This window comes from Ailuropoda melanoleuca, chromosome 6, assembly GCF_002007445.2.
Source record: "Ailuropoda melanoleuca isolate Jingjing chromosome 6, ASM200744v2, whole genome shotgun sequence".
NCBI lineage: Eukaryota > Metazoa > Chordata > Mammalia > Carnivora > Ursidae > Ailuropoda > Ailuropoda melanoleuca.
The window spans coordinates 20,670,775-20,742,863 of record NC_048223.1 but is presented as its reverse complement, the minus strand read 5'-3'; the positions used below and the strand labels follow the sequence as shown (position 1 = coordinate 20,742,863).

Below are 72,089 nucleotides of genomic sequence, written 5' to 3'. Positions count from 1 at the left end.
AGAAGTGTTTCAAAGAAGTAAAAATATGCTTAGAGGCAGGAATGCAAGAAAATGATGTGTCACCCAATAATTACAGGTCAATGACTAATATGGAAGTTTAGAGAGAAAGATTAGAATTGAGTGGGAGAGGGTCTGAACTCAAGGGAAAGGAAATTGGACCTTATTCTTTAACCACTGTTTATGGAGGAGAGAATAACTGGCACAAAAAAATAGGTATTACAACATAATTCCTCTGGCACCAGTTGGTGGTCAGGGGAGGGAAGAGAACCATAATCTATCCACATACTGGAGACTAGAGTTGGGGTGGTGATGGGAAAAGGAAAGCATCTACTGGAAATGTCATTACGAAGAAGACACAAAATGATTTTGTAGTTACCGATCCGATGGAGGCACTCTAAAGTGCATAAGCCCAGTAACTAGGTGAAAAATAATGATATTTGGGAGAGTGTTGTTAGTTTGTGAAAACGGATAAGCCCTTTGTTTGTACATACTCTAAGTGTGATATGATAGAAAAACTTCCAAGTAGAAATGTTCGGTAGGCAGCTAGAGATTTTGTAGAAAAGAAATTCAGAAGAGTGTTCTAGACCAGTAGTCAGAGACCTGTCTATCCAGAGATAATAGATAAAGTCTTGATGGAGGGATAAATCTTGACTAAATACAATTACAGAGAAGTAAGATCTAAATCTTTGAGTAAATTGACATTTAGGGGATGGGAAGAGGAAGTGCAACCAGGAAAGGGAAGATAAAGAAAAATCAGCAAGTGTCAAGGATACCAAAGGGAGAAAGGTCTGAAGTACTCTGTGGCCAGATGTGCTGCCTACTGAAAAGAGCCCAAGGAAGCATGAACTGAAAAAAAAAAAAACTACTGCTTTTCACAATTGTCTTAAAGGATTCTTGGAGGGTTCTAATGCAATGGGACTTACAGAGACTGCAGCTTTTGAGTTAAAGACAGCAAAGAAATGAAAGAAAAACTACAGACACGTGATAGTGAGGTAGGAGACGAGGACACAAGATGTGGGGACTTCTTTTGTTGTTGTTAAGATGGAGGAGACCGAGGTACATTAGAAAAAGAAGACCCAGGGTTGGAAAACAGGAGAAAGGAAACACAGATGGAAAAAGATTATTTTTTTAAAATTTATTTATTTGAGAGAGAGAGAGAGAGCAAGGGGAGGGGCAGAGAGAGAGAAAGAACCCCAAGCAGATTCCCCACTGAACGCAGAGCCTGTCACAGGGCTCGATCCCATGACACTGAGATCGTGATCCTGAGATCATGACCTGAGCAGAAATCGAGAGTCAGACACTTAATCAACTGAGCCAGTCAGGCACCCTGGAAAAAGATTCTTGAGAAAGCAAAAGAAAATGATGAGGCCAAAGGAAGAATTGCAGGGACTAATATTAGGCTGGAAGATAATCACCTTTTCCTTTCTATGAGACCTTGGAGAAAGAAGCCAGGAGAGAAGAAAATATTTTGCAGTGTAGGAGAGGGTATAGTTATTAGGGGAAAAAAATCCTTTTGATAGTCTACGTGCATCCAAACTTAGTCTGCCTGCCAGGTCGTCACAGTCATTGTTTAGTGGAAAGGCTTCCCCTAAAGGGAGCAGGTGTGATTGGAACCAGTTCAAGTGTGAAGGAGTTGACTGCTTCCTTTGGCAAGCTCCTGCCTTTCTTCTCACTCTTTTTTCTATGACATCCTGCAGGTGCCCAGTGGCCCCCCACTGGGGAACTACATCCAGGTCTGCTCCCTGGGGACATTTCTCAAAACTGTACTTATTAAAATTTAGGTCACTGTTTTTTGCCTATCTATCAAGAAAATTTTGATAAAATGTTGGGTGTTCTAGCAGCTGAATTATTATCACTCCCCTGCCTGGTTCTTTCCTTTAAAGGAATCTCTGTAACAAAATCTTTGTCCAAAGGAAGGAGTAGAGTTTCCAGTACTGAAGTAGTCCACTTTTGGATGCTTTCTGGGTAGAAGACACTGACAAAGATCCCTTCAAAATTATATCATCTGGCTGAAATGGACATGGCCTTGATGGACCACCCGCCCACAGAGAGGTGGTTGAAGAGGAGTAGGCATTAGAGTACAGGAATGAAGATTTGGCTGACACATACCAGTGCCGACTAAACGGTAACCAAATATTAATAATAAGAAGTGTTACAAGTTATTGCTATCAGTTTTTTCTCTAACACTTGCTTTATGAGAGAAAATAAGATAGGTGGGAAATTTCAGGTTGGGAGCAAGGCCTGTTTCAGTAGCCAGGGTTTTTCAGAGAAACAAAAGCAGTAGGATGGATAGATAGATAGATGATAGATAGATAGATAGATAGATAGATAGATAGATAGATAGATAGATAGATGATAGATAATTTATTTCAAGGAATTGGCTTTATATAATTGTGTTTTGGGCTGGTAGTCAGGCTGGAACTCTCTGGCAGACTTGATGCTTCAGTCTCAGGCAGAATTTCTTCTTCTTCAGGGAAACCTCAGTTTTGCTCTGAAGACCTTTCAACTGAGTGGATGAGGACCACTCAACTTATTGAGGAAAATCTCCTTTACTTAAAGTTAACTGATTGTAGCTATTAAGCACATCTACAAAATACCTTCACAGGTAGTATTTGATTGAATAACTGGGTATGGTAACTTAGCCAAGCTGACATGTAAAACTACCATCACCGGGCTTAAGCAATGACTTGTAAGAATAAGAATGTGTTAGGCATAGTTTTAAATGGATGGTTGAGTTGCACTATTTCCATACCTTCACACATCTGCTATGTCTAAGTGATGCTTTAGGGATAAGAGGCCAGGATCTAACCCAAGCCAGGACAAGAGGCTTGGGTTAGATCTGAGTAAAGAGAAGAGGTTAACCACTGGAGGAGAACTATGAAGGATTTGGAGGCTGCAGCAAATTCAAGAAATAAAAAAGAGTTATTTCAAAAAAAAGATCAGAGTCCAGGAATCCCCATGTTGGATTCCCATGAATATTCATGGGAGGGTTTCAAACCACTATTATTTAAGTGTCCAAGAAGGAGTGATCTCACAATAGTGGAAGACTTGGGGATAGATCTGTCACCCAAACGAGTGACACTTAAGTTACACAGAGAGAAATAAACTTGAATGAAACAATGCTCCTTCCATTTATATTTGCTTCTTTTGTGTTGACTTATTTCTTTTGTATGTGAATTATTTCTTAAATTTAGGATGTAAAACCAGATATTGCTACATCAACGATGGATCAAAATTAGCATCAATTTTCCTATTAATTTATTAAACTTTGCAGACTTGAGTAAGACATGTGGCTTATTAGGAGGAGGAAAAAGAGCTAACATTTGTTGTATGCTTACGACATGCCAAGCCACCTCACTAATTTCCTTACTCTCATTTTCTCCTCAGGAGGGCTCTTTAAGTTAGGTATAATTATCTTGATTTTGCATATAAGGAAGCAGGATTAAGGAGGTTAGAGATAATACCAATGACAAATGGAAGTGCTCGAAATGAATTTAGGTCTCAGTGTAGGGCCTCCAAAGTCCAGCTTCTCAACCAATATGCAGAGGAGCCATTCCAGAGATGGCTGTTTCTGGAAGAGTTCCCATATGTGTTCCTTGGTGCCTTGGCAGGCCACTGACCAGCCTTTGGGACAACCTGGGAAGATCAGGAGAAGTTGGAGGTGGAGCTGGAACTGGGGTGCTAGGCCAGAAACCCTGCGCCAGCTAGATCAAGCACTATCTTTATCAAAAACATGTTGTTTCCCAGTCCTCAAATATATATATATATAAACATTGTTTTAGATCATTGACTCCAGGCATCTCTTAGACAACCTAGTGACTTATAATTAGCACTTATGATCAAAAGGACTCAAAGTGGTTTACGGTTTGGTGACTGAGGTCTGCTCACAGTGTGGAGGACTCCCCATTTAACATGAAGATCGCCTGACTGGTGGGGCCAACTTCAGGTTTAAGTAAGATAAATGTTCTCTGAATAAGTGGCCTGGGGCAAAGTGAACTAATTTTTAGACTTTGTTTCATCTCAGGCTGCCTATAGAAGTCTAGTCATAAATCAGAGCCTATCCTTACTGGAGTTCTTTATAAAGATAGATAAATAGGACATAAGCATCAGCTTCCATTATATTAAGTAGTATAATCCAAAAATCAAAACATAAAGGGTCTTCAAGTGTTATCAAATCTATTAAGTCCAAAATAGTGTATTGATGACCAATTTCCACGTGCTTAAATGGTGCAACTGCATCTTAGCTTATGTGAAAATCAATGCAAAAACATGAATCACCAGAGAGTATGCTGGAGCCTTCCAAAGACAGTTTGTAATTAGCAAACCATCGATCCAAATAGACAGGACCCCGAAAGCTACAGAGACCAGGCAGGTGAAAAGCCAGAGTCCCTGTCCTTTACAATTAATCATTACTACTCTGCTCCCTCCCAGCACCATATAAGGGACTTCTATCCAGACTGTAATGTTGGCATTTCAGCTGATTTGGAGGTGAGAACTCAACTGTGGCACCAAAGAGAAATATGTATGGTATTGAAGGGAACTCATTACGTAACTTATATTTTCTCCATTTTAAAGCCAGCCCCATTATCATTAATATTTCCCAGTATCTTTTTTTCCCCACCATACCATATTCTGGTCAATATTGTATAAATCCAAAGGAAGGTTATAATTCATAGAACCACAGAATCTTGGAACGAAAAGAAGCTAAGAGGTCATTTCATCTAACCACTTCATACACAGGTAGGTGATGAGGCCATTTGTCTCAAGTACCAAGTGGAAGATATGAGGCTAGAATCACGGTTTCATTCTCATACGGTGCACTTCCCACCACATCTTATAGACTAATAGCACAAGAGGTTTAACCTGGTGGTCTGAATCTTTTATCTTAAAGTAATTGATCTAACTGTTAATTACACTACTCTCCAAAAAGAGCTATGACCTTCTCTAAGAGAAGGCTCTAGTTAGACCTGGAATCATGCCAGGAAACTGACATGCATTTGTAGTTTGTAGACTAACAAAGAATTCCCAACTTCTTTTTTCCCGTATTCAAACTGTTGTACAGGTTCCACCCTAGGCCAGACTTTCTACTGTTCACTAATATCCCTTTTCCTTCTTGGGAAGTTGTTCTTCATCGTCTCTTTAAAGATAGACAACGTTATGACTACTTCCTGGTCAGTTAGGGGACTTGTTGATTGCGGTCAGAAATGACATGTGTCGCATTCAGGCCAAATCATTTTATTGCTGGTGTGAGACCCTGAACCTTGCCCTTTCTTTGTCTTTCTAATCCAGACCCTATACATCAAAATAGAATGCCCATCTGCATGGTCCTTGAGCCACTCTAATGAGCAGAGCTGACCGGCATTGGCTATGTAGTGTGAGCCACTGATATTTTGGGGGCCATTTGCTACTGCAAAATTACCAGTCCTATCCTGACTAATGCAATAGTATCTGTCCAAATCAAGTTTTTCTTGGTTTGTTATGGGATTTGAAACATGTACACCCACATTCACAATTTAGCTAAACAAAGACATGTGTTGACTGATGCACACTCAGGCAAGATAAGAATCGTCACTTTTTTCTTTGTGTATAAACCTTTGAAGTGCAATGGAACTTGTTTATTCATCTAATATAATATTATTGCATACTTTTGGAAACTTACTTGACTACAGATAATTATTTATCTGGATTATAATTACATATGTAACCAGGGTCAATATATGATTTTCTGTATAAGTATGATATGTCTTCAAAAATCAGTTTAAGTAGTGTTGAGAGTAAAACTAATTGGGGGAGGGGGAAACTGAGTGTGGAGCCAGCAATTCCACAATAGTTACCTGAGAACACTATGGGGATAATTATTATTGAGTCAGTCAAATGTTCCAGCAGCCTGGTCACAGCAGGAATCAATGCATACCTCTGTTTTCAATATCAAGGGATCATCTCAAAATCGTCAACATTGGTGAAGTGTGTAAACGCAAAATGGCTTGTGTTTAACCCCTCAGGGGTTTTGGTAGGATTCCCATGGCATTTTTTTTTTTCAAAATAAAATACAACTTTATTCAGATTAAAGTGACATTGTGATCTTTATAAGAAAAAAATGATCTTAAACCAACATCTTCCTCTGAGAAACAGAGGGGGATCTTTTTAAAACTCCATTTCATTAGTATGAAAGAGAAATACAAATATAGTTACACACTTTTGCCTCTTTCTCTCTCTCTCTCTCATTCTCTCTCTCACTCCCGTTCTCCACTCCCAATAATGTACCTCTTGCTACACCAGACAAATCCTGTCATGGGGACACAGCACCGGGTGCCTGATAGATACGTTTTTATCAGATTTCTTCATCTTTGAACCTAATAATCATTGAGCCATTTATGAAGCAGTGGGCCAACCAGAGCTCAAAGACTAGTGGGCAGAAACTCCAGAGGTTCCAGGATACTTCTGGGCAGAGCAGAAACTTCCCAGAAAACTAACTGAAGCCTCTAGCATGTAAAGCAGTGCACCTCAGCCTGTGGTCCCCGGACCTGCAGCATGAGCATCTTCTGGGAGTTGTTAGGAAATTCAAAGGCTCAAGCCCCACTCCAGACCTACTAATTCAGAATTCATAGAGAAGAGTCCAGGGCTATGTGTTTTAACGATTTGTCCAATCAAAGTTTGAGAATCACGTGTGTAGCATTTCTCATCAGCCTCCATGCGTTTCTGTGCATTTCTACTTTCATCTTGAACTCAGATAGTGGGCATCTTTAAGACCAGGGGATATCTGAGCGTACATTATTCAGCTCTTCTGAAGCCTCTGTCCGGTTAGACACTATTGATGGCAGTGCCGATAGTGGCTTCTGTTCTGTAGGCTGAGGAAGTGCCAGGCAATTGCCTTTTCTTAGATAATTCCAAGATTAACAGGCTCGCGTTGCTCAGATTAGCAGTGCTTCCCATCCTGCAGCCAGTGAGAGAGGGAACACGCTGTCCTCTCTGCGGGCCAAGGGGCTCGCTTCCCAGCCATCAGTCTGGGCAGGAGAGATGCTGATCAACATAAGTCACTGCCTGTTCCCAGATTGTCACCATTACCCAAGCAGTGAGACATTCCGTCCTGGTGCTCAAGCAATGCTCTGCTGGTTTGCCTGGCTCGAGCTGCGGATGGGCAACTGCATCACCAATTGCAAAGGACATTCTGTTCAAAAGGGAGCAGGCAGACAGGGAAAATCCTTCCCACCTGATTTCAGAAATGTCAGAGCAGTAAAGCAGTCATTTACAGAGAGCCAGAGTGAGAGGAGCAAGAACCTTCTTACACATCCCATGAAAATCCAGCTGGACTTGGAAGTACTTAATGCGTTTCCCAGGGGAGGTCGCCATGGGGACACCTGTTCTCCTGGGGAGAAGGAGAGCGGCGGGAAAAGCTACCGTCATTCCATCTTTGCATTTTACTTTTACCCTGTCTGAATTTTCGTTTTGTACAATTTGGGAGCTAGCATCAGAATGCATAAGTTGCAGGAAGCCTTCAAAAGGAAACAGGTAAATAGAATGAATAGCTGCCCTCAGTAGCAAAAACACCTTCTGCAGTGGCAATGGATTCCACTCCAAAATCTGCCACAGGCAGTGATAGCAATACAGGTGAACGTAGGTTTTCCCTCTCTTAAAGAGAATAACATGAAGACATTTTTACATGATAGTTGTTTGAAAAGAATGTTGCTCGTTTTAAAGCCTCCAGCCATGAGATAAAATAGAATCCAAGTGTTCAAATATGCAAACGTGACCCTCCTAAAATACCCAATTCTTCCCAGTTTTGTTAAAATGGCTTCATTCTGTCCAACCCCATCAGATGAGATTCAGAATAGATGTACTAGAAACAATAGCAAAAAATGTTTTGCTACAAAAGTAGCAATGGCAAAAGTCTGGTTCCCTCTCCAGCCTCTCAAAAAAAATTATCCAGGCTGCCCATTATAACACCTGCTGCTCACAATGAAAGCCCAAGCCAAGCAACTCATGCCCTTCCATCCAAATATCCAATCTACCCGCAGAGAATTCAAGCTGTCCAGCCACACACCAGCTGCTTGCTTAGTCACTGCAGAATGCTCAACTTCCACTCTCTCATTTCTCCTGTTTGTTCTCTTGGTTTCCCTCCCCTCTGCCTCTTCCATGAAAAAAGAGTTGTTAACACAGTCTCAGAAACCCGCATGAACCCTTGAACCAAGACTTGGGGTGCTTTGAGCAAGGATCAGAGAATTTTAGCCTTCCTTTTCACCTTCTATTTCAAGTATGATACTAAACTGACCATGTATAAAATATAAGGGAGAACCAGCGGGTTCTACCCAGCGCTTAGGGACAACCGTGATTCTTTGATTGGACAATTCATGGAATGGGATGAGCTGTCCAACCTCACTAATCTACCTTTATCCTATTTCCCAATTATGAGACAAAGGAATGGCTTTGATGATCTCAAAATCCACATTAGGAAGTTCCATTGTCTTTTTTGCCATTTGGTTTTCTCAATGCTTGAATCACAGAAATGGTTTTCTGCTTTGCCTTGCCTTGAGTCATGACTTGTCTTACTTTATAGATGTATTTTAAAGATTACACATAGAAACCTTAAAAAAACTAATTGTATTTTCTCATGAAAGTATATTTTTATTTCAGAGGCTCTTTGACTTTATCAGTGATTGATTATTGGACAGTGTAGTTCTTAACATTCTAACTTTAAATGCATGCTATTTGGGCAGTGACACACACAGGTCTGGCAAATCCAGAGGCTTATAGGGCCCTCAGCATTGATCTCTACTGATACAGAATCTTTATGATTCTGTGTTATAGATAATCACTCCTGGTTAATCATGTTTGCATGCTACGGTCGCTATCTGATAGCTCTCGTAACGCACCATGGGACTCCCCCGTCTGTGCCCTTATCTGGGAAAGCTCAACCAAAGGGAGCTGAAATTCAGCGCTAGCTTTGCCAGCCAAGCCAGGTAGCCCAGTGGAAGGACATCCCTTAAATTCAACTCTTCAGAGCAAGGCGTCTTTTTGCAATTGATACAGAGATTTGTATGTGCTGGCAGAGGTCCCTGGACCTGAAACATCCTTTTCTAGCCTTTTCTACCTTTCAGATCTCACCCCTCAGAGAAGCTCTCACTGACCATCGTATTTAAACCCCTTCCTCACTCCAAGCACACACACTTTCCGTGATACTCTCTGTCATCCACTGTGTCATTCTTATCGGCAAAACAAAGCAGTGATAAGTTTGTGGCAGATTTTATTACTGACCAATTTTGTACCCTTCCCTGTATCCAGACTCTTTTCTGTGTAACTTTCTAGTCTCTGCCCTCTTGGCCCTTGTTATTCCCTTTAACCAATAGAATAATGAGGCAGATGTATACTCACAAATGCACATTTCAAGTCTCTGTTTGAATCAGTTTACTAGCATCCCACTGGCCAAATCAAGTTGCATGGCCTATCCGAAAGTCAACAGGAAGGGAGGTGGAAGGAAATGCAAAAATACCTGGCAAAGGGTGTAGACAGGGAGGCATTAACAACAGGTACCAATAACTCAATATACTGCATTGGGCAATTTCCACCAATTGCCAGTGGTCTCCTGGAACACTGTGTTGAGAAGGATTCTGAAGTTTCGACAGAGCTCTTTTCAGTTTCAGCTGGACTCATCGCAAAGTGGGCCATGATTAATTTGCCATGCCTCTCACAGTCTACGATATATCTGATGACATAGCAAAAAGCCATAAAGAGAGTTAGAATCAGATTAGGGGAATCAAGAAGGCAAATATTTGTCAAAGATCCCAGGGCTTAGGAAACATCACTGGTCAGTAACTCCAGCACAGATTTAGTATCCCATACCACTTATCTGATTTCCTTTCCACTGTTCTAGAGTCTGTGTTTGGGAGACCCTGGCTGTATTTGCTATAGCGAGACGTGTATGTTTCCCTCTCCTAAGAACTGAGAATGCTAAGGAGGATAGAAAAGTAGCAGATCAGTGCTGGGGGACGCAATGCAAATGTTGGGCTAAAAGGAGCTTAATTTTTTGCAAGGCTAACTCTGGAATTGGTTTCAAAAAGTCCATTGTTTTTCTCCTATAATTTGGGTTCATCAAAAGATTTCTCCTGTGTGGGCTCCTTATTAAGGTTTGTTGATAATTTGCTTAAAAGCCTAAGAAAATGACTGGCATAGCAGTGTTGGCTTATAGCTTTATTTCTATCACATCACTATTTGAACACCCACATGGAATCTATTGTCTACTCCCCAAATTGTCTCAAACTTCGAGTACCATCAAGTTGTTTGTTTTTATTTAATGTCTGTCTCTAATAAAAAGTCTGCATAATTGGAAACGCTGAGCTTCTGGTCTGGAGAAGCTACAGATTCCCGACTCACTGTAGTGGCTTTTGTATATGCTGAAGAGAGCAGCCCTTCCATATTTTTGTTTCCCGAGAAAGACAATGTATTTGACCAACTACAGATGGTCTCCGACTTAAGATGTTTCAACTTCAGACTTTTGGACTTTACAATGGTGTAAAAGTGATACAAATTCAGGAGAAACGGTACTTTGAATTTTGAATTGTGATCTTCTCCCTGGCTAGTGATATGCAGTACGATCCTCTTTCTTGGCGGTGGGCAGTGGCCCAGCCGCAGCTCCCAGTGAGCCACACCATCCTGATGGCAGACAGTCGATACACTTACAACCACTCTGTTCCCATCCTACCATTCTGGTTTGCACTCTCAGTACAGTATTCAATCCATTATATGAGGTATTTAACACTTCATTATCAAGTAGGGTTTGTGTTAGATGATTTCCCCCGACTGTAGGCCATTGTAAGTGTTCTGAGCATGTTTAAGGTAGGCAAAGCTAAGTTCTGATATTCGGTAGATAAGGTGTATTAAATGTGTTTTGACTTACTGTATTTTTAACCTACTCATCATAATGGGTTTATGAGGACATAACCCCATTGTAAGTCAAGGAAGACCTGTATAGTGATTATAGTTGCCATTACAGAGGAAAAGAGCAGAAGGAAAATGAAATCAAGAAAAGCCCTGTAGCATAGAGTTCAGAAACCATTGACATAGTAAAGGGATGGCTTCATCTCCTTTCTCATGAACACCTGTACTCCTATTTCAGTGAATATGGTCACTGTCTGCCCAGTTTCCCTAGACACAACCCAAGAATCATTCTTAATGTTTCTTCTTCCTCAAACCTCAGGTCTAAGCAGCTTCCAAGTCACGTCAATTCCATTTTCTAAAGAGGTTTCAGATTTGTCATGTGTCTCTCTCTGTCCATTCCCACCCTCCGAGTTGAGACCATACCACCTTTCATCCACATTATTGCCTAGCCTCCTACCTAGTCTCCCAGTTCCCAGTCATGCTCACCCAACTCTAATCCATTTTCTAAACAACCAAAGTGATTTCCTTTTTTTCTTTTTAAGTTGTTTTGTTTTGTTTTGTTTTGTTTAGAGAGGAGAAGAGAGGGGGTGGGGAGGAGGAGGGACAGAAGGAGAGACAGAACCTTAAGTAGGCTCCATACCCAACATGGAGCCCAATGCAGGGCTCAATCTTACAACCTTGAGATCATGACTTGAGCCAAAATCAAGGGCTGGATGCTTAACCCATGGAGCCACCCACTCAAGTGCCCCCAGCAAAAGTAATTTTTTAAGGAACAGTTCTGATCAAGACACTTGCCTGAATGTTTCATCCTTGCCACCATTCTTTAAAAACGATGAAATTCTGTAACTTGGCCCCCAAGATTACCTACCATGCCTCTTTTCTGGCCACTTTCTCTATATGATTAAAAAAATTTTGGTTCTCTGAACCCACTGTGCTCTTTCCAGGATTTTGCTAGATTATTCCCTCACCCTGAAATACTTTTCACTCACCCATCACCGGTTAATTCCTATCAAGTCATGGCACAGGCCTCCCTTTATCCCTGATGCCCTAAGATGGGATGGGTGACTCTGTTACATGGCTTCTTGCAGCTTCTCCTGTGGAGTTCTGACCACACTAGATTGAAAATTACAGTCTATCTGATACGTGGACCTCACTGTACTGTAAGCTCCAGAATGGCAGTGTCTGTGCCTGGCTTGTTTACAATTGTATTTAGCCATCTAGCAAATTATTTGGCACATATTAGACATTCAATAAATGCCTAGACTTGAATCCCATTTATGCCACTTACTAGCACGTGATCTTGGGCAAGTTATCCTAAACCTCCAATTCCTCATCTTAAAATGGGAATAATACTTACCTAAGGTAACAACCTAGGGTTGTTATAGATTAGGCATCCTTATTAAGCACCCAGTACAATGTCTAGCTTAATGGGTGCTAAGTAAATAAAAGTCTTATTATTATCAGAAATAGGATAGCTGGTGGAATTGAACAAGAATAGTACAAAAAGTGTTGGAATTTAAGAGAGATAAGGAAAGAAACTTGGGAAGCTGGCTGGAATAGGAGAATACTGGAGTAACAATGTTGATCTAAACTTTGATATGAAACTGGGGTTCCATTTGACTTTATTCTGTGTCCCTCTCAGGTTCAAATATGCATGTGTATTTCTGGAAGGCCTATCAACTTCAGTTGGGACTCTTTTTGACTGGTGAGAAAAGTACAACTCACACAGCTTAAGCACTAAAATGAATTTATTGTTTCATGTAACTACAGTAGAGAAAGAACACTGGCTTCAAGCAAAGCTTGAACCCGTGGCTCTAAAATGTCACCAAGGGCCCAGTTATTTTCATTTCTAATTCCAAAAACAACTGCCAGAGACTCTCCATGGGACTTGCATGTGCCTTCATGTTCAGCAGAAAAGAGGAAGTCTTTATCTGAGCATTCAAGCCAAAGTCCTCACATTCATTCTCATGGTTCCAGGAAAGGGCATGTGACTCCAATGGTCCCGGTGGGACATTAGTGTGTCCTTTAATCAATTCACTGTGATTAAGGAGACAAAATATACTATTTGCTTAAATTAATCTGAACCCACTAGTGAACTGGAATTAAGGTTAATTCTCTTGAACTATAAAGCTAAAAATTAGGGAGAGAAGTTTTTTCCAAAGACCTTAGCAAGAGTATTATCATTAAAGAGAGGGAATGGATGCCTGCCAGCAAATAACATTGCTTGAAGGACCAGGAAGCACCTTGGAAAGACCTAGTCTTCAATGATGAGGGAAACCAGGCTTTAGAGCTTCATCCCAGGACCACACCCAGAAGAAGGCAAGAGTGGAGAGCAAGGAGGGCATCATTTTGCAGGAGTGGTAGAGGCTCTCCCTTAAAGGATGTTACAATAATCACACCAAGAAGAAAATCAAGCATCTAAAAGGTCATCCAAATTGCCCTAAAAAGATCAGCTTAAAGCTCAAATCCAAAAATTCTGACTTAAAAATAACATGGCCCTGTAGAGTTGCATAAATTGAGGCCCCACTTGAAATAACCAAATTTCACAGCCTTCAGAAAATGTTTAAAACAATAAACCCCAAAGTAAATTGATAGGTTCATCTAAGCAATGTACGTATAATAGTTACAACTACACGTAGTATCTTCCAACCGATTGCATCCATGGGATCACCGACAATAGTGGGATCTCATGAATCCATAAGCCTCAAAGCTGTTTTTCCATTTAAATGTGTAACTCTTTTTTTTTTTTTTGTAACGTATGAACTTCATATATTTATTTTTAGGCACTCTGCTCTGAGCTGCTTGCATCATGTCAATGTTTGCTGTGCTAACTTTACATCTAAAGGTTATTCAACACACTGAGATCTGAAAAAACACTCACATTTACCTCGAAGAAACTGTACTTGGATTCTGCTGTATGTTCTAATGGTGTTAAATGTCAAAAAATACTGGAAATACAAGTATTGGGAAATGGGCTGCAACCGCTGCCCTAGACGTCTTGTACAGTGAAAGGGTACGAAGATGCCAGGCGCTGCAGCTCAGGGTCGGAGTTCTGGTATCAGTCTGGCAGATTTTGAAGAGAAATCCAAATTGGAAGATAGGAAAATAAGGTAGTGATCGTTTATCAACGCCTGCAATTCACCTGGTACTCGTCCTGCATGAGAGAGGCGGTGACAATCAAGTGAAGACCTGAACAAACAAAGTAACAAAATTCTCAATAGTAAAGCTGCTCTTGGTTGAGTGTACCAAGCACTCATTTAATGCTCATGGCAACCCTGGGAAGTGGGGATATTACCTCACTTCTGGAAACAGGACAGGTGAAGTCACTGGTTACAAGGTAACATGTGCCGTTCTCAGAGATGGCACAAGTCAGCTCTTTTTTCTTTAATGATAATTTTTTATTATGTTATGTTAGTCACCATACAGTATACCCTTAGTTTTTGATTCAATGTCCCATGATTCATTACTTGCGTATAACACCCAGTGCACCATGCAATACATGCCCTCCTTAATACCCATCACCGGCCTAGCCCATCCCCCCACACCCCTCCCCTCTGAAACCCTCAGTTTGTTTCCCAGAGTCCATAGTCTCTCATGGTTCATTCCCCCTTCTGTTTACCCCCCTTCATTCTTCCCTTCCTTCTACCGATCTTCCTATTTTTTATGTTCCATTAATGAGTGAAACCATATGATAATTGTCTTTCTCTGCTTGATTTATTTCACTTAGCATAATCTCCTCCAGCCCTGTCCATGTTGCTGCAAATGTTGGGTAATCGTTCTTTCTGATGGCTGAGTAATAGTCCATTGTATATATGGACCACATCTTCTTAATCCAGGCACAAGTCTTAATGGCTTTTTGCTGAGTGAACTTTCAATTCTAACCCGTGGATCAGCCATGAGACCTCCTGTGTCTGGCACGCGTGAAAGAAGGTCCCTTAGTCGTTTCTGCATTTTTTCCAATGCTTCAAAGCTTTGGCAAGATCCTGTTGTAACTGCTGTTTCAGTAATACAACCAATTGCTCAGAAGTCAGGAGAAAGACAAACCCACTCTCAGTCTGCCTTATTTAAAGACTTTGGGAAACAAACTGAGGGCTTCAGAGGGGAGGGGGGTTGGGCGATTGGGATAGGCTGGTGATGGGTAGTAAGGAGGGCACGTATTGCATGGTGCATTGGGTGTTATACGCAAATAATGAATCATGGAACTTTACATCAAAAACTAGGTATGTACTGTATGGTGACTAACATAATGTAATAAAAAATTATTATAAAAAAATAAAGACTTTGGGAAAGCAATGGTGAGTTGGGGACCACCCACAGGTAGAAACATTTCAATCAATGCTTCACTCACACACGAGCACATGCACACGTGCACACACACACACACACACACACAGGGGGCTTGCATACTGTATCAAGGAAGGAGAGGAAGCAAGTTTGAAAATGAATTTTCAAATTCCTTCCTTGTTTTGAAATCATACTGACTTGCTTTTTATGTTTCTACCTAAGATTAGGAGATGCTTGTAGTTCAGTGTTTGGGAAGAGAAAAGAATAAAATGCTGTTTGTTTTTAATGAGACAGTAGATGTTATTAGTATATGATAATTAAAATACATTGTTACATTACAATTAACTTATAATTTAATAATAATGTAATCTGATAAATATGATCACAGAAAAAGCCGTATTTTGAATCTGCATGGCCAACGTATGATCCTAGACAGACATGAGACTTCAGTGCCTGGGTGTGTTTTCCAGTTTACAATCACAAAGTTACCAGGCAATCATCTAGATTGGGGTCTGCAAACTATGGCCTCCAGGCCAAATCCAGCCGGCTGTCAGTTTTTATCATCTGATTATAACACAACCACATTCAGTTGTTAGCATACCGTGTATGGATGCTTTCAGGCTACTGTGGCAGAACTGGGTAGTTGTGACAATGACTTGTATGGTCTACAAAGCGAAAAGTATTTATTATCAGGCCCTTTACAGAAAAAGTTGCCAGCATCTGACCTAGATTATGTGACAGCGTTTAATTTTCTTTTTTTATCTTCACGGGCATGCCTGGCAATAATTAGGCTGGCATATCATAATACAGAAATGATAAAATTCATCCTATATCCATTATTTGCTACCTTTGAAATAATCTATGAGCCGGAATATTCTATTTCCCTTTACCCAGACCGGCTGGCCACTTGATTTAACTTAACTGACATTTGAACACCTACTGTGTTCCCAAAATAGAGGTTCTTACTCTCAGATGTTAACACTCCTCATGGAGAAGGACCAGTGATTTCTGTGATTGGGGAACAAGACATGATGGAAACTCTTCCCTGCTCTTTGAAAACCCGGAACTCTTGGATGAGTTGATAAATAAATGTTTTCTCTCTTTTGCTTGCTAGATTGATTAGGAGCAAAAATAACGAGTATCACTTGCCATCAGTGATGATACCCAACGTGCCCTCCCAGTGCCACTGCTAAGTTCTTTTATTTATTTATTTTTTTAAAGATTTTATTTATTTATTTGACAGAGACAGCCAGCGAGAGAGGGAACACAAGCAGGGGGAGTGTGAGAGGAAGAAGCAGGCTCATAGCGGAGGAGCCTGATGTGGGGCTCAATCCCATAACGCCGGGATCACGCCCTGAGCCGAAGGCAGATGCTTAACCGCTGTGCCACCCAGGCGCCCCTGCTAAGTTCTTTTAATATTTGAACAGCACATTGTTACCTTACGACAATACCAAATAATTTTAACTCCCTTTTCACAAAGACTCCAATTATAACCCAATTCCTTTCAGATTAAGTACACTTTGATAGCAATTCCCTTATACCAAAAAATATAGCCCAAGATAATGGGCTGTGAGTATAGTTTCAATGCTAATAAGAGGCAGTTTAACAGCCTCGAGAAGTTCATTCTGACTACATTTTCATTGCAGTGATAAACAGCATATAATGCCCCTCAATTATAGCTTTAATGTAAAAAAATGAAGTTATAAGACAATTTATCCCAACTAAATTGTAATTTCATTTCTGAGATGTTGCCCTTTTAATAAGTAAAAACTCCACTTACCCATTCCATTGTTCTCAGGTTGGGTTTTGACAGTGAGATCGATTACAGGAAAAAAAGAATTACAGATGAAATCAATGCCACCACTATAAGTAAATTAGTGAGAGTTTGTTCAAGCCACCAAGCTTGAAACACTCCTCTCCCCTTTTCTCTCAGAGAGCATTAGAAAATAAAATGTTATTGATGATTGCAACTTTAAGTAGAATCATGGATTCCAGCCGACTATGAGCAATGAAACAAGGGAACACGTGAGGGAAGTCCTTGAGTCATATGCTCAAGTTTATGTTTTTGGACTTTATTGGAATATACTGTACATTCAGAAATGTGCACCTCTTACAAGTGTACAGCCCTATGAATGTTAACCAGCAGACAAATGAAGCCATCAACCAGATCAAGCAGCAGAACGTTAGCAATACCCCAAAAGCCAATGATGACCTCTCCTCAAGGAAAACCACTCTCTAGACTTCTGACTCTGTCCATTGACTTTGCTTGTTTATACTTTATATAAAGGAAATCAAGCTTTTGTGACTGACTTCATTCACTCCACATTATGTGGGCAACAGCCGTCCATGTTGTATGTGTGTGTGTTTCATTCTATAGGGTGTGTCTCAATGTTGTTTCCATGGATGAACTTTTTTTTAAATAATTTTAATGATTATGGATTTATTTATTGTGAGTGATGCAAAAACACAACAAGAACACAAAACCTAAGATTTTGAGGAAGCTTAGAACAAAACAAACTTTAAGAAGACAGTTGCCATCCTGTACAGGAAATGTTCCTAACAACTTTACGGGTAAGCTCGAAATACTAAAAATAACTTGTTTTAGTCAACTCGGGCTAATCAACCACGTGACTTCATCTGAAGCAAAGATGTTACATCCAAATGCCATCGTGTTGGGGTTTGGGACTTCAGCATATGAATTTGGGGAGGAGATGACCATGCAGTTCAAAGCACAACTCAAATGCCCCTAGATAAGCAAACGTCTGGACCGACTCTGTCATATCCACACAGTGGGATACGACTTCGTAATAAAAAGCAATGAAGATTGATATATACAACAACCTGGATGGAATTAAAGGCGTGCTGCTTAGGAAGAAATGTTAATCTTAAAAGGTTGCACATTGTATAAACCCAGTGATACAACATTCTCACAATGACAGAACTATAGATATGAACAGATTAGTGGATGCCAGGGGATAAGGATTTCCGAAACCCTGTTTTCTCATTTCTTTAAACTCTTCTCCACACTATTTTAGCCATCCCCTCTCGAAGTCCCGATGCCTTACACCACTTAGTTGCTGAAATGTATAACCTCCTCTTAATTCACCCCTCTCTGCTCACCATCCTCAGTCTTTCCGGCCAACCTCCTCTACTACTCCAGCTCAACATAGGCATTTATACCCATTGATCCCTGAACTTTTGAAATTGCCCCTTAATTCTTTACACCCCCACTTCACTTCTTACCAGGTAAACTTCTAAAGCCAATTGTTAGAATCGCTTCTTTGCATATGCCCTTGTCTCCTTTGTGCTCTCTCTTTGGCCTACTCACTTGAAAAAAACATGCAGCTCTAGTGAAATCCCACTCTCCCTGTATGCTCACATGCACCCGTGAACTAAATGAGGCTGGAAACAAACACAGGACTGCTCACTTGCCTCCCTTTGAATTCCTGTTCGCTCTCCACAAGAGAGTTCTTGAAGTAGCTGGACAATCATGCTACCTGTCCCCATCCATTCACCTTCCTGCTTTCCCAGGTGACTGTTTTGTACTTTCCACTCTCTCCTCAAATACTTAACAGGTCCTCCTTTGTTCTCAGTCTCATTTTACTGAGGAAGTAGAGGCGATCAGATGAGAAGCTCTACACGTTCTCACACCCACACCCACCACCTACTTGCATCTGTGTCATCTAATTCTGCCTTCTTGCCTGTTACTGAATGAGTGTCCCCTCTGCCAGGAAAGGCCAATCCCTTCCCTCATGTACTTGATCCTATCTGCTTTCATCTACTTAAGAACATTACTCTAGAAATTTCCTCTCTTTCTCCTACGGCAACAACTCCTGTCCCAAATGCTTCTCATCAGCTCACAAATATCTAAAGAAGAAAAAACCCATCTCTTAACTCACTTCTCACTCTAACCAGCACCCTTTTTCTCCCTTTCTCTTTACAGCACATCAAGTAGCTATGCTTATAATCCCTAATCGTTCTCCTTTCTCTTTGAACACCACTAGCCAGGCTTCATCCTCATCACTTGATGAAAACAAAGCTCTTGTCAAGATCAAGAAGGAACTTCTCAATCCAATGGTCAAATGTCGATCCTTATTTTACTTGATCTGTCAACAAAACTTGTTACATTTGATCTCTCCCTACTTCCTAAAGCATTTCCTTCCTTCAGTGACCACCAGGTTCTCTTTCTACCTTAATAGCTACTTATTCTCTATCTCCTTTGGCAGGTCTCCCTCATCTATCCAACCTTAGAATGCTGGAGTGCCTCAAAGTTGAGACTTTGGAACCCTTTTCTCATTACCTGAGGAATCTCGTTTGACCAGGTTCTGATACCAAATTTCTATCTCCAGCCAGACTTTTCCACTGAAGTCTAGACTCATTCTATCTAAGAACCTTCTCAGATTTTCACATGACTACCTAATAACCATCTCAAATTTAACATGTCAAAACGTTGCTCCTGACCAGACTGCCATTCCCCTCTAAAAATCTGTACCTTTCACACTTTTTTGTTTGCTAAGGCACACAATCTTGGAGTCATACTTGATTCTTCTCCTTTTCCTCACCGTATTTCTTCTCAATTAGCATATCTTATTGACTCTACTTTCAGAATATACCTATAATCCAGTCATTTCCTATTTTTTACTGCTACCAATCTCATCGCACTTATTGTAATGGTTTCCAATGAGTCTTCCCGTATCCATTCTTTCCCCCTACATTCTGTTCTCAATCAAGCAACTGGAGTGATACCATTAAAAGGAATCCCTGGGGGCACCTGGGTAGCTCAGTCGGCTAAACGTCTGCCTTCGGCTCAGGTCATGATCTCAGGGTCCTGGATCCAGCCCCTGCATCGCTGGGGGTGGGGGTGTGGGGGCCTGCTCAGAAGGGAGTCTATGTCTTCCTCTCCCTCTGCCCCCTCTCTGCTCGTTCTCTCTCTCTCTCAAATCAATAAACTCTTTAACAATAAATAAATAAATAAATAAATAAATAAATAAATAAATAACAAAAGGTATCCCTGTGTGTATCGATCATCATTTCAAAACCCTCCAATGCTTCCAGTCTCACTCAAAGAAAACGCTGACATCCTCACAATGGCCTAAAAACACTGTAAAATCCACCTTCCCCATTATCTCACTGACCTCATCTCCTATTACTTCCTCACCACCACCACCAGCTCCCTCCACTCCAGCCATATTGGCCTCCTTGCAGTTCTTCTAATATGCCAGCCCCAGTCCTGCCTCAGGGCTCTTGGATTTGCAATATCTTCTGCCTGAAATTTTCTTCCCTTGGATATCCACTAACTCCCTTACCACCTTTAGATCTTTTCTCAAACACTCCTCAGTGATGCCTTCCCTGACTACCTTATTTCAATGTAAAGTGAGTCCTGCCATACTTCCTACTACCTTCCTTGCCCGGGTGCTTTAATTTTCTACCTTAACACTTTTCGCTTATTACTATTTAATATGCCATGCATTTAACTCATTTATTTTGTTTACTATTTTTATTCCCTGTCTAGAAAGGGAGGATTCTTTTCTGTTCCTCCAATGGGCCATCCACTGCTGAACCTCCAGATAATATTGTTGCCAGTCAATATGCTTGTTATTGTATTCTTTGGAAAGTAGGAAGACAAGAGCTTCCAGAGCCCTGTGGCAGTTAGACTGGAGTCTTATGACTGATTTATGGTCAGTGGAATGTGGGTAGAAGAGCTCTAAGGCACTTCTAGGCTCGGTCCATAAAACCCTGTATGAGTGATGCTCTTTTCACTTCTTCAGCAAACTTGGAGGCCATTTGTTTTAGAAGGTAACACCTTCAGGAGAAGGAGCCTGGGTCTTAGGAAGACTGGCATGGGACTGTGACACAGCAAGAAGTAAATCCTTGCATTATGCTAAGATCTTTTAGAATCATTTAAGGAATTAACATAACTCTGAATGATAAATAAATAAATATTTGTGACTCTTCTGAAAAAGTAAAAAATTATATTATTTTTAATCAAACTCTCCTTAAAAGACATACCACTGTGTTCTCTAACATAGTCAACAAAATATAATGAGTACAAGTTAATCATTAATAACAAATATTGTCCTATGCTACACAACCAGACCTACAAAGACTTTTGCAATATATGCTGCTGTGTGCCCTTTATACTTTTCAAAAACGATTGCACTTACCATGGTTCCTTTTTTCTGCTGTTACCTTGTTTTGCTCACTATTGCATTGACTTTTTGGGGGCTTCGTTGTTGGTTCTCATATCTACTCTTAGATGTGAGAAACCCTACTTCTTCTCATTTTTGTTTTTTCCTTCGCATTTTCCCCTCACTTTTTGTGGTATAAGTCTTTGCTTTTCAGCTGAGAATGGCAAGGCTTGAATGTTTTAGCTGTCTCCACTGAATACGAGCATTTTCTGGTTTGTAAACCATCTATCATACAATATATTCTTTGTGGACTCTTGGCTTGTCTCAGCTTTTGTCATGAATACTCGTATACTCACAATAAAAAGCCTTTTCAAATTCTTTTGAAATTTGAGTCTGTCAGATATATAATCACCAAATAAAGGTAATAGAATGATACAAACAAATTTTGGGTAAATCTTTTTTTTCCCAGATTTTCGGTGAATTTACTTTATCTAATATTCTTGTTTATAAGATATAATTTTCTTTTTTCATATTTCCAAATATACTGATGGACTAAAACAATCCTTTGAAGACTAGAGGAAATGTTATCCCTTGTGGTAACACTTAAGATTATTTTCAAACACAACCTTTTTAAAACAATGTTAATCTAATCAAAATGTAGTTATAGCCTGGAATTAAATATGCAAAAAGTGGGTTTCTTAATGGTTTATTTCAATGGGATGTGAAGTTAGAATTGTTAAGAAATGCAGAATGCTAATTAACTAGAGTTAAAAGCTGGGGATGAGATAAAATATCCTGACATGAAGTCTTGATCAACCTTTCTTATTAAAAGTTCACAGGGTCCACAGTTGACCTGGATGATACAGAGCTGCGAGGTCATGGCCCTTTAGACTTCTGGGGGTTGTCCCATTTATTTATTCCACCAACCAGCAGGGGGAGACACAGAATGCTCCTTGTAACCCAAGCTGGAACTCCCTGTACCCTGAGCCCTCATCAGGCCTTTTGAGTCCAAAACAGGTAGAACAAGTTAGTCCAGTCTGACAAAGCTCACCCTTCAGTGTTTTCGTTTGCTTGAATTACAGTTGATTTTGCATTCAAGTGACTCACTAGAAGGAGGGATTTGTATTTGTTGGTTTTGCAGATACTAGACTATATCAGTTTTTTTATATAAGTAAATTTGGCCTGTGGCTCCAAAACATGGATGAATCTGATTGAAATTCACCTATTAAAAAAAAATTAAACTTCACCCAGTCTCCTAATCAGTACCTCCAAAAATCTTAGCCCAACAATCAACTTTATAGGAGCTAACAAAAGCAACACTAATAAACTTAATGACAATCTATATTAAAATGTTAAAATGTCTCGGCAGGTTAGAAGGCCCATGCTTTGTGTCTGATCTTCCAGGAACCAGACAATTTTGGTTTCAGTTCAGTTCAACACATACCTGGGGTAGGAGGACCTACCAAAGAAGATATATGCCAGCTCCTAAGTTAAGTACTAATGGCAGGTCATGGCACTTGTTCTTTGGATAGACATTTAACAAATAATTACTGGACAGTGCTACCCATGCAGCACAAGAGATGGGAATGAGGTGCTGAAGTAGATCAGAGGAAGCAGGAATTCTTTCTTCTGAAGGTGGGCTTCATAGAGAGAAATAATGCTTGAGCAAAACTAAGAAGAAAGAGAATGGATTTGGATAAGAAGGGACTAGAATGTGAAAAGTTACAACATAGAACATCTCTTTGAGCAACTCTCCTTTGTTTGTGTTGCTGGAGAATGATGTGAAGTTGGGTGGGGCATACAAGTAAAGCTGAGGAGGAAGGCACAGGACAGACAGTGGAGAATCCTGGACAAATGCCTGGGAACAGGCTACGGAAGGAATCAGGAGTACAGGGTTCTCAAAATTAGATGGTTATTCGGGCTCTATCAAGCTGATGACAAGAGTGTCAGTCATCAAGGCGACTGGGAGAATATGAAAATATACGTGAAAAGCCACCACCTTGAAGGACAAAAACCCGTGTCTTATTCTTTCAGGGAGATTCCCTTCATTATACCAGCAGAAGAGTAGTAGATATGAATTACTAGGCAACACAGGTTCTCACAAACTAAATGTCATATTCAAAGATAATTTCAGCTTCAAATTTATCTTGATACTCAACAACAATTTTTCCTTCTGCAGGCTTTAATTTTGAAGATTAAATATTGGTTCGCAGAAAGGCCTCCAAAGAGCGCCTCTCCAGGCATATCTCTGAGTTCTTCAGGTAACAACAAAGGTAAGACAACTTTGAGCAAATACCTAATTTATTTGTCCCATTTTTATTTCCCTGACTAATAATTTTTATCTAATCTTTTGCTAATTTTGCTAATAGGGATGATGGGTTTGGAGAGCTGAATTCCTATTTGTGTTATATAAAAAGTATGTGGGTTGTTGCTTTTTAGTAAGTCATTTGAAAAAATAAAGATTGGATGTGCCAAAATCCCCACCCAAATCTCACTTAACACCCCTTTCTAAACGGAAAATAAAACCCTTAAATATTTACACAAAACCTAATTATGAGTTTGCAAGCATTTTAGGTGGTTGAAAATTTAGGGTCTGGACTGGGAAAAAAGTAGAATGAGAAGTCAATATGCTGTTTTCAGCAAATAAAACAGAGGTCAACAACTCCTGGGTCATAGTCATGGTAAAGAATGCTTATACATATTTTTGACAGGTCTAAGGTTTTGCCGGTAGACAAGGAACAAAGAAATACAAAGAGGAGTGAAGGAAAGAGGAGGAAAAACAAGGAGAGAAGGAGCAAGAAGAATTGTTGACTTTCTCCGATACTCATCCAGAAAAAGCGATTTACTAGAAGTAGCATGGAGTTGTAAGAAAGGCTGGACTGTATAAATTGTTAGGCTTGGATTCAAATTTTGATCCCTCTCCTCCTGGCAGTGTGCTGTTTGGATAGTCACTGAACCTCTCTGGATCTTTTCTGTGTCAGTGCAGTCATGGGAGCCCCAATCACATAGGCTTGTTGAGATGGTTAAATGAGATAATGTGCTTAAAGTCAAGGTAAAATGGCTGCACAGAGATGGTGATCAATAAAGGTTAGTCCTTTCACTATGCCATACAGCGTAGCACAGGGTATGATGGAATCAAGGAACAGGAAGACCCAATCTTGTCTGTCTGGGGAGTCAAGCAGGTGTCCAAGAAGAACTAACCTGAGGCTAAGAAATAAAGAGAAAGAAGAAATCATTTGGGCAAAATGGGGAGAAAACTTTGGGGGGAGAGGGAAAAGGGGATGGTGAGCTTGCAGGGCTATAAGGACTGCGGACTAGCTGGAGCATGGAATTCAGGTGACTCCAGCCTTTTACATCTAGAGAAAGTAAGGGGGTCAAACCACTCAATCCTTTCTCTTCACTTGATTCTTTTTTCCTCTATTGACCAAGTAACTTTAAATTAAAAAAAAAAAACAAAACCAGTACCAAGAAAACAGTCTTTCTCTTCTGAGTGGAGGAATCTTAATCCCAGGTCACGTTTACTAATTCCTACCTAGTCAGAAAAGATGTAGAAGTTGTTAAATGAGCCAATTCTAGAAAATATATCATTCTACACTCTGTCCCCAGACAAAGGAAACACTGGTAGTGTCAACACGTTTAAACTATGTGGGTGAGAGTTGAGTGATTTCCTGGCTCAGAGCAAACAAAGACCACCTTTCTGCACTTTAAACTCTCATCATTTTTAACTCACTCGCTGCAACTCATCCTGTATGTGGCAAAGGAGAAAGACCAGCCTGCATTTTTCTACAGCTACTGTGAACCTTCCACGGGGATAGCTGGAGGGAGGTAGCATGGGAGAGATGAGGCGAAAAATTCCCTTTCAAAGGAATGTGGTGAAGATAACAGGTCAATTTTACACCATCAGCGTATGGAATCCTTTACGTCAGGAGTTGGCAAACATTTCTGTAAAGGGCCGGAGAGTAAATATTTTCAGCTTTTTGGGACACACATATGGTCTCTGCAGCAGCTACACAGTTCTGCCATTATACCATGAAAGCAGCCATAGATGATAGGTAAGCAAATGAACATCACTGTGTCTCAATAAAACTTTATTTATAAAAACCCTGGGCCACGTTCGGCCCATAATCTGTAGTTTGCCAATCTCTGCTAAAATAAGGTGATTATTATATTAACTACATTTTGCGTGAGGTATAAAAAAATTCCACACCCCAGCAGCCCATAGAGGCCGTTTCTGTTGCTCTTGGGTAATGTGTTGCTCACTTGGACTTCGCAAAGACCCTCAGGAAGGAGGGGAAGCATTCTGCATTAAGGGAAACCAATCCACAGAGAGGGTTTTTTACAAATATAATAACATTTGTAAAATACAGCATCAGGTAGAACTACTTCTCATGGACAAATGACGGAAATTGTCAGTTAAGCTTTATTTAGCCCAAATTTCGGTCTGATGAATCCCCCACTGACACCCACATTGGCCCTGAGACCATATGTCACTTATCCAATAACTTTGAAGGAACCATTGTGTCTTTTCATGTAAATCTTGCTAAGCTCATGGATCACTGACCTGCTTTAGGTGATGGGTGGCATATCAATTCATCCCTGAACACACACAACAAACTCATCCACCTTATCTCCTTCTGAGATTTTATTTATAAAGTGACTCGTGAGCTCACACTCACCAATTTCCAACCAAGGTTGCCTGACAATTTTTTTTCCCTGTCAAGATGCCAAAAGCATTTAGAGTGCTTTACCAACGTCCCACTTGCCAAATTTCCATTTTAACATCAAAGCCGTTGGAACCCCGAGACAAAGCACAAAGCCCTCTCAGCCAGTCAACTCCTATTGTTCTGTTTTGCACGGGTTAAAAAATAAATAAATGAATGGCGAAACAGATTGTTTTTGAAACTGATAACACAATTTGTTCTCCGGCTTCATATGTTAGATTTCCGCCTGCAGCAAATATTTACAGCCGAGTTTTAACCCTATCGAAATCAGCTTGCTTATGGAAGCGCTGCAACTGCCTTTCCTCCAGTACCCTTGACAATGCGGCTTTAAGACAGAAAAAGTAGTGACCTCAGACACCGTTCTATGGGCATGGTCAAGGTTTAGTTACAAGGAGACATGCGGATGGAAAACATAGTCAAAAACTTGTCGTCAATTATTTAGCATTCCCATAAACCATTAGATGGTCAAAAATATCTTTAATTGATTCCATCGCTACCTATGCTACTTATTATTTATTACTATAACAAACTTCTCCATGGGAACAGCTAATTGTACCTCCCTGGTGGCCACTTCAAGTGGAATAAGCCTTGCACAGTGCAGCCTAAGATACGCTGAAAGGTCTTCAGCTTTGGGGATTTGATTAAAACTGTATTACATGAACACATCAGCAACCATTGCCAAAACAAAACACTAATTTAAAAAATCCTTCTGCTTTACTGCTTAACACAATTGAAAGGAGCTTTGTGTGCATGTGTGCATGCGTGTGTGTGTGTGTGTGTGTGAAAGAGAGAGAGACTTGGGGAGTGGTAGCAGAAGGAGGGGGTCGCATATGTTGTCTCCCCTGCAGACAATCATGTTTAATGGAAATAATGTGGCATTCCAGGGCATACTAAGGCAGAAGAAAAGGGCAATCCTGTCAGCGGCATTATGGGTATGAGCAAAGTCTCTGACCTCATGATAGGACTGCAAACTATTGTACCAGAAAGCCAATGGTAGAAGAGGCAAATTTCTGGCCCAACTTCCCCTAAGCACACACACACACAAATCATGCACGCTTGTGCGCACACATGCACGCACACACACATACACACACCTTTAAAGAAGCATAATTGTTAATCTGCTCTTTAGTAGAAAAGACAGATGTTATGGAAATAGTAAGCCACACTCTGCTAAGAGTGTTCTGTGGAAAGAGATTCCATAGGCAGCACTCTACACGGGAAGATTTAGACAATTAAGCAACCGTTGTGAGGCATGCAGATGAATAACACATGCTAAATTAAATCAATACCAAACACTGTGTTGGAAATAGGTTAATTGTTTATTTTAAACTTCATGGAAGAAAAAAAAAGTAAGCAACAGCGGAATTCGTCAAGTACTCGAAGCAGTTTACTGGCCTAGATTTACCACAGCAGCCCAGAGAACAGCATGCCTGACGACGTCCTACGGAAGGGTCTTTTAAAAACATTTCTTTGCTTACAATTCTCAACTCATTTTAAAGAAGGTGGTGGGTGAATATGGAATTCTTAGAAATTTCAAGACCAAGACATTGAAATATTGCCCAGTAATTACAGATACTCAGGCTGAGCCTAAGACGCTAAGGGGAACGTGTGCCTCAGTTTACCACATTTATTCACGTAGACTTAGAGAATAAGAGCGAAGCCCTCTGCAATCTCTTGTCTGAGCCCGTGGATAAGCTAAGAGTCTTTGCAACATTATGTGAGTGCATCAAAAGCAACAGCCGTGTAGAGATGTCTTTGTGTCATCCCACAATACTTTAAATACTGTGACATACCAAAGGGCCAATAGCTGATGCATTTCTTCAATGTAATGCTTATGTGTAAGGAGTAAACTCCTGTGAGCTCTGATGTTAAACAACAGACAGAACAATGTGGTGAGAGCCTGCATGTTTTTTTTACATCTATTCAAAAACCCCAAATGCTGATTTTTGCATTCAGAAGAAACAGGGAAGAGAGGGAGGATTCTTTTCTTGAGGGTCTGAAGCCTGCTACCGTGCTAGAAACTTGCTTCTTAATCCCATTTTACAGATGAGGAAGCCAAGGCTCCAAAGGGTTAAATGACTTGTCCAAGCTCACACAATAGCCAGCGATGGAGTTGGGCCATGAGACCTATGTCCGACTGACTCCAGAGCTCAAGATCTTTCTGTTACCATAGCAACCTGCTGAGAACAGTCTCCAAGGATGTCCTAGGTTGTAGCTCTGAGCCTGTCTTACGATCATCCATCCATACACTGCATGACCTTGTGTTAGCTATAGCAGCATAGCTCTTCTCTAAAGTAATCCCAGGGTACAGAATATGTGTCTTCCCTACTCATCTCATCACTTTGTTACCAGGACATATGGGCCAAACTGAAGTAGTGATATTGGACTCATTAAGCACTTATGTATTCATTTTTATTTCTTTCATATATTTTTAGATTTAAACCGGTTCTACTCACAAATTGATTAAAATTGACTTTTACAGTAGATATTCTCTTATCTGATATAATAGTTGGTTATTTTGATTAATTTAATCAAATGTCCTAATTAATTTAGGACATTGTAAGCAAAAACTATATAGCTTGATCATTTTCTTTTACCTTAAATATATAAATATACATTCATTCACTAGTATTTAGATATAAGATAAAAATCTTTTCTTTGAATATATCGCTCCACTCATAATCTACCATTGTCTGCAGTTTCTAGTTTTGCTTTCCTGAAAAAGAAGGAAGAACCTAAGGATACTTTCAAAACAATCAGAATGTGGAATTCTTTTAGATAACTGGTTTTCTCCCTAAGCATTTCCACTTGCCTCACTGATGCCTAATTCTACATCATTATTTTTAGCAACTTAATGTTATTGAGTCTTTCCAAAGCATACAACTTTGTTTTCATAAAAATGATTCTATTTCTTTTTGCACGAATATTTCAAACTTTATGAAATATTTAATTAAAATTTGTATTATAATTGCTATAACACAACTGGGATAGACTAAGCATAGGATCAAGCACAACTGTCTCCCAGTAAACATTCTGTTCAATTGGTGGGAACATAAACTCGCAGGCTCATAAGAAAGGACATCATTCAGAATTTTTTCCAGACTAAATGGAGAATAGCAATTAATGTCACAAAATGATTAAACAATAGTTAGTATCAGTTAAAACCAATCATAAATAAAATAAAATGGAAGTATTTAGACTAAACACCTAAGTGTTATTGGGCACCTAACATGACCTGCTAGTTGGAGTTGGACCTTGAGTGCCCTGGCAGTAAAGTCAAAAAGGGAAACATGTTGCATTACTGTTAGAGTTCCACTTCATTGACCCATGATGGAAAGAGCCACTGTGGGCTCAGTTCCACCCTGGCTCTGAGGCATCTCAAACTCAATGAGGACTGGGTTTGAAGATACATTATTTATGTCCTCACCACCAGCAAATGGGGGTAGAGAGGGCATTGTGGAGTTATTGTTACATCATCTTTCAGATTTCTCATTAGTGACATGAATCATGGTATTAATTTGCGGTTCCCATGTTAGATCTCCAGACACTAGGGTAATTTTATGGCTATCATTAGCATGTGTCTCCTTTGTTCTTGGTGAAGTTAGGAAGGGGGTGGATGAGTGGGGGTAATGGAAGAAAACTCCTTTTCCTTACCCTCACTTTGTGACATCCTGGCTAGTTTCTATCTTATCCTTTCTCCATCAGTGGTTCTCCTGGGATACCACCCAGCTAGGGTGTGGCACTTAAAACAGGTATGGAAAATACACATTTTTGTCTACAGAGATAAACTTTTCTGAAGACTCAGGAAGGTATTCATCACACAGATCCCTGAAAAATATCTTGTGTAATAGGAGACAATGTATTCAAGCTGGATTTTGGCAAAAAAAATAATTCAGAAATGTACAAAGTGAATACAGAGATGAATGGCACTTCTGTTCTTTAAAAAGACTAAGGATTCTGTTAATCGTTACAAGCTTAAATATAACATTTCATTCATAGGAAGTGTAAGGTTGGATCGTTTTTGTCCTTTCCCAGTTTTATCCTCTCATAGCTTATATTCATTCCTTTGTCCATTTTCAAGTAAAGGTACGTGTTTTGGGAACTGTGAAAGTTTAGAACCAGAAGGAATTCAAAGGTCATTTCATCCAACTTTATCATTGAACAATGAGAACAACCTCTGTAATATTAAGGAACAAGGAAACCTTCCAAATCCTACAGGTTCCCCTGTTAGTATTCTCTTTTGGCACCATGGTCTGGAGGCGGCCAAAGATTAATAAATAGAACAGGAAGCGGATTCCTGCTGAGTCTGGAAGAAATGGTTGACAAGCAGATCTTGTTTTTGTTTACTCCTTACAAGTGTGCCTGACACGTATTACTTGCCATGTATTATTGTTACCTTGCACCCTCTGTTAACTGTGCCTGTTCGAACAGTGGCTGCCTGATTCCTTGGCGGGGATGTAACATCAGAAGAGTATTTGGAATCAATACATTCCGACCAAGATATTCTGTGGGGATGTTATCCTGGACTACCAGAGATGTTTTGCTGTGACGCACAAGCATCTTACTTTTAGAATGAGATCAAAATATCCTTCCGGAGACATTGCTCTACTCATTTCAGTCTATCTATTATATTGAATTTCTAAATTATGAATATGAGGAATGCTTTTCAGCTGTTTTCTTCCTTTGCATTTAATTTTTTCTCCCCCCCAACCCTGCCTCCCAGGCAGGGAGGGACACCCAGGATTCCCCATCTCAGTCAATGACAACAACAATCACCCAGTTTTGCGAGCTGGAAACTTGCAAATTATTCTGGATTGCTAATTTTACCTTCCTCCCATTTTCAATCCATCCACAAGTTCCCTTGGTTCTACTGCCATCACCGGTCTTGCATCTTTCGGCTCCTCTCCACCTCTGTCCCTGGCACCCTGACAGCCACCTCTCGCCTAGACAATCAGAACTATCCCCTGATGGTGCAAGAGCTCCCTGGTTGCCATTCTTGCCTCCCTCCAATCTATGATATTGCAGCAGCCAAAACTATGCTCTCAAAACCAAAATCAGATTATGTCTCTTTTCTGTTTAGAAAATCTCCTGGCTTTTTTCTACCTCCAGGTCTTTATGCTCTGCTATTTTACTGAAATAATTTTTACACTCTTCACATGGATAGTTCTTTCTCATCTCCCAGATTTCAGAATAAATGTCACCTCCCCAATGGGACCTCACTAGCCATCCTTTCTGAAGTTGGTCCCCCACTCTGTTATTATCTCACTCATGCTGTCTCTTTCATAGTGTTTGTCACTGTAATTATTTATTTGTCTGTTTGTAATCTGTGTATTCTACTACAAAATTTAAGGAACATTAGAGAGGGGCTCTGTTTATCTCATTCATCACTTTATCCCCATAGCATACAATGGACTCTCCATAAATATTTGCTGAATGAATGACTGAATAAATGGATGAAGTGGGTCAGTTGTCATAAGCACTTGGGGCTGCCTTTAAGGAGATGGAAAGGAGAGGAAACGGAAACTGAGAAACATCATGTGAAACAAGCACTGTAGGTTTTCGCTTCCTTATGTGAGGGAAGGTGACTTACTCATTTCTTGTTTCTAGTACTTAGCGCAGCGTCTGGAACAGCACACGAGCTTCGGAAACACCTGCTCTGTGAATGAATGAAGTAATGGATGATGGGAACGTGCAGCTAAAAGAAAAACGATGTAAACCTCGCCGTTTGGATGAACAGCTATGTGCAAACACATGGAAGTTGTTTTGCAATTAACAGTATTGTTGACGATGTCATTATTCAGGCAGTGATTAAGAGTTCTTTTATTAGAATTCATTGTTTCATACATGGAGAACAGGAGTCAGGCTTCTGTTCATCAATTTTTAACCTAGTTATGCCAGTGTCTTCTTTCATGATTCTGAATAGCTCACTCAACTGCTTGGGATCTCAGTCCTTCTTCTTTTTTGAAAGTTTGGTCATTAACGCTACAATCTGATTAATAATTGGCTAATATAAACTAATGAAGCATCAAACTTTACATCGGAATCTGTATGGTGATTAACATAATATAATAAAATAAAAAAATAAAATAAAATAAAATAATTGGCTAATATTACCAATAACATGAATACTACTACGATTATTATTAATACGAATATTAGCAAATTAATATGGAAAACTTACAATGTGGAAATGGTTTTCTGATATTATTACACTTAAATATATTTGCAATTATTGTGGAAATAAGACCACAGACTCAGAAACCTAACATTTTTGTTTACATGGACCCTCAATCCAGGAAGAGAGGAGGAAGATTGACCGCCAACCAAGAGCAAAGGACTATCACACCTCAGTTCTTAACATATTAATCTTTAAAGATTCTCTTTTATTATGAGTAAGCCCCCAAGTCTCCCCCACATAAGTATTCCAGAATTTATTTGGGAATCCACTGGAAAGGGGGACTCTTAGACTCAAAATAAACACACATCACAAGGTTGATGACAAACATTTGAATAGCTATTCTTGTATATTGTGAATCATGGAACATCTCCAGGAGCAAGGTAAAAAAATACCTCTGGAAGGAGATTCAGGTATACATTTAAGAAGAAAGGGAACCACAGTTTTCATGAAGAAGAACAAAAGAAAGCTAATTTCAGCTTCCTGGCATTTTCATTCCATCAACAAGCCCTACTAATTCTGTCACCAACATCTGTCTGTTTTACATATTCCAGCTCCTCTCCATCTTTTTCAGGTATTTAATCTGATCATACCCCTCTCTGAAAATCCTTCAATGGTTCACTGTTGCTTCTAGAATAATATCTGAACACAACCCTGTAAGCCATGTGAAAATCTTCATGATTGAAGGGCAATAGAGCCTATGAATTCTAAAGCTTGACTGTTTAGGTGTGAATCCTAGTTCTGACACTGTCCTGCTGTGTGACCTTGGACAAGTTACCTAACCTCTCTGCACCTTGCATTCTTCATTTGTAACATGTGAATGATAATAGGAAAGGACTCGTAAGGTTGCTGTAAAGATTAAATAAGTCAATTCACACAGAGCATTTAGGATAATTCCTGGCACATTATAAACACTGTATTAGATTTTATTATGATTTATGATGGACTAGTGAAGTGTATTAGCAGATTGCTGTTGGATATTGGGTTGTCTTGATCAGGAATTAGCAGTAATCGAGCTACTTTTATTTGAGTGGCTCTGGGCTTTATCACAAAAAAATGTGAAAAGGAGATAAAATGAATGAGCCCTGGGTTGATAAGGTAGAAAGAGAAATGCCGTCAGTAGAGGTAACAGGCTTCCTGGAATCAAACAGAAGAAACTCCTAAGTGTATAAAACATGGGGGGAGCGCCATTGAAATGTGAAAGAAGCCAGCTGGGCAATCTACACATTCCTGGTGCAGTCTGTAGTTTCTGGTTAAGCCACATGATCTCAAATTGTCCAGCTTCTGGTGACAGGACTAACCAGTGGTCGATTAAATATCAGTGGAGATGTTTCTTGCAGATGGTCTAGGGAATCTTGGGGCTACAAAAAATGTCTAGAATAGCAACTGAAATCCCAGGAATCTTCTGCGTACTAAATGCCTATGTCAACATCCTACTCTGAAGAAATTGGGCTGAGACGGTTTGGGGCTCCCTGGGATCTGTACTCTGCCCCCGCCCTTCCCAAGATGGATCTGCCTGACAGCTGTTTAGTGTCCTGCCTTAGTGTCCCTACACTGCCTTCCACTCCTCCAGGACTCTCCATGTGAGAACAGGGACTGGGATGGTGATGACTAGGTGGACCAATCACCAGTCACATTACATTCAGATTTTTATTATTACCAGGGCGGGTTACCGCTGGGTTTGACTCATCACATTTTCTCAGGGATTTTTGTTGTTTTGCACCCAATATTTAGAGCCCAATTTTTAATGAATTTTCAGGTCTTGTAAACCTGAACACAATCCAGACTCAAGATCACAGCCCTTTTCATTAAAATAATTATTACAATACAATTTTTGAAAATGTATAGAAATTGAATCATTGGTAGTGCCGTAATTCTAAGGATTACAATTATGACTTACATTAGAGTATTACAGAATAGAGTTTAGTATTGCTATCCTTTAATGTGTGTGTGTGTGTGTGTGTGTGTGTGTGGTGGGGCACCTGGGTGGCTCAGTCAGTTAAGTGTCCCACTCTTGATTTAGGCTCAGGTCGTGATCCCAGGGTCATGAGATCAAGCCCCACATGGAGCCTGCTTAAGGCTCTCCGTCTCCCTCTGCCTGTCCCCCTGCTTGTGTGCTCACTCTCTCTCTCTCAAAAAACATGTGTGTGTGTGTGTGTGGCAATGGAGGTTTTGAAGTGGGAAATGGAGTTCAAAACAATGAGAAGAACATTCTAGGCACAGGAAAATATCAAACTTCACTGTTTTGTTTTTTTGGTTTTTTTTTTTTTTTTTTTTTTGCTTACTTGGCTCTTTCCTATATAAGATTGCAAGCTGTTGATGGTGGGAAATCATTTCATTTTTTTAATCCCCTGAGTGTACTTTAGTGTCTCACACATAGTGAACCCTCAAAAAATACTAGTTGAAGGAACAAATTATGACAAAACAAACATCTGTCAGAGAGGAGAAGATGACAGATAAAGAAGCTTCCTTTGCTCCCCAGTTGTTTGGAGTTTGTATCTTACGTTGTTTGTTGGTTAAAAAATTTAACTCAGAGCATGATATGCTCGGGATCATCAGTACATTCCTGTAAAAAAGGGCGGAAAAGGGAGAATTATATCAGCATAAACCGTTCTCTTGCCTGAAAACCAAGGTGAGTGTTTTGCCACCCATAATGTGAGCCATGCGCCAGGATCGTTACTATCCCTCGTGAGAAATGTGCTTGTGAGAAATGCAGAATCTCAGCCCCACGCAAGACTCACAGAATCAGAATCTGCGTTGAAATAAGATCCCCAGGTGATTTGTGCGTGTTGAGTTCTGAGAAGCATTGAGTTAAAGCCCATGCTAATTTAAGGAGTCCAGTGACGTGTTAAGTGCTCCGGGCGGCGTCATAGTGAGGTCTGAGAAGGCAGTGATTTCAAGTGGGGGTGACTAGGAGAATGATGGTCACGTTAACTAAAATCCGGAAGATGAGATGAGGAACTGGTTTGAAGTGGGAGTGAGGGAGAAGCAGAATGATGCTACTGGGCTTCAGGAAAGAGGAACTGTGTCACCCAAAATTTGCCAAGCAAATTGATAGCAATCAAACGCAGTTCACTTTCAATATCAGAAGTCCACAGATACAGAGAGAAACCGCAAGAGAGGGAAAAGCAAGGAAAACATTTTAGGTTGAACATATGTAAAAGGAAACGATATTACTTAAGGGTATTCGAACTCCTGAAAGCCCAGAGAGGCAGAAACTGTTCTAGGTCCTATCGCTCTTCATATGTAGCCAGATCATTTCCCTGGGCTGGGTTCTACCTGCCAACTCTCCATATTTTTCATTTTTGCTCTTTGTGCATTTAATACCTTGAAAAACAATCCTCTTAATATTAAAACCCATTTTGGATATCCACACTGTGTAAAATGTGTGTAAAAAGCCTCTTGGGGCGCCTGGGTGGCACAGCGGTTAAGCGTCTGCCTTCAGCTCAGGGCGTGATCCCGGAGTTATGGGATCGAGGCCCACATCAGGCTCCTCCGCTATGGGCCTGCTTCTTCCTCTCCCACTCCCCCTGCTTGTGTTCCCTCTCTCGCTGACTGTCTCTATCTCTGTTAAATAAATAAATAAAATCTTTAAAAAAAAAAAAAAAGCCTCTTAACACAATTGTTTTCAAATGACACCGTCAACGTATTTTTCCTCATTTTTGTGATCATTATTACTCACCGTTGCTTATAATAACTCTGTATGAGCCTAGAACTGAAATCTGTTTTCTTATGGATTTTTAAAAACTTTAACTTTCATTGTATGTCACTGTTACTCTTTTGATTTTTTATTTTGTCAGGTTCTTCTTGAAAAATATCACAAGCATTAATTTTTCTCAACGCAGCCTAGAATCATTTACATGAACTTTGCAAAATTATGCATATGATGGGGGAATAGATTATCTGGAAGGGGTGGGGGACAAGGAGAGAAGCGAACACTACTTAGTATAATGCACCTTTTATCGTCAGATCTCAAAGTGCTTCGCAAATATTAATATATCACATTACTTCCCTGGGAAACAAGTCAATATGATTAAACACATTTTACAGATGAGAAAACGGAAAGCACAGATTGGTGAGTGATCTGCTGAGAGCCATGACAAAGGTCACAGTGGAAGGGGGCCCAGAACTCAGTGTCCTGATACTGGTAGCACACATCACTCGTCACCAGTTACTTGGCCCTCACTTTTGTTTCAGAAAGGGAAAAAGCCTATGGTCCATTAACCCAGCATAGAGCTGGTACAAGGTGTGTTCTTCCCCCTTGCCCTTCCCACAGTCCCAATTCTCTATCAGTTCTGCGAACGTGGCTCCTTACCCCCATCTCCTGCTGCCCTCACCTCCCAGAAGAGAGGGGAACAAATTATGGGCTCACTGGAGATAAGATGAAATACATACTATGGCTGATCGTGTGCGCGTGCAACAGAGAGAGACTGTGTGTGAGTGTGTGTGTGCAAGTATGCACGAGGTGTACGTGAGTGTGTGAGAGTGCATGAGACAGCGTGTGTGTAAGTGTGAGTGTGCATGAGAGACGGTGTGAGGCAGTGTGTCACAGAGTATGAGAGAATGTGTGTGAGAGATAGTGGGAAGTGTGTGTGTGTGGAAGGGTGTGTGAGTGGGTTATGAGACAGTGTATACGTGTCTGTGAGAGACAGTGTGTGTGCGAGAGAGAGACCCTGCGTATGTTCATTCAGTATCTAAAAGGATAGTTGACATCTCTAAATTTCCAAATAAGACAGCACTTTTAGGATTATTGTTACCATTGTACTAAAATAACATGAAGACAAAAATGTTGTTCTAATTTTTGTTAAAGACAAAGGACAAATCCCCACCGAACTTTGAAAGTTTTAGTGCTTAAAGAAAGGCTACCAGAGCTCCAGACGAGAAGCTGGAGTTTCTTTTTGCCCTGACTAAACCCCTCCCAGGATGACACCCGCAGGTCGGTAAGAGTCAAAGCAGTGTGCTTGGGCCTGCCTTCCCGCGACGTCCCCTGCAGCCTGCCACATCCTCTCCCCTGTGCGCAGGCCCTTGGGGACCGAGTGTGTGCCAGATCACTTGGAAATGACGCGAAAGCTGCTCTTGGATGAGCGCTCAGTATCAGAATGGCGTAAGGGAGAGTTTGCCTCTGTAGAGTGGGCGGGCCGCTTACCCCAAAAGCACACTGTACAAGCTTTTCGTCATCCCTTGGCTCCATCCAACTTGACTGGAACTCACCCTTCTTTTTTTTTTTTTTGAACAGACTTGTTACACATAACCTTGTCTTACCCTGCCTGAATTGTGACCAGGCCATCACGAACATTTTCCCGAATGTTCTAAATCCAGCCTGATTTTTCACCTTCTAGTGAGTAAGCGTATTCACATTCAAGAAGGTCTCTCTTCTCGTCACTGGAGGACCAGCCCCCAAATTCCCTACCCTGCTGATGTCCTGAGTTCCCATTGCCGTGGCCTTCCCAAGACACGGCGAGAGTGTAAGGGCACCGGCCTGGCTGCCCAGCTGGTTTTGGGTGCAGCTGTTCACGGTGGCCACACGGCGATGTGTGCGCTGAGCCTTCCTTTGGCCCAACCAGCTCTGTCTGCCCTGCAGTGTTCATAATAATAGCTGTCATTCCTACTGGTGATAACAATAACTCTCCGAACAGAGCAAGAATCTCCCTAGTGATAATTACAAGAATCCCAAGAATTCCAAACTAAAATAACAACAGAATTTCAGGTTTTAATCCTAACAGGCTGGAAATGAAATGCGGGCCTAGAAGTTGGGGGAACCGAGGCATTGCCTACATAGTGGTCACAAAACCAGTATTTCTCCCTCGTGTTGGAAATCAGGCCGAGAGCAGATTTCAGGCTGCTATTGTGACTGAAATTTGATGACAATAAAACATTTTTACTCTATCAGAAGCAGTTTTCAGAAGATTCATTGTATTGAAATGTTTTAAAAATTCCTACAGTTTCCTGTTACGGCAGGGAAAACGGAAGAGGTGTCGAAATCAGGGCAAGTCAGGTTAAGCAGAAGGTGTACCTGAGAAATTCACATTTCTTCTTCCGTGTTTAGGACATGACCTGTACCCTTCTTGCGTGCTCTTGCTTTAAAATAATCACAGATATAACTACATCAATTTAATAGAGTAAATAATGCTAACTGAGGTTTGAAAAATAATTCTAGCTACTTTTTTACTTCCCAGCATCTGATACTATACAAAACACAAACTGGATAATGCCAGTTAACAGCCTTAAAAAGGTCAAAATAGATATATTGAGAAATGTTAAATTACTTTTAAGGGCATATTAAATTCCTACTTTCACCTCTCCTTCCTCCTTGTTTTCCTTCTCCTCTTGTAGCAAAGGTATTAAAACAGACTAAATGGGGAAAAAATCAGGAAGTAAGGAGAAATTAGTTAAGCAAGGAGCCTGGATAAAGGATGAAATATCGAAATTAGTTGTGAACACACACAAACACACATGGTTTTACAGTCTACTTTTTGCTTCTTCAAAAAAATCCAATTCTCTAAAATGACTCCCTATGCTGTTTTTTTCGCCCTTTACAACTTATAAACATGCATACTTGTGTTTCTTGCCTTTAAATCTTTAACAGTCACTCCTAAACAGACGAGAGTCATTTAAGAAACAGGTTAAAGTGTGGATTTCAGAATTCCACTTGCCTAGTCGTTCTGATTTAGTAGGCTTGCGATCGGGCACAGAAATACACATTGTTTTCACAAGCACATCTGGGGGCCTATGAGGCCGGTGGATCAGGAACTTCAGCTTTGAGAAACACATTGGCCTAAAGCCAAAAAAAGACACCTCGAGTCTTGAGCAGGCCAGCAACTGGTGGAGACAAACTTCAGCGGACAATAGACAATGAACTAATTAACAACGCCGAATATGTTACATGTGCATCTTTCTGATGACATGAGTAATTAGAAACCATGATATGGGGCGCCCGGGTGGCTCAGTTGGTTAAGTGTCCGACTCTTGATCTTGGCTCAGGTCATGATCTCAGGGACATGAGTTCAAGCACCACATTGGGCTCCATGCTGGGTGTGGAGCCGACTTAAAACAAAACAAAACAAAAAACAAAACAAAACCATTGTGACCACTGACATTCTTTTAATAAAAGGGTTACAGAGTCTACAACCCCAGGGATAAAGCCGTAGACAAAAATGAACGTGCACATCGAGGGGAAGGTTTGAGAGCATCAGTTTTTTGGGGTTTTTTTGTTGTTTTTTTAATTATCTTTCAAAGTCTGGGATTTATGAATCCTTCACTGGTTTTTACCAATTACTTCTCATCAAGTTTTATGAGATAGAAGTATTTCCAGGAAACACACCTGGGAAGAGCTATTTAATGCCAAAGAACAGTTTTCCTCAGTCCACATACGGCCTTTCTCTTAGAAACAGGAAATGGCTTTCTCTTGCAAAGATGAGTACCGTTCAAAGGATTCATGTTTTGCCTCAATTCAAAACTCATACTAAATTTGGCAAGCTGTGGTACCCGTGGAAGGGAAAGAAATTTATATTACAGTCGATAGTGCTGAATGTCTTTTTGAAATAATTTGAGTAATGCACACTCATATTAATCTTTAAAGACTCTTTAATGAGGCATTTCCCAAGAAGTTTTGATGATAATCTGTGGAGGACTGATTGGTAGTATTTACGTACTTGTGAGGGACCACAAAGTAAGATTCGTGTGAATGAGTTACTTCCTATTAAATAAATGACTCTTCTTTCACATGTGTAATAATACTTAGACTTCACTTTTTTTCCCTCTGCTCTCCCCAAGAAGTTTCTTTCTCTCCTGTCATTTGTTGTTGTTGTGGTGAAGTTATTTTTCTTGACGAGTTCCACCTACTCACTGTTAACCTGAAGGTCTTTTCCACTGTAGACACGCTGTGAATGCGCAAAAAGGAAGCTTGTTATCGCAAGATCAGCAACTCAAATTACAGCGTGATCAGAAGTGACATCACTGTGTGGTTTCATTAATGATATTAGAGGAGAACAAACTAATTTCGGTCATTCTTTTAGTGTTGCAAAACTATGCATCTTGGCTCCTTCCGTCCCATTCTTCCATCGCTCCCTGAATTGTACCAGGGATTTCTTCTTAGGACCTCTTTTTCTTCTTTATTCCAATCCATTGTGAGTGTGCAAATCTCCTCATTCAGCTCGTGTAGAACAGAGCAGAAACAAAACAAAACAAAGCACATTAACACTATTGACCTGATAACTTTCTTTTCCCAGAATAAGATCTGAAGAGAATTCAAGAAAACCACAGATACTAGAACTGATGAAGTCTACTTCCTGTGAATTTGTGTGGCTTGCTCATCAAGTCATATCCCCTTTTTAATTCTTATTCTTTATTCTGTAGTCACAGTATTTCTGCAATTGTCTATGGACCCTGCTTACCACAAACCATGATTATCATATGTGAGAACCTTGGCCCAGTTCTAGTCCTACAGCAACAAAGACCTGTACCCTGGACTGCCGTTTCACCTATGCTCCCGTTTGAGCTCTCGGTGGTAATGAAACTCTTGGTTTGAAAGAGATGTGATCGGGGGGAAATCTGCCTTGGCTCGAACTAGTCAAACTCTCTGCTTTACTTTTACAGTGACGAAATTCTGTGCGCATGCGTGTGTTTCGGTGGATGGTAGGCTATGGGGGGAACTGATGTGTGGGGTAAATAAGGGTTCTGTAATCTCATATTATGGCAGAGGAGTTTGAAATGCTGAGAAGGGAGTCTGAATGCTCCCAATGTTTTCTGGCTTCTGGGTTTGTTTAGGGATCCTGTAGGAGATCAGATGGAGCCAGAAAGAATGCCATCAAACCAACAACCATGGCGAGTCATTTAGTCTCTCTTGGCTTCAGTTTTCTTAAGTCTACACCATAGTTTCTCAGCCTTGTCACTATTGACTTCTTGGGACAGCTAATTTTGTCATAGGGGACTGCCCTGCACCCCGTAGGATGGTTAGCAATATCCCTGGCCTCTACTCGCTAGACGCCAGTAGCACCCCCAGTTGTGACAGCCCCTAGACACTGCCAAATAGACCTTGAGGAAGGGGCTCCACGGAGAACCAATGGCCTAAAATAAAACAGTTAGAATTTATGATAGCTTTCTATTCTAAGATTCCACAAGTATAACTTTCCATGACTCTAGATCCATAGCTGATCTGTTGATGCCAAAGGCCTTTTTTTTTTCAACTCTACTGGCGAAATAAGTTTATATAATTAACCCAAATTGAGATTTAGTCCCAAATATTTGTCAAGAGCTTATCTTATGGCTTAACAATAGTGGCAGTATTTGTTGGCCACTTACTACATTAAAGTGCTTTCAGTGAGATCTCTCATTTATGGGGTAAAGTTGAAGGAAGTATAATTATTAGCTCCAACTTAGACAGAAGGCAAACTAAGGTGTAGGGACATTAAGCAACTTGCCTAAGGTCTCACTGCTAGTAAATGGGGGAACAGAAGATCTATCTGCCCTAAAATTGCTGAATTTTGCCATTATTTTCTATTGCTTCAGCAGCATTTTGCCAGGCATTATTTAAGCTTTTAATATGAACAGATTGACGCCTTGTCTCATGGTACCTATAAGGAGGTATAATTACTATCCTCTTTTTTTATATGTGGGGAAAGAAAAAGGTCAGAAAGAGGCTACGTAACTTGCCCGAGGTCACACAGCTAGTAGGTGGCAAAGCTGAGATTTCACTTCAGTTGGCGAGCCCAGCCATGACTCTCTTTTGCCTTTCAACACAAAAAGCTGCAGTACTAGACCTTGACACCCTATGAGTCAATGCACGTGAGTATTCTTTTGGTGTTGTTCAATATTTAGTGAGACTTTATAAATGGTGGGAGATGTCATCCATCTTTTTTCTGTAAAGGAGTTGGTGCTATAGAATAACACAGAAATTACACTTGTTATCATAAGAAAAGATTTTTTATGCACTGTTACATAGAAGAAGAGATTTGACCCGCACTCCTCCCACTCAATCAAAGGGTGAGACATTTGAACCACCCTCAGTGGCAATGCTATCCAAAGTCTGACCAATAGCCATCCAGGTACTCCCTCATCATGCCTTATTGAGCATTCCCAATGTCCTCCACATACATGCTGGGGAAACATCCACAGACAACATATGATTCCTGAAAAGTTCAAATATTAAGAGAAGTCCACACTAATGACATTTATAGAGGGACAGAAGAATCACAGGTAAGAGAGCCAATTTTTCTAATTTGGAAAGAGCCCAACCAGGACAATCTCCCAAAGGAAGGAGACCCTTGAGTGATTGTAAAGGGTCATCAGATATCCCAGTTGGAGAGACAAGTAATGTGGTGTAAATAAAGGTAGCAATTTCAGAGAAAGAAATGTTGTCAATTAGGGCTGGAGAAAGAGGACTGCAGAAAATGAGAAGGCCAGGAAAAATAGATTAGGGTAAGAAAGAGACTTGAATTTCATCCTAGGATGACTGGGCTTTTTTTTTTTTTTTTTTGGTGAGTGACATGGACTCATCAAAGAGTTTTAAGCAAAGAAGTGGTAGAATCTAAAACTTGTGTTTTGAAAGTACTGCTGTTCACCTATGTAAAAAATGAATGGAGTTGACGTGTATCCAAGCATCCAGACATCAGGCATCCAAGCACCTTGCCACTGGGCAGCCAAATTTTTCTTCCTGGAGTTTACAGTTTGTCAGACAAACATGATGAACTAATGCAAAGCCAAGAACCAATTTGGCCCCAATTTTTCTGCCGCTGCTCTACCTTGGGGCTAATTAAACTATCCTACAGGAGTCCTCCTGGGACACATTTCCTTGAGCAATAAGGTCTAGGGAATGCAGTTACAGCTTAACCTTCTTTTCCCACAAAAGAAGTCTCCTGAGTTTAACTGGTCTAAAAACTCGTCGTGTGGGTGGAAGTAAGAGCAGGCAGTGCCAACAGCATTAATATTTTATGCCTACAAGGCAGCTTTGTAGCCAAGGTTCTCAAAGCTTTAACAAACATGCATTTTTAAAATTTCTCTATGTGGTGAAAACACGGGGAATTAGAGATAATGACTGAACTTGTGGTGGTCTCAGTCTTAAAACAGAACCTGGAATTGGACACCCCTCTCCCTCTTTGTGCTGTTCCTGGACTCGAGATGAATCCACACTGGGTGGAGGTGGACCCCTAACTAGAGAAGTGGAATATTTTGAAAGAGATGTTCTAAATGCGTAGGTCTTTATGGCAACATTGGTAAGTAGCTGTGTTGGGAAAGTATTCCCAGCTCGATGGCTACAAAGGACAACAAGGGATCCACACGAGCCACACAAATAAGCGAGGCCAGTGTAAAAATGGCAGCCATCCCATGAGGAGAAGTAGCTCCACAAGTTCCCCATCTGGGTTTCCTTCCCACCTTGCAATGACCGTCAGCTGGGAGGGAAAAGGCGCATGGATATGCATTTGCTTCTTAAACAAACCATGATCATGTCAGAAGTCAATGAAAAAGACATACAGTGCCTGAGAATTTTTCAATGTAGGCAGACTTAATACAACCTTTTTCACGGATACCGCGAGTAGATTTTTTCACTGTCAACTGCGAGAACTCTACCAAACTCTTCCCCCAACCTAACTCCCGGTAGAGCTAGTACGCTCCTCACCCGTAACTATGGCTTACTTATTTGTATGTGGCTCTTTTTCCTGGGCAACATTCGTATGAAGAGGGGCCCTGTTATGTACCTCGAAGCAGGTCCTGGCAGTTCAGTCATAGCTGGACCCTCTGCTCCATTCGATTGGACTACAACTCGTCTTACCTTACTCGTGTGGTCCGAGGAATGGAAGCAGTGTGCAGCTTCCTTCTCACAACTGTGTCTTGTCTTTCCCAAGGTCCTCCAGAATCCTCCTGAATTCTCTGACTTAACATGCTATCTACTAAGTATGCTACTGTTATGGATCATTCTCGAGTCAACAGATCCAATACGCTACACCAGGAAAGAGGAACTTAGAAAGGAGAAGGCACAATCTTCCTCCCAGCTGCCATTTTATAGAAGTCAGTGGGTAGAATTGTTCTGCCTGGGACTTCAGTTCACCGAAGCCATTCCCCATAGGTTCCATGGCCCTCAGCCAAGCAAGTAGTCCTCTTTGTTACCCCCGTTCTTTCCCCAGGAATGATGGGGTAGAGAATGGGGAAACCAGGGGAAAGGTTATATTTCCTGCCAGGATAACAAACACCTCTTTATAGCTAGAACAGCAATTCCATTTTGTGTTGTGGGATGTTTATATCAATAAGACATTTGGATGAACTATAGTTATCATCTCAAGAGGTAGTGAAACCCATTGAGCTTTAAACAGAGCTCTATCAGTAACCAGATGAGTGATTTTTAAACAAAGCAATCATGTCAGCTTTCTGGGCCTAGGTTTTCTCACTTGAGAAATGAAGGGGTTAGACTAGAAAATGAGCTTTAAGACAAAGAATCATGACTCCAGCCATCCATAATGCTCTACTGGCTTTAACGTTTTGGGGTCACTGCCTTCCTTTGAGAATCTAACAAAAACTGTGGGGGAAAAAAGGGAATACTTCAGAAATTTTGGAAATAATCCAGGGGATTCACAGACGTTTTCTGCTCACCTGACCTCAATCCATTTCCCTACTCCAGAAACCGCTCCTCTACTGCTCTGTAAGAAGGGGAAATTTTTTGATGTGCCTGCAATGGGCATATAACAGATACTCAGAAATGCTCCTTGAGGGATTGAAGTCTATCCCATGATCTATATGCTCTCTATCTTCACAAATGCAGTCTTATGTCACACCATCATCCCTCAAGATAAATTATTTATTAAATATCCACTTGCATTATCTGCAAACTAAATGGCATTATTAAATTCTGGTTCATACTCCATAGAAGCTAGACTAAGATTGTAGAGAAGTGAGAATGATCCAGAAACCAACCCATCAGTCACTCCACTAATCACCAGGGCTTCTTCAGCTGCTTAGGCTAGCATGTAATCACTCATCAAGTTCTGTATTTATTCAGAGAGGATGGTCTCCCCAAAGAAAGAAGGGCATTTTTATTTTTGTTTATTTATTTTTTGAAAGATTTATTTGTTTTTTTATTTGACAGAGAGAGAGAGAGACAGCCAGCGAGAGAGGGAACACAAGCAGTAGGAGTGGGAGAAGAAGAAACAGGCTCCCAGCAGAAATCCTGATGTGGGGCTCGATCCCAGAAAGCCAGGATCAAGCCCTGAGCTGAAGGCAGATGCTTAACAACTGAGTCACCCAGGAGCCCCGAGAAGGGCATTTTTAAATTCAAGTATATCTGAGCAGATTCCCTCAAGGACCCCAAATGAAATCTCTACTCAAGTTTGGTACAGATTTCCAGAAGGCTTTATAATGATATCTAACTCATTCAAATTAATTGGGCCTCTTCAGGAGATGATGACATCTTATTTATTTTCCTAATTTTTTTATTGTTTTTATTACCTTATTATTTTTATTACCTTTATTATCTTGAATAATCTTAATGGAATCCAGTATCATTTGAGAAAAAAAGTGTAAACCTCCTAAAATATTCAGCACAAGTAATAAGGAATCAGAGGTTTTGCCCATGGATTAAAAATCGGCTGTCACTGTAGCATCTGATTATAGTTATGATCCTGTTTATAGCAGGTGGTTTGGGTGGAAATTTCCACTTTTTTTTTTTTTTTTTTTAGCAGTACCAATAATACCAGCTAAATGCTACCCTGATTTCTCATTACCAAAGCTTGGCTTTTGACTCATCTCAGAATAATCTGGCATAATTTGTGTATTATATGGCTGCACTCCAAACTCCGTCTGCCTGGTGTAGTATGGTAAGCTAATCCAAAACATCTGTCCTGCACTTTGTGTTCAAAATCCCTAAGAGAGGATATAGAATAATGGAAAATAGATCTTCCTTTTGTGCTTTAGCTATTCAAAACTAGGCCCTTAAACAAACATTCAGAAACAAATTTGTGTTCTATAAATGGATTCCAAACACATGTTGAAATAAATAAGTGCGCAGAGCCTTTCTCCAGGACCCACACACCTGGAAACAGGCTAGTCAGCCAATCCATCTTCCAGATTCACTAAATTCTCCTTATTCAGAAGATGTTGGTAGTGGTTGGCATGAATTTTGGCCCCTCATGAGCGGGATGCCTGGTGTTCGCGCCCTTGTACACCCACGCTCCTCACACGTTAACTCTACGCTGGGACATGTGACTTGCTTTGGCCAATGAGACGTTAGCAAGCTCGATGCAAGCAGAGATTTGGAAAGTGCTTACGTACTAAATCTTATCTTGGAATATCTCATCTTGGAAGTCCCTTGCTGTTCTGAAAGTAGCTTGGTCTGACTACTGATCGGTGAGAGGCCGTGTAGAGAGAGGCCCTGGCAGAAGAGAGCTTGTCTTGAAAGTCCCAGCCCTCAGCACAGCTCCCCCGAATGAATGCAGCCAAATAAGTGACCTCAGCTATACTACGGAGAATAGAAAACTGCCCGGCTGAGCCCAGTCAACCCACAGAATCAGAAATAACAATAAAAATAATAAATCATTATTGTTTTAAACCTCAAGGTAAAGATATAAAGATTTATAATGTTATATAGTTTTAACCCCACATTTCAGTTAATACAAAAAATATATATGTTTATATCATGCATATATATATATATGTATATATATATATATATAAAACAAGATATATCTATAAGATGTAATGGTGATATGAATAGTAGTTCTTGTCATTGTTTTTATTATTCACATAGGCTTTAAACTCTAATCCCCATCGTAGGCAGGAAAGACAAATTGTCAAGTGTAAATTGTGCTTAAATTAACATCTCTTTTCCAAAAGTATATTTCTCTATATTTGTACTCAAAATAAATAAAAGCACTGACTAAGACTTATAAAATTCTAAAGTATTAAGAGATAAATGTTTATTAATTGCCTGTGCTAAAGGCTAACGACATTAAGTACACAAATACATGTTAAAATTGAACTATAAACCAAAGCATATTATATTACTTTGAAAACTTATTTTTCTTGTTGAAGGACTGTAGGCTTAAACTACTCTTTTTGGTCTCTACCAAACCAATTAGTTTAGTTGATAAATCAGGTATTTTTTCTACTTTCGTTCAAACTTAATTAGAAACTAACCAATTACTAAATTTTATCTAGTATTGTTTCAATAATAATTACCACTTATTTTGTGATTATTAAATGTTAGGAATTCTGCTCATAACTTTGCATAGATTAACTGATCAGCACAACCTGCAAAGTGGATAGATTATTCTTCCTACATTTGGAGGAGAAACAAAGATCAGAAGGAAATTTTCCAAAGTCATAAAACATATATGTGAGAGAGCCACTTCCAAATGATTGGTTGGGAAGCCTCATTCCTATAATTCTTTAACCCAAGGACCAGAAAACTTTTTCTGTAAAGTGCTAGAGATTAGTAAATATTTTTAGTTTTGCAGTGCTAGAGATCAGCAGAGTTTTGCAGTTCATACAACTCTAGGCTGCCATTATAGCACAAAAGCAGTCAAAGGCAATAAATAAATGGAGTATGCCTGTGTTCCAATAAAGTTTTATTTATAAAAACAAGTGGTAGGCTATATTTAGCTTGCACCTATAGTTGTTTTTTGGTTTTTTTTTTTTTTTAAGATTTTATTTATTTATTTGAGAGATAGAGCTTGAGTTGGGGGTAGGGAGAAGAGGAGAGGAAGGAGCAGAGGAAGAGAGAGAAGTAGCCCAGTATGGGGCTTGATGCGGGCCTCAATCCCAGGACTCTGGAATCATGATCTGAGCTGTAGGCAGACACTTAACTGACTCAGCCCCCCAGTCGCCCCACACCGATAGTTTTAAAACTTGCAACCCACTGTTCCCACAGCTTCCCAAACCAATAATGATCAAATGTGAGCTCAAATCAGAATCACTCAGTGGGCTTGTTAAAACAGATTTTTGGGCCCTTCCCCCAGAGTTTCTGGTTCAGTAGGTCTAGGATATGTCCAAGAATTTGCATTTCTGTCAGGTTCCAAGCTGATCCAATGTTATGGGGACAGGGCACATACTTTGAGAACCATTGCTGTGAGTATGCGGGACTTCAGTTGCTGACTCTAAGGGAGAGCAGCGTTCTGAAAACCTACATCTACTTTGCTACATTTTTAGTGAACTCAAGCGCCCTGAGATGGTAATTTTAATCAAATTGTTGTCTTTGTTTCCTCTTTCTCATTGTTTTATTGTGGGTCCACGAGGAGCTGGAGGGAGGAGCTATGAGGAGAGTTATAGTGAAGGTTGAACATAGATTGACAGCACCTGTCTCCACCGCCTACTCCATTCCTTTGCGCCTGTCCCTTCTCCATCTTTCAAAAATGAAAGACTTGTGACAAGTTTTAATCTTGTCTTAGACAAGACTCAGACATATGCATACAGGTAACCACATATTTGCGTATGATATTTGATGTGAACTTTGAAGGTTATGGACTTAGGATAACATAACCTTACAGAATAACCAACTGAGCTCTCTCCAGAGGTGACAAAATGCAATAAGTTCTGTTGGAGTGAGCCAAGAGACAGAAGAAACAGCGATTTTTCCGAGCGCCTTACTGAGTGTAAATGTGGAAAAAAAAGAACATTCACTACACACGATATCGGAGCCAAGTGGTGGCCTTCCACAGAATTAACCTTCGTCATTTCTTCATTTTTCACAATGATGCTATAGTTTAGAAGATTTCATCACAGGGTAGTTAAAAGCAAAGACTCCTGAGTCATAACACCCATGTGAATTCCAGGTCTTTACTTGCTGTATCTGTGAACTTGGGCATGATTTTACCCCTTCTTCTCTTCCTCTGCAAAACAGGATGTTGACTGCACCTCCTTTGAAGGTTAAATGAGGGCTAAACAAGTTAATATGTGGACAGAGACCGATTACATGGTAAATACTTATTAAGATGGCACATACCGTTGAATACATTTTATAATTGAGGCGACTGAGAGTGAGAGAGATGGACTGTTGCATTCAGGGCGATTTTACATGTGTACTAATCACCAAAACAAGCTTTGAACCTGGCTGTGGCTGATTCCAAAGCTTTGGCTCCTGAGGGAATGGAAACATAAGCCAAATAAAAGGAGCATCCAGTCCCTTTTAACAGGACAACAGGCTTAGGAACACACACCAAAGATAATCCCAGTAACCAGAAACACAGAGAACTGTCCAGGTATATAGGTTCAGAGAAGAGCGGCTTCTGTGAGAGTGGACAAGAAGGAAGAGTTGGGGTAAAGCCATGTCTGCGTGAGGTGAGGAGAGGGCATTGTGGTAAACACGAGAGACGACGGCCTTGGGTATAAGCAAGGTCATTGGAAGCAAGAGAATCTTCCTGTGGCAAAATTAAGGCCACAGACTTAGGATGACCTCCTCCCAAACACACACACACCCACACATAAACACCCTGCAAATAAAAAGAAAGAAAATCCCTAAATTAAAAAAAAAAACCCAAAACAATAAATAAATCATTTGTTCAAACATGGAATAGAAAATATTATCAAAATAATTTTCTATTCATCAATAATGATAAATGGGAAAAAAAAACCATTATTCCTTCATCATTGCTCCTCCCAGACTCTAGTTATTTAGCTAAGTAGGGCAGAGGGGAAGGAGTGCCTGAGGTAGCTGGGAAAATATTAAAGAAAAAATTTTTGTGAAAATAATTTTACAAGCCCTTCTGTTTTCCAACAAGGGGCATATCTGTCCCCGGAGCCTTGCAGCTGTGCCTCGCACAGAGCGAGCTATTAGGTTTACAGCTCCCAGAAAATAGCTTCACACAGCTCTGATTGCACGGGGCCCTCTGAGGTCCTGCTGCAGGTTTGGTTTGGTTTCACAGTGATTTTATATTTCCTGTTCAAGGTTTTATTAGTTTTATATAGATACATAAGCATGAGGGGTCAAGGGGGAGGGAGAAACACAAGACAATGGAATGGAAGTTTTAAGCTGTCATAGGAGTTTAAGGGAATAAGATGTTGCTCAAATCGTGGGAGGCTGGGGCTGAAGTCTGGATATTCAGGCCTGGATCGAAGCAAGATTTGGTGCCAAAAATCCATGCAGAGTGGACCCTTTGCACCTCCCAACTTGCACTCCCTTCCCCTACTTCTAGGCATGAGGACTAGCTCGCCAAAGCAGTTTCATTGCTGTAGATGTTAGGAACAGAGAAAAAAACACACGTATAGACCAAGGTCATTCTAAGCCTATTTGAGCTGGCGATTAAGTGCGTGGGCTCGGCAGCCAGACTGCCTAGGTGTGAGTCCATCCTCTCCTCACGTAGCCGTGGGATTTTGGACACCAGTGTCCTCATCCCTCATCTGTGAAGTGAGGACAACAGTAGAACTTAACCCATATGGTTGTATGTGTCTATAAAGTCTCATTTAATAATAAATGAGAATCAAGGGAAAAACTATGATAAATGAAAAATTTATATGTGTATATATATATTTAGAAAAGTAGCAGGCATACAGTAAATGAGATATATAATAAAGTATATGATAAAATACTTAGTACTGCCATAGTCTCAATAAATGTTCTCTCTCAGTATTATGTTTGTTACTATTATTAGTTTTGCTTTAATGAAGTATTGATTTCCATAACTAATTTGCTTCGTGTCAGTTTCCTTAAGTGCTGTCGTATAAGCTTCTAGCCCATTGCACTTGGGTCATGGTTGAACCATACAGGTAGTGGGTGTACGTTTATCTGTGGCGATTCTGACTTAGTAGATCTTTGGTGGGACCAAGGCTTTGCATTGCTGCTGGTCTATCAACCCGACCTTGAGTCACAGGGAATCTAGGAACGAGCACTTATCTGGGAGGCAGACAACCCAGGCACATGCTTGTTCCATTGTTGAATTCAAGTGGTCTTTTTAAAAAAGATTTATTTATTTATTTTGAGAGAGAGAAGAGAGAGTACGTGCATGCGAGTTGGAGAGGGGCAGAGGGAAAGAATCTCAAGCAGACTCCCTGCTAAGCGGGGAGCCCAACCCAGGGCTCAGTCTCACGACACTGAGATCATGACCTGAGCTGAAATTAAGAGTGGAACACTCAACCGACTGAGCCACCCAGGAGCCCCTCAATTTATTTTATAAAATTCACTCATTTTCTTCCCCCTGTCAGCTTGTCAAGTGAGCACTGGGAAGATGTGTAAGAACTGCAGGACTTGTATTGAGGAATACAAAGGGGACTGAGGCATGACACTCCAGCTCACAAAGGACGTACCATGTAACGGTGCAGGATGAGACACGTGACCACAAATGAATGCCATCCAAGATAGCAAGTGGAAAATGCAAGTGTTCCCTCAACTGGAAGAAATCAGGCCAAGTAACACACTTAACATTGCTTTGCCACAATTTGTCCCCCTGCAAAATGGAACTAAATTTCTTTCCACCTGGCTCTTAAGACTATATGAAGGGCATAATAAGCCCCTGAAGATAAAAGTGTTGTTGCAAGCAGCATCCTATGTAATTGTTACTGATATCAGCAAAAAAAAAAAAAAAATCAATATTCTGGTTATGAATAGGTAGGTAACCCATTTGGGGTGATTCTACTTATTATTCTGTATAATTCTTTTTGTTTTTTAAAGATTTTATTTATTTATTCGACAGAGATAGAGACAGCCAGCGAGAGAGGGAACACAAGCAGGGGGAGTGGGAGAGGAAGAAGCAGGCTCATAGCAGAAGAGCCTGATGTGGGGCTTGATCCCATAACGCCAGGATCACGCCCTGAGCTGAAGGCAGACACTTAACCGCTGTGCCACCCACGTGCCCCTTATTCTATATAATTCTTAGCATCAGACGGTCACTTAATATAACAGAAACAAAATGGCTCCCTTGACTGACTTCACAACCATGGAGCAAATGCTTTTCACACTGGGGCAAGAGGACCACATGTGGCTCTGCTTTCAGCTCATGGGCAGCATGGTAAGGTTGCGGAAGACAAGGCTCCATCTCTGTCTCTCAGTGCATGATCCTGGGTTATTAACCAGAAGGGGTTAAGAGGTAAGAAAGGGGAATCCTCTGGAGACATGGGGTCAAGTCTTCAGAGAACAGCAAGCATCTGAAACAGAATGATCAGTTGTATGCCATACTTCCCATTATGGCAATGGATAGGTATCCCATCCATCGTTTTGTCCACTTTTAGGTTTTTAGAAGGTTCCTTTTTTAGTTCTAAACAGAGTCTGCAGTTTCTGGCCACCCCAGGTCCAGACCTTCCCGTGGGGCTGCCTCACAGCTCAGCTTCTGCCTGGGCACAGTCCCACTTTCCTCCCTGCTTTCTCCACAAGTGTTGCCCTTGGGGGCGTTCCCAGATAAGCAACCTACTTGCTAATCTACATCTTTGCGTCTGCTTCTCAGGAAACACAACTTGGGATGTCTCTCACCATACCACCCTTCAAGCTGGAGGCCCATCTAAACAAAATCAACTGCTCCCAGTCCCTTGAGCAGGCCGCGTCCTCTCAACTCTCTGTCCTTTTGTGCATGTTCTGTGTCTGTCACAGTAAGCAATACCTTGCACGCAGCAAATGTCCACTAAATAGTTGTTGCTGTTGTTGTTTTTGAATGAATATACATCCCTTTGTCTAGAAGGCATCCTCCTGGCCCTTCTTCCACTAACCTCCCTTTCCTGAGTAACTCATCCTCATCTTTTCAGATAATTCCGTCTGAAGGGCTTCTCTGCAAAGTATTTTCTTGTCCTTTCTTGGAATTGCTCTCACTCCCTTTACTCTATCAGAGATTTTTTGTTGTACTGTGTTATAGTTGTTTACTTGCCTATTTCCTTCCACCCCCACACAAACCTAGATTTTTTAGCACCTTGAAGTCATGGCTGCATTTTTTTTTTTTTACTGCTGTTTAACCAGCAAATAGTAGATGCTCAATAAGTATTTGAAAATAAAACTCAGATCAGTGATCTCCTCACAGGTCTGTGCCTTAGAATCACCTGGAGAAACGGCAGAAATATAGATTCTCATGCCTGACCTTGAACCCAGTGAATAAACTCCAGCGTTAGGGCCTATTTCTGCACTTGGGAACTAAGTCTTCAGCTTGACTATTTATTGTTTCTACCAAGAAGAGATGCTTTGAGTCATGCCTTCACTTTTTTGACATTCATTTTATCATCTATTTTTATTCAAGGCTAAGCCCTTGGTCAAGGGATACACCGACCAATGATACTTTTTCTCATATGGGAAAAGATACTGTGCATTACAAAGAACCAGTTTGGTGACTGAGCCCAAGAGTTGCAGAGGCAGGTTGCCTGGGTTGACTCCTGGTCCTGCCATTCTCCGGCTCTACAACCTCAGACAAATTGCACCCTCTCTGCGCCACACCCCCCATCCTCACCTCCAAAATGGAAACAATAACAGTCCTTACATCATGAAGTGATTGAGGGTCAGGTGAGTGAATGCATGGGAAACGTTTAGAACTGAACTTGACACGTAGGAAAATCTTAATTAATGTTAGTTATTTCTCTTACTATTATGACTACTATTTTTTATTATTGTTTTAGGAAATTACCTTCCAGAAACATGTAGTTATAAGGGAGTTATTGTATAACTGTCAACGTTTACAAGTTAGGCGAGAGAATGAATAATAAAATTCACAGTTTGAGACTTTAATCCCGAGACCTACATTATCTTCCCATAGTTAGTTGCTTTTCCATGATCTCCTGGTTCCTGGCGCCTGAAGATTTTTCTCACATTTTGTTTTTCTGTCAGGGCTTTCCGAGCGTAAACAAATGTGTTCACAGTTCACCATTCTACAAGAGACTTGGGTAAAGGATGTTTTTTATATCTCAGAGGTTTGAAATTGCACAATCCTTCAGGTGTAGCATTTCAACTGACAGTGGCCTGTTTTCTGAAAGCCAGCCTTCCATACAGACTGTAGTATATCAATTTGTCACCAGCTTGGAGATCCTGGCAGAAAACTGTGAGAATTACATACCTGTAATTTGGTTTTCTCATTATAGGGACCTTGACTGTCTGGGTGCTGTTGAGTAAGGTCATTGACACTTAACAGAGAGCAGCTGGACTGGGGAACTTGATGCCAAAACTCAGCAGCCCCTCCTCTCCCCTCCGCCCCCACATCCCTCTCTGGCAGGAAATTACACCCAAACCACAGAAAACATTGCAAATGCTTGCATCCAAAGAGTTATAATTAAGTTGATCAGCTTAAATAAAAAGGCTGTGACCTGTTTTTTTACTTTGTGTAAATAAGTCAGGTGAAATAATCCATTTTACTTGTCCCCAAAGTGTTCATCCACCTAAAGGCAAGAGAAAGCTTAGATTTCACAGGATTAATCTAAGCTAACCTTGAAAAAAAGTTTGCACGTAAAAAACTCAAAAATAATACCATGAAAATCTGTGAGCTTTTTTCTCATAAAAAAATTATTTCTCAAGGCCCCCAATCCCAGATAAAGATAATGTAGATGTTTGACCTATAAAAGGTCAGTACTATGGAAAAGATTTGAAAATCTGTCTTGCAGAAGATAAACTTGTTTTGGATCACTCCATAGGGTAGAACTAAATAAAATGGATAGAAATATATGAAGAGAGAGACTTAGGGTTAATATGAGTTTGTGGTGTAAAATGTCATTGTATAACAACAGCTGGCATCCTATTTGTTTGTAGAAAGGGTGCGATTTGCTTAGGGGTATATCCCGACAAAGGCTTGAGGGAGAAGGTGAGCATCGTAGAGAATTATGTGTGGGCAGAACATTCATCTATGTGTGGTGACCTCTCCTTTGTCCCCTCAGATTTTCCATAAAATAATTAAATCAGTACAAAGCTAATTTCTAGAGGATCTTTCAAAGGAACTGATAGAGAGGCTGGATGTTGCCTCCAAGACAATGGAAGATGGAAGAGAGGACTCACATGTGACAGCTGGAATGTCGATGGACAGACGCGTGAGGAAGTTAGTTGTCAGGAATTTGCAAAAATCATGGAGAGGGCTCTGGCCTTTCAGAGAAGTTCATGATGAGTCGGCTTGAATCCCTGAGGGACGGGAAACCCTGGCTGTCAGCTTAGTTGCATGAGAGAAAGAACATTTCTACAGTGCTCTGCCAGCTCATATAGTAACTCCCTCAGAGGTAGTAAGCCCTACTATGTTTCCTCACAGAGCTGCACTCTGGTCCCCTTGGGGACAAACGAATGAGGAAACCAAGACAACCCAAGGGGCAAAAGGTGAAGATGCAGTCTGGCTTAGCGTGCTAAGTGAACCCTCTGAAGGAGCCTCAGACTCAGCCTTGGAGGAAGACGATATCAGAGAAGGTTTCTCAGAAGAGGCAACGGTGGGGTGGGGCAGGGGGTAAATCTGAACAAATAGTGCATTCAAAATACCAGATTGGTACCGAGGGAACAGCAAGCCGTTGAGCATGGCTAACTCACAGGGGCTAACGTGAGAGGCTTGTTCTGCTGAAACAAGACTAGGAAGGTAGCCAGGGGCCATGTCACAAAGAGTTTCTGATGCCAGTCAGTCCAAAGCCTTTGGATTTTATCTTGAGGACAATGGGAAGCCATTGAAAACTATGAAACAGGGGAGTAGTGTGATTATATTTGGGGACAGGACAAACTATGTCAAGAGTCTCTAGGCAACTATTTGTTTTACATAGTTTAGACATTTACTCGCCCAAACGTCCTCCTCCTACTCCAAGAACTCGTGTTTTCCCCAAGACCCACCTTCCCTCTGAGATCGTATTTGATAATACTAATCCCCTTCTTTGATCCCGTAGCATTTGTTTTTTGGTCCTGTTACCACTTCCCTCCTTGCGCGTTTTTTTTTCCCCCAATGTAAGCATTCTTCAAGTGTCATTTTGTATCCAAGTCTTTGTAAGTCATTCAGGCTAGAAATTCACATGCCTACAGGAGACAGACAGATACGGTAAATGACTAAAGCAAACCAGGGTATAATAGACATCCGTTTGTGTGATAAACATGTAGCGATACAATTGACCCTTGAACGAGGCGGGGGGTAGAGTCGCCAACCCCTTCACAGTGGAACAGTTATCCACGTATAACTTTTGGCTCTCCCCAAACTTAACTACCCATAGCCTACTGTTGTTCAGAAAGCTTACTGATCGAGGCGCCTGGATGGCACAGAGGTTAAGCATCTGCCTTCGGCTCAGGGCGTGATCCCGTCATTATGGGATCGAGCCCCACGTCAGGTTCCTCAGCTTCCTCTCCCACTCCCCTGCTTGTGTTCCCTCTCTCGCTGGCTGTCTCTATCTCTGTCTAATAAATAAATAAAATCTTTTTTAAAAAAAGAAAGCTTACTGATCACATAAAGTCAATTAACATGTATTTTGTATGTTATGTGTATTATATACTGTATTCCCACCACAAAGTAAGCTAGAGAAAAGAAAAGGTTATGAAGAAAATCATAAAGAGAAAATACACTTACAGTGCTGTGCTGTACTTATCAAAAAAAAAAAAAATCCGTGTGTAAGAGGACATGTACACTTTAAACCCGTGTTTTTCAAAGGCCAACTATACTCTTTACTTCCAAACAAAATAAAACCCAACAATAAACAAAAACACAGGGAAGTGCCAATAGAGATGTCTGATTAACCACAGCCTGGGGGAGCAGTAGGAAGTGGCGAGGTCTGGGCCAAGTAGATAACCCATTCACTTTGATAAGATTGGCAACCTCTGCTTGATCCCAAGTGATTGGGAATATGCAGAACTGGAGGTCCAGCATCTAAGATCTTTTGGTTAAAAGAAAAAAAAAAAAAGTCCTTGGAAATTCAGATTTTATTTTTAAACAAAACTTTTTGAGTTTTATTTTTTTCCTTGGGTAGGAGATTCATCTTAACATGCATGCATTTTAAAACAGTAACAGGGTCTCAAACTGTTCTGAGCAGACATTAGACAAGCACAGAAGGTTGAAAATTCCTATTTAAAAAATGGAAATTGCAGTAAGAAATGGAGAAGTCACACACATATGGTGGGGTGGTAGTTTATCCTGCTCCCTCAAAAGTTAAATCTAAACTTCATTCACATTTTTTTATTATGATATTCTGATCTGATGCTTGGCTGTGCTGAGCGGCACTGGGCCTCTCCACAAAGATTTGGTTTTCACCTCCTAGCAAAATGGCTCTGAGCAAGGGAAAGAGGCCCCTTCAGAAGTTCCCCTCTGAAGGATCTCAGCCTCCAAAGGATCTCAGCACAACCCCTTGAGGGCCAGCTCAGTGTCCTCTTCCATTTGGAGGTACACTTCCCATGTGGCACATCTCAGAGGAGGACTAGGACCACATGACCACCCCCTGCAGACAGCTGGTAGGTGTGGGGGCAGTTGTTCGAATGTGTTCTCCCTCTGATTCCTGTGCTCAGGCTGGGCCTCTCCTCTCCACATTTCTGCCAGAAAGAGATGAGGTCTCAGGGCTTGACAGGAGCCACAGGTCTATGGAAATCCAGATTTGTAGATGAAATATCCTGATATTTAAAAGTTGACTCTAAACCTTTCCAAACACTGTAGTCCAATACCAGCATATCAGTGGGACAGACACATGACACAGACCTCCATATGACAGCCTCTGTCATACATATCTATACTGCCACGAGGTTTGGAAACTTGCTTAATAAATATAATTTGAAGACAAGGCGCTCTCACTTCTGTGATTTTTTAGCACTTTCGTCTTTGTCATTCACTTGGCTTGTACTTTGGGTTGCCTTTTACCACTATTGAACTTTCATGTTTATTTCTAATCCCCTCAAATAGATGGGACCTCCTGGACGGCAGAAACCATTCCTAGAGCGTTTTTCCGTCTCCAGTCCCTAGCATGGAAGTTTCCCTTTGTAGACAAGGCACCGTAACAACTACAAAAACTAAAACGTATTAATTGCATCCTACAGATATTATGGGTAGTGATTTATTCATATTATCTCATCTGTTTCTTTAAAAAGTGTTACAAAATAACTATGGGTCATTTTGAGTTGAAATCCAAAGGTAGGAAAGGTAAAACCTGCCTGAGCTCATGTAGTTAGTAAGGTATGGAGTTGGGACTCAAGCCTAGAAATCGGGGCTCTGGAAACACTGTTCTACTGCTAAAAACACCTGCTGATGGTGGCTGGGAGGTGGGCAGCATTAGAGACCTCGAAGAAGGTATTTCTCCCGCCTCCCTCAAACTGTGATTCCACAGTGCTCATTCTTGGATAGTTAATTCATTTCAAATAGCCTTCAACATAATAATGGCAGGGAAAAAAAAGAAACTGGAGTGATCTTTCGGCCTTACGAAGACACTTGTCAGGTAGTTATTTAAGCCATCTTTAAAGAATGATTTGTAAGCTATGGACTCACGAAAATGTGTTCTGATTTTGTCCATATTTGATTTAAGTTATATGATTTGGCTTAAGGTATGTCCTTAAATATTTTTAAAATACTAATTTTTTTAAAACCTGCACATTCATATTCGATTTGAATGTAATGGCTTCAATTATATCAAGTATTTTAAAAACACTAATAAAAAAAAGAGCCCTGCACATTCAAATGGAAATTCAACCTACTAGATGTCTCCAATGTGCTAACTAGTAGTCTCCCTGATTAACCGTATAATAAATACATGTTATATATTTGAACATAAAGTACATTTATACTAATAAAATGCCACTTTTCTCTGCTTTACATATTGGAGTTCTGTGTCAGATTTCGTTTGCATAATGCATTCTGCTCTGTGAGAAAGTTGGAAAGCCTCTTCTCTAATATATATAGCTTCTTACTAAGTCAGTCCCTGCTCTCCTGCCTAATTACACATGCCTGAATAGTCAGTAGGGGCCGATCAGTATTGTATTATATTTATGGAATCTAAGACACAATCAATTGTAAGGTGTACTATTATTTTATATACCACAAAGAAAGAAAAACACTCCCATTGAAAATTTAGCATGCAATCCTTTCTGATACCTTGGATTTTAAAAAAATTAAGTTCTCAAATCAATAAAATACAGTAATTCAGAACTTGAACTCTGAAATCAGATTACCTGGGTTTGAAATCTAGGCAGCCTACATACTCTGACCTTCAGCAAATCACTAAACCTCTATCTTCATCTGCAAAATGGGACTATTATTACAAATCTAACTCCGAGGGCTATTGTGAAGGCTAAGTAAGCAAAAAAGGGTAAGGCCAGGGGCTCGGGGTCTAGTAGGACCTTGATAAATGTCTGCTCTTGTCAGTATGGCCCCAAAGAAAGCCCTTGATTTTATGACCTGCTCGTGTAGGGTTGCTCCTGTTTGGTGCCAGGCAGAGTCCAGAAATCTACTCCTCTCCTTTTAATCTCCTTTTCAGAAGCTCTTTACTCTTAGTTAGAAGAGTGAGCACACATCTGATTGAATGGGCTTTTATCCCTAAAGGAGGAGGTTTGCCTGATGATATAAAGCTCTGTTCAGATGCCAATTTAATCTCTTCTGATGGAGAGGTTTTCGAAGCTTTTAGCCCTCCTTGGTGACCTTCATATTGCACAAATAGATTTCTCCTGCTCTTGTGTCCTACAACCCCACAGTACTTCGGAAGGATGGAGTAGGCTTTCCTTCTGAAGTGTTGGTCTTGAGTGCCGTGGTGGGAAGGTTTATTTCTATAAATGATGAAAGAGTTCAAATTTTGGAGCTTACTTTAACTGTAGATCTTTTGTTCAAAGTGAAAAAATAAAGGTTCTTGGACAATTTGAACTGTATATACTAATCATTTCATATGAAATTTTTATGTGGATAAATAGGAAAGTGGCCACTCTATTCCTCACATCCTCTCAAATGCCACCCATTCCTTTCCAACTGCCTGGTAGTTACCACCAGCCCATCATATCTCAAAGCAGATCCATGGACTTCTCCAAAACAGTTAAGTCAGTGTGGGCGAGGCTATGCTGTCATGACAAATAGAACAGAAACCTCATGTCACCAACCAGCAGAGGGCAGGTGGCTCCCCTCAGCATCTCGTGACAAAAGTATCTGAGCTCCCCCCCTTGCATGGCCACACCATCAAGCACACCTTCTAAGGTTGTTTCTGAAGGAAGAGAGACTGAGAGGTCACCTCCGATGTTTGTGGAACCAGGGCTTTCAGTGGCTTATCTCACTTCCACCCACATTCCATTAACCAGAACTCAGTCACAAGGCCCTCCAAACCTGTTGATTCTACCTAATGACATCTGAACCTTCTTCTTTTTGTTCACCCTCACTAACACTGGTCTTTTTCAGATACTCTGCATTTTTCATCTGTACAATAAAAGTAATTCCTTAAGAGGTCGATTTACTTCCTCTCTCTTTCCTACTGTCCCTGGACATACATCCCTCACACTACTGCCTACATTAACTTTCACAGACCTGATCTCATTCCCCTGATTGAAAACAATTTGTGTGCCCGGAGGATAAGGACTACGTTCCTTGGGTGAATCACAGGCACTGCCAGTTGCTAGTGTACCTGTCCAGGCTTACCTCTCATAGACTTCCTTGTGTGTAACTCTATCCAGCATACCTGGATCTCTTATTTTCCTGGAAATTTCCTTACTCTATGCCCAGTCTCACACCAGTCAATACTTTTGTCTTTTGGTGGCCTACCTGTTATTGAAGACTCCCATTGGGTGTTTCCCTCCTTCTGTTAAGCCTTTCTTGATTCACCCAGCTGGAATGAAATGATCATCCAAAGAGCTTTTAAAGCACATTTGAAAGAACTCTTATTTCACACTTATTCATTCCTCTGGGTGTTTCACGTTAACTTGACTGCTTGCTCCTTAAAGATCCGCTTAGACATGAATCCCCTTATATCCACAACAGCAGCCTCAATGTGCTGAATACAGTATGCTCAGTGCATGTTTAGTAATTTAATTTTAAAACGCTTCGTAACTATTAGAACAAAAAGATACCACAGAATTTGAAATGTAAGGTTGTTCAATATATCTTCTGCTCTAACATGACGCAAAAGCCTTGAAATCAGAGATTTGTTGTGATAATACTGAAGTAATCTTTAATCTCCTTAATTTAAAAAAGTATGTTCAAGATGGAAAACAATAAAGGGGGTTGTCATTTCTGCATGATACAGTTTGGTTCTTTACAGTCTGAAAGCTCTACTGGCTGAGTATATCTGGGGCTTTAGGTAAAGAAACATTCCAGGGGGCGCCTGGGTAGCGCCGTCATTAAGCATCTGCCTTCGGCTCAGGGCATGATCCCGGCGTTCCAGGATCGAGTCCCACATCAGGCTCCTCCTCTGGGAGCCTGCTTCTTCCTCTCCCACTCCCCCTGCTTGTGTTCCCTCTCTCACTGGCTGTCTCTCTGTCATATAAATAAAAATCTTAAAAAAAAAAAAAGAAACATTCCAATAGGCAACTAGTGTTCACCAATTTAATCCTGAACCACCATCTTGATTTGCCTCTGCTCTGCTTAACACATTTTCTCTATTCTGTGTCTTACCAAACACTCTGGTTTTCAAACCTATTGTTTACTTCTGGCTCCATTGCTCTGATCCCATTCTCTCAAACTCATGACCTTTTTGAGTCCTTAACTAGATACTCTCTTGGATAGGTCTACTGACTAAGTGGCTTTATTTCCTCACTAAATTAGTTTTCATTTGGATGAAAATCCAGTTTTTGAAGCACAGTGAGGAAATAATAAAGGAATAAAGGTGTATCAGATAAGATTCTTTGGACCACAACCAGCAGCGAGCTCTAACTCAAACTGATATAAACAATATGACAAGTTATTCACTCTCACAATAGAAGTCTAGAAGTAGGATGAGCTCCATATCTGCTTTTTAGCAATTCTCTTGGCTCAGTCCTTCTCTGTGTTTGCTTCATCCTTGGCCCAGTAGGAAAATAGCTGTAGTAATTCCAGGCATCACACCAGATACAACAACATTGAAAGAAAGAAGGACAATGTTTGTTCTTCAGACCTTTCACAGAAGTTGCCCAGAAGACTTTAGTCATTTTCATTGGCAGAAATAGGTCACATGCTATTTTTAAGCCAATTACTGTCAAGGGGAATGGGATTACCCAACTAGTTAAAACTAATAATTTAGGATTGAGTGAATTTTGAGGGGTCGACCACAATAATTACGACAAAGGAGAAGGCAGAGAAGAAAGAAGGCAGGAAGGAAAAACAAACTAGAATTAGCCTTCTCATTTGGCAAACCCACCCTTTATAAATCATTACTGTATTTCAAAGATCTCTGTTGTGTCTCTAAATTTCAGGGAATTTCACCTGGGAAAATGAACTTTTTGGCCCGCAGCAGAGGAATGAGATCTCTGGAGATTCATCCTGCATTTAATGCTCAATCTATAAGGCATCTATGTCACATTTACTCACAGGTCGTTGACCAGAACTAGTCACATGGCTCAACTAACCATGGCAAGTAGATGGCAGGGAATTCAAAACTACCACATGCCTCGAAGGCAGGAAGCTAGAAAGATTTAATGACCACCATACTCCACCAAATATGCAGCCCATTCAAACAACTCCCGAGTCATAGAGGCTTGTCACAACAGAGGTTTATTTCTCATTCCGACTGCATGTTCATCATGAGTAAGAAGTAGGGTTTTCCTTTTGGAGTCACTCAGTGACCCCAACTAGTGACCCTGAGGCATCATCTCCACACATGTTTTCACCACCATCATAGCAAAAGAAAGAGAATGTGGTACAGTATGTACTAGCTTTTACAGTTTCTGTCTGGAAATGACACTTGTCATTCCACCCACATTTCTTTGGCAAAGAAAGTTATATGGCCACGCCTAAAGCCTAAAGAGGAAGGGGAACTGCAATTCTTTCCTGTGCCCAGAAGCAGAAAACTAAACTATCTGGTACGCTGCACTTATGAATAACCTGTTTACTTCTCTTTCCCCAGCGTGTCATCTTGGGTTTTCCCAAAACTTCTCTGGTTGTTATCAGGTAATAAATAGTCTCTGTCTTGTGGTAGCGAATAGTTCATGCTAGTGTAATATCAGAACTCGAAGCTCATTTGATTTAAAATCTCACCGTATACTCAGTTTGGGGTTTGGAAGACTTCAGCAGGTATTTGTGTCTGAGGGATAGAGACTTGATCACCTTTTCTCTTTCTGGATATACTTCTGCTCCCAGCCATGACTGACCCATTCTTTGAGCAAATAGTCATTAGGCACTTATTCTATCAGATACTGTTCTAGATGCTGGAGATACGGCAACGAACAAAACAAAGTTTCCTGTCTTCAAGGAGTTTTTATTATAGTAGATAAATACCAGATTAATCGTAGAAGTTCTAGAGTAAAAAATATAGTAGAAAAGGGGGTAAGAAGTGTTAAGGAAGTTTTATTTAGGTAGGGGTATCCAGAGACTGTGACATTTAAGTAGGAGTAAAGGTGAATGAGCAAACGGAGCACGAGTTTCTAAGTCAAAGATGAATAAATGCAAAACCTCTAGAGTGGGACATGACCAGGCTCATCTGAAAAAGAGTGAGGAAGACAGTTCTGTTAGAGCAGAGTGATGGTGGGTGGGGGAGAGTGGGAAGATATGAGGTCAGAGTGTAAGGAGAGACCAAGATCACATAGGGCCTTATAGGTCACTGTGGGACACTAAAAGTCTCTGAGTAGAGAAATGGCATGATATGGTGTGGGTTTTATCAAGACCATTTAGCTGCTGTGATTGGAATGGATGGGAAAAGGGGCGAGGCCAGGAAAAGAGAGACCAATCAAGAGACTACTGTAGAAATCCAGGTGAGAGGTCTTGGTGGCATGGAAGTTGTAAATCCTTTAATTTTTGAAGCCTCTCAGGGCCAGGGCCAGTGGTGAGGGAGGAGATACAATTAAGGAGTTGAAGGCAGAAAAAGTTTGACCCAACAGCAACAGTTGGAATCTCATGGAATACCCTCTGGATGGGATAGAGGCCAAGAGTTGAGTCTCTCTCTCCTAAGGCAACTTTGTGGGTTTTAGGGATTTCCTGTTGCTGGTGATCTCACATCTGCATTTTCCTTTATAGAGTCAAGGCCCCACCAGCTAGCTGGTCACATACGACCCTCTCCACCAGCTTGTGGTTTCTAGCTGTTCATCTCTTGGTTCGGCCTGCTCAGCTCCTCTACAATTTTCTCTTGGGAAGCGTAGGCAATCCAGCTCCCATTTACAATGCCTAAATTTCCCAATAGGAGACTCACTTATCAATTGTCCTGCGCAACCCAGGAAGTTCTGGCCATTTTGAATGTTGCCTAGTCTATGGCAGCATCCAAGGGCAACAAGCCGACCACAGCCTCTCATCTTCATAATGAGCTCAAAATACTGGTTCCTGTGTCCTTCAGTCTTTACAGGGGGTGTTAAGACTGCAAGCCATTCCTTGAAGCTTTGAGGTGAGGGGAAAGCATGTCTCTCCCCTCTCCTATTGGTAGGGAAAAGCAAAAACACAGCACAGGGACAATCTCCTTAAAGTAGATTCTTCCTACCAGCCTTTTCAAATTCCAGTGTATTTCTTGCCTCCCCTTATACAGACTGGGAGAGAGTGATGGGTTAATTCTGGAAGAACAAGCTTCCCATTCTTAGTTGGTCCTGCAGAAATATTCCACTTCCTAGTGTTATGAGCTAGGCCATTCATCAGCTGCAGGCAGAGACTCCAGGTCTCAAGAAAAGTTGGGTTCAATGTCTTCTTCCATGGGCTGGGACTTGGATGAGGCATGTGAGCCTCTTGGGACATACAATCTAAGGAGGCTTGGCTCTCAGGGATGTGCAGGCGCAGGGTTTGCACTTCATGACCTGATTGTGAGCCTCCTTAAATTGTATGTCCCACATGCCTCATTTGCCTCTCCTACTCCCAATCTTGACAAGCAGCCAGAAGCCAACCAGAGATCATATAAGCAAAAAAGGTGTTTGTTAAAAAGACATTTTAGGGTGACTCACAGAATTACAAAGAAAGCTGGAGAAATAAGTTTGGAGGCTGTACAGTGAGGAACAAGGCTCCAGATATGCCACCGGTGCAGTGACCACACCCCACACTGCTCTGCTGGAGACACAGCCAAGCGTGGACTGCCCACTGCATTGGGTGTGGACAGTAGACCAGTTCCACAGGGCCCATGGTCTCTGTTGTTTCTGGAAATGGATTTTACCACTGCTGCTGCTGCTGCCACTGTCACCATGGATTCTGAACAGTCCCTGCTTCGTCACTTCACTAGCTTTAAGTCAGAGTCTGGGCAAGTGATCTGAATGGCACAGTCTAGGTCATGTGTCCAAGGTGCAAGGCACTCTGAGAAAGTGTGTTATCAGCCATTTTTAACTTCCATACTGGAGGTAGGCTTATATTCCTTAGGTGGTAGATTCTTCAAATACGAAGGGAATTTAGATGCTGGGTAGCCCAAAATTAATGACAAGTGACAATCAACCAACCAATAAATAAATACTGTGAAATAACTGGAAGTTGCAGAAAGTTCTGTGAAAGAAGCAAAAATGGGGGTTAATAGAGAATGAAAAAGGGGTGATCTACTTGGAATACAGTGGTCAGTGAGGGACTTAAGCTAGACTTCAAGAAGGATCTGGCTACGGCAAAGCTGGTTACAGGTGGAGGACAGAGCTGTCGCAAAGACCTCTAGGATGAGAAGGATCTTGGTGTGTTCCTGTAACTACTAAAAGCTAGAGCATAAATGAAGGGACTTTTATGTAGGAGAATGAAGTGATCTAATTTCCATTTTTTAAGAAAATCACTTTTGCTACTGTCTGGGGAAGGAGGTGGTATGGAAAGAGTCAGACCAGAGATAGGAGTTGGGTGGCTGTTGAGGTACCCAGAGGGGAAGGAAATGGCCCAAAGATGGTGACAGCAGAGCTGGAGATAGAAGTCTGGATGTGTTGTAGCTATTTGGAGACAGAATCAATTACTTGAATATGGGAAATTAAGAAAAGAGAAGAATTCTGGATCAGCACTAGGTTTCTGGATAGAGTAATCGAACGGAGAGTTGTCACTTTTATGAAAATGGAGAAGTGGAAACCAGACAGGTGGTAAAAGTTCAAGAGTTCTACTGGGGACATGCTCAGTAGGCAATGCCAGTATGTCATCAAATTGGAAAGGCTTCCACTCAAGCTGTAAAAGTACCTCAAGGGTTGCAACAAACCAATTTGCAAACATTTTAGGTAAAATCTGTATTAAACATTCCATGACGCTTGAAGTCCAGAAACATTATGCTGGCTTTTGTCTTCGTTTCTTTTTTTTTTTTTTTAATTTTATTTTTAAAAATAATGAAATGTTTTAAACATACAGAGAAGCAGAGGAATAAAAATTTATAAGACACCTGTATGTCCACCATCCAGATTTAACAAATGTTAACATTTTACTATATTTGCTTTAGATCTTTTTAAAAATAAATAGCACTGTACAAACACAGCTCTCCTCTCTCATCCTGTTCCTCTTAACCGTATGATACCATTTATATACAATTCTAAAACATTCAAAACAATTCTATGTATTTTTAAGGACCACTGCATATGTAGTAAAATTATAAAAACAAGAATGTGAGGACACGCCAACAGCAGAACATATTTTTTGTTTTTCTAATTTAGATTAAATGTAGTTCAGTCCCCACACATCAGGGGTTCCAAGAAATCACATCTCAGTCATTTTGGAGAATGGCTTCCCTCCTCACTTGAAATCTTACAAGAAGTCTGCTATGGCAACTCAGGAACAGTGGAGAGAACCACTAGCTTTCAGTTCACCGGGGTCACATCTAAGATGCTCATTGCTTCAATCTACACAGACCTCTTGAAAGCAGGAAGGCTGAATCTTCACAGCATCCACTCCCTTGTGCCAAATGTGCCTCTAGATCCTGTTTCACAGCTCCCAGTGTCACCCACACTTAGTGTTCCATCCCAGCATCCGTGCAACCCAGAACCTTGGCACAATGCCTAGGCACAAAACAAAAGACCTACAACCACCCCCGCCCCCAATTTAATTCTGCCCAGGGTTAAAGCTTCCTCCTGCTCCTTCCATATCCCAGACTTCCAACTTTGGGGCAATATAGTTCTCAGCCACCAGCTTAACACACTAAAGGCTTTTTAACTCCCCCCTCCAATAGTTAGGAAAGCTGGCATTCAGGATAATAAGCTCTATCAACCCTCAAAGAAAAACACAGAAGTGTCTTTCCTTCTTCCCCAGTGAGCTCACAGCCAAGGCAGTAAGACACCATTCATTTCTCAGACAGTTTATCTTTTTCTACTTAACGCAGTCTCCCTCTTCTGCCTGTTGACCACACTCTCCTAAGGAGCTCGCTTGGGCTGTTCCTGACAGTCACTTCAGGAAGGTTCTCTTCTAGCACCATGTTTTGTCCTCCTCAGGAATAGTGAGCAAACGTGGGGCCCTTACATCTCACTGTTTTTATCACTCACTACTCTTGCTTCCACAGCACAGTCTCTTCCTGGCATTTTTGATCTCTAAATAATTCCAATCATTTTTTATTCTCCTCAGAACGCACTTCTCTTTTGTTCTTCCTTCTCCTGCCTTGTGTTTTGTTGGCGAATGAAAACATTACCTGATGAATAAAAGGGGGTTTCTACCAATACGCCAGTATGAAGAAAAGGAAAGTAAAATACATTTTACAGTATGAAACCTTTTGTCCACCCATCCCTCACAAAAAGAAGCACAAAACAAATAAACAAACGCTCTCATCCATTCGAACCAGCGACAGAATTGAAATATCTGCCAGAGCTACTGACGCCTATCTCCTCATACACTTCCTAATTAAACCTGCTTTTCTCGGGTAACAGCCAACAAAAGAATATAGTTTCTGACTGAATTTCAGTGTTCAGATATATCCATTTCAAGAAAAAAAGGAAGTTCCTACTTAATTCATTGAAAAGTTATATTGCAGGATCTTGAATAGACTGGGGACCTACCCACCACTTATGGCATTATTTCTCTGACACAATGGGTTTCCAGTTCCCCTTGGAAACAAACTTCGGCAGCGTAACCCACCGGTGACTCCACGAACACAAAGTCAAGTGACAAAAACAAAAATTCATACTCCTGGTATGGAAATATTTACCTTTTCTGGAAATATTTCATTTCAGCATAACTGTTTTATTTCAATTATCAGATAATTATCTAAATGACTTCCTTCCCCCAACTCTTATATTTACAGGGCAAATATTAACTGAGCACATATTTGGGGCTCTCAGAACTAAGTAAACATATAGGCCAAACACCGGTTTTTTGTTTTTTTTTTTAAGATTTTATTTATTTATTCGACAGAGAGAGAGACAGCCAGCAAGAGAGGGAACACAAGCAGGGGGAGTGGGAGAGGAAGAAGCAGGCTCATAGCGGAGGAGCCTGACGTGGGGCTCGATCCCACAACGCCGGGATCACGCCCTGAGCCGAAGGCAGACGCTTAACCGCTGTGCCACCCAGGCGCCCCTAAACGCCGGTTTTTTAATAGACTACTTCGCCTTCTTTCTTGTTTTCATGTCCAAAGTTGCTAAACAATAAAAGTAGAATATTTAGTTACTCTTAGACTGAGTTCATAAAAAGAAGTTCGTAACTACTATGCTTCCCACATTTTTTAAAGCTTTTAAAAAATAATATAAATTCATTTTTTTGCTTCTCTCATGCCTAGACTATGTACAGAACACAATAGGCATGAAATAAATATTTGAGAATGGAAAATTATCTGTCTAAAATACTTTTAGATATAACCTTGCCTGAGGGGGAGAAAAGATCATTCACAATCTCTTCGAATCCCTACATTGTATTTTCTCAGCAGCATGGTGGTGTTCCATGTTCCCTTTTTCCCACACTCTCCCAACCCCAAATCCCTAAAAGGCTGAATGCAGGAAGGCAGGACTGGACAAATCAAATGCCTCATTAAGAATGCCTGAAGAAATATGCCTAAAGATGAAATTATAGCTCTTAGACCAGCACTCAAAACCCTGGAATAAAAGAAAAGAGAGAAGGAGGGGGTAGGGGCAAAATTATGCGATTTGACCGTGGTTACTTATCCTGCAAATGTTTCTGAAAGCTACTAACTACTAATTGTGGTAAAGGTTTTTAAGCCGGGAAATGGTGAGTCTCTCTCTCTCCCTTTTCCTGACGCTCTGTAATTCATACGCAGTTTGGGGATGGCACTATGTCTTAAATACAGTAATATTTTAGAGAAATTTGAACATTGCAAGTTAACAGGTATGCCAATTTGGGGCCATAAAAGAGATACAACTCCAGAGATTTCGAATAATTTAATAAGGCGTAACCATTTTTCTAAAGTTCTGTGGTATTTTTTTCATCAGCCTAAAAAGCTCTACCATGTGGCCTAATTCCAGGCTGCAGGCAGGAGAAATTACTGACTTCATTATGCCCGCCTGGTGCTCTCCCGTAAAAGCGTTCGGCACCAGGCGTTCTCATTCTGGGAGGCTCTGCGGAAAGCTTTTGCCCTGACAGATCTCCACTGGTTTCTTGTAAAAAGCAACAGAGAGAAGGAGGTTACGTTCCATTGTGTGCCAGGCTTAGAGGTTCGTGTCCCTCTCTTTGCCTTAGAAAAGGCCCACAGCGGGGCTCAGTCCCACCCAAGTCATAATGGCCCTTGGGCCACTGAACGCCATTCAGCGTTTGCTGAAGAGAGATTAATGTTTATTATTATTGCCATTAATGCTATTACTGTTATTGTTGTTATTATCCGTTGCTTATTGGAAATGAGCATTCTGTGGTCTTTTCAAACATGCCACTGCTTCTCCTGCCCTGTGTTAGAATAGCCAGTCCCTTATCTACAAGGGAACAAAGGCTAAAAGCGAAGCCATTGCTTCTCCCTGAACTTCTTTTGGTGCAACTGGACTTGGGTTTTTATTTGCTAAGACAGATAAGAAAAAACAAAAGAATGGTGCATTAGCTATAGTGTAGCTGGCTTTTCGAGGAAGATAAATCCCCAAATCCCAGTGGCTTAATGCAATCCAAGTTTATTTCACTCATCCAAAGTCTAAGCTAGGTATTACTGATGGGCAGACAATGTTCTTCTAAGCACGAACCAAGGAGCTGGGGGGCCTTTCCTTTTGAGGCTACCAAGTTCACCTTGGTGGTTGACTTCGTTCTAGCCAGATGAATGGGGGAAAGACCACGCACGGGAGGTCTCAAAGTAGCACACCCTACTTCTGTTCCCATTCCACTAGCCATACTTAACTGCAAGGCATCTGGGAAACGGAGCCTAGTGAGTAGGAAAGACAAGATTGGAACCTGAGCAACCCTACTTCAGAGACCTGGTCATCAAGTGTCAGGATGTTGGGTCAAATCACGCGGGGGCTCACTTGTATATGGAATCTAAAAATATTGAACTCACAGAAACAGAGAGTAGAATGGTGGTTGCCACGGGCTAGGAGAATGGAGAGATACTGGTCAAAGGTACAAATTTTCAAAAAATTAAAAAAATAAAATGTAAAAAAAATGTTTTTTTAAACCTACAAACTTCCTGTTGTAAAATGACCAAGTTCTGGGAACCTAATGCACACCATGGAGACTAGAGTTGACAACATTGTATCATGTGTTTGTAAGTTGCTATGAGAATAGAGCTTTAATGTTCTCACCAAAACAACAACAACAAAATAGTAGATGAGGTAAAGGATGTGTTAACTAACCTTAATGTGGTAAACATTTTGTGATCTATGTGTAGCAAATTATCACACTGTACACCTTAGATTTACACAATGTTACATGTCAGTAAAGCTGGGGGCGAAAGTACGTGGGGGTTCTAGGTAACCTTCCCTTAGAAGGTGACATATGTGTGGATAGATAGCACAGTGGGAACAAACCTAACAGCTTTTTGAAAGTTGGACATACTTGTGGTTATTGTTTCAGAAAATTCAGCATGAGCTCTTTTAAAGGTAAGTTCCTCTTAAAGCAACTTTTACATTTTTAGGAGTGAATGGTACAGTGCTAGTCCCAGAACAGTTTCTCAAATGACAATGTTTTTTTATCCGGGGCCACTGAATTTCTAAAGAGAAAAGAACGTCAATGTCCTTTCTGGAGGGAGACATCTGGCTGCCTGAGTTCTGCTTGCTCTAGTGGAAGGTAGGGAGGTCAACTCTTCCAAATACAGATTTTCGTTCAATTTCTTCCAGTTTTTAGCCCCCAAATGCACCATATTGATGCATCTGAGCTTGTAGTGCACATTATTTCTCCTGTTTTCTGTATTTCTCTTTTTAAAAACTCTAACCTGTGCCTTCCCCCAGTTCATTTTGTCAACTTCCACACTTCCAATGCTTTGCATCGCCAAAATTTTATTGAAATTTCTCAGTTGATGATACCTCCTTCCACTGTTTGTTCTTGTGGATTTAGACAATAATCTTGATTTCTTGAGAGGTTTTTTTTAAAAATGCAGGTTCCTTGGCTTATCACTTGAAAATTCAAATAAAGTAAATCTGTGTTGGAACTTAAGTCTGTCTTATATTATGAAAAAAATTAAAGTACACAAAAATAGAAAGAATATAATAAATCCTCATGTAGCCATCACCTGGGTTTAATAATTATCAAGACTTGAGATATTTTTTCCTTGCTGAAGTATATTAAGGTAAGACCAGACATTGCATTATTTTGTCCTTATATAATGCAGTATGCATCACTAAAAACAAAGACATTTTCTTATATAACCATAGTACCATAAAATTAACCTTATTTATCTGGAACCAACTAATGTTCAAGTCCACAATCTAAGTTTCATGATCTTTTTAAAATTTATCTATAATTAGTATATTTTTCAAAACATGAAGAAAGAACACTGGTTTGTTTGTTTGTTTTTTTTTACAAAACAAGAAAAAGACGGATACCAAAGGTGATGAAGATTGACCAATAAAAGAGAATTTTTAGATCAATTTCACTTACCAATGTCAACCAACAAAAATTGTCGTGTGAACAGCAACCATAAGAAAACTGAAGTGACTATACTAATAACCAGACAAAACAGATTTTAATACAAAAAAAAGTTATTACTAATAAAGCAGGACTTTTTATAATAATGAGTCAATTTATCACA

General features: G+C 40.6%; 2 long non-coding RNA genes across 3 annotated transcripts; one reads left to right on the top strand and one right to left on the bottom strand.

Moving 5' to 3' along the window:
• The first annotated feature begins 22,781 nt into the window (after nucleotides 1-22,781).
• Nucleotides 22,782-32,035, top strand: LOC117802572. 2 transcript variants are annotated; one of them, XR_004625936.1, is made up of 3 exons: nucleotides 22,782-22,919; nucleotides 23,464-23,557; nucleotides 31,613-32,035. It is a non-coding gene; the product is annotated as an uncharacterized LOC117802572 (long non-coding RNA). The 2 variants fall into 2 exon arrangements; XR_004625935.1 differs by lacking the exon at nucleotides 31,613-32,035 and adding an exon at nucleotides 23,996-26,258.
• Nucleotides 32,036-39,264: 7,229 nt separating this feature from the next.
• LOC117802639 lies at nucleotides 39,265-55,303 on the bottom strand. The gene is made up of 2 exons (XR_004626016.1): nucleotides 55,048-55,303; nucleotides 39,265-40,332 (listed from the first exon to the last, which is right to left on the bottom strand). It is a non-coding gene; the product is annotated as an uncharacterized LOC117802639 (long non-coding RNA).
• Between the last annotated feature and the right edge of the window lie 16,786 nt (nucleotides 55,304-72,089).